At 35.9% G+C, this 72,089-nt stretch overlaps 1 long non-coding RNA gene and 1 other non-coding gene across 3 annotated transcripts; one reads left to right on the plus strand and one right to left on the minus strand.

The window, feature by feature from the left end:
* Positions 1-9,471: 9,471 nt before the first annotated feature.
* On the minus strand, positions 9,472-10,198 carry LOC112786730 (uncharacterized). 2 transcript variants are annotated; one of them, XR_011879106.1, is made up of 3 exons: positions 10,144-10,198; positions 9,937-10,043; positions 9,472-9,576 (listed from the first exon to the last, which is right to left on the minus strand). It is a non-coding gene; the product is annotated as an uncharacterized lncRNA (long non-coding RNA). The 2 variants fall into 2 exon arrangements; XR_003194309.3 differs by having other exon boundaries at positions 9,937-10,046.
* Positions 10,199-37,477: 27,279 nt separating this feature from the next.
* Positions 37,478-37,585, plus strand: LOC112787123 (small nucleolar RNA R71). Its single transcript, XR_003194554.1, has one exon. It is a non-coding gene; the product is annotated as a small nucleolar RNA R71 (small nucleolar RNA).
* Positions 37,586-72,089: the final 34,504 nt, after the last annotated feature.

The raw sequence follows: 72,089 nt of genomic DNA on the forward strand, positions 1-72,089 counted from the left end.
TGATCATGGTTCTTAGTGATCCATGCATTAGCATAGAACTCTTGAACCGTTAAGATTTCGACTTGTTGAATGGGGTTGGTGAGAGTTTTCCAACCTCTTCTTTGAATTTCATGTCGGATCTCTGGATATTCGCTCTTTTTGAGCTTGAAGGGGACCTCGGGGATCACCTTTTTCTTGGCCACAACTTCATAGAAGTGGTCTTGGTGGACCTTTGAGATGAATCTCTCCATCTCCCATGACTCGGAGGTGGAAGCAATTGCCTTCCCTTTCCTCTTTCTAGAGGTTTCTCCAGCCTTAGGCGCCATTAATGGTTATGAAAAAACAAAAAAAGTAGAGCTTTTTCTACACCAAACTTAAAAGGTTTGCTCGTCCTCGAGCAAAAGAAGAAAGAAAGGAGTAGAAGAAGAAGAAATGGAGGAGATGGAGGGTGGTGTTGGTTTCGGCCAATGGGGGAAAGAATTGTTTGTGATGTGTGAAAGTGAAGGTAGTGAGGAGGGTATTTATAGGGTAAGGGAGAGAGGGAATTCGGTCATAAGGGGGTGGGTTTGGGAGGGAAATGGTTTGAATTTGAATGGTGAAGTAGGTGGGATTTTATGATGGATGGATGTGAGTGGTCAAGAGATTAAGGAGAAGAGGGTAAGATTTGATAGATGAAGGGTATTTGGGGAAGAGTTATTGATAGGATTGGTCAAGGTATTTCGGGAAGAGTGTTATGGAAAGGTGTGAAGAGGAGAGAAGAAGAGGTGGGGTAGGTGGGGATCCTGTGGGGTCCACAGATCCTGAGGTGTTAAGGAATTCTTCTCCCTGCACCATTCTGGCGTTCAAACGCCCACTGTGTGCCAATTCTGGTGTTAAACGCCAGCTCTGCTACCTTTCCTGGCATTAAACACCAGTTCTGCTACCTTTCCTGGCATTAAACGCCAGTCTGCTGCCCATTTCTGGCATTTAACGCTAGCCAGACGCCAAACAACCCTTTCTGGTGTTAAACACCCAGAGTGCTGCCCATTCTGGCGTTTAACACCCAAAATGCTGCCAGGCTGGGCGTTAAACGCCCATTCTGCTATCCTTACTGGCGTTTAAATGCCAGTAAGCGTGTCCTCCAAGGTGTGCTGTTTTTCATGCTGTTTTTCATTTTGCTTTAATTTTGCAGTTGTTTTTATGACTTCACATGATCATCAACCTAAGAAAAACATAAAATAACAATGGAAGATAAATAAATATAATTAAATAACATTGGGTTGCCTCCCAACAAGCGTTTCTTTAATGTCAATAGCTTGACAGTGAGCTCTTAGAGAGCTTCACAGAGACTCAGAGCTTAATGGTGGCCTCCTAATACCAAAATTAGAAGTTGAGTGTGGGGGTTCTGTTTGACTCTGTATTGAGAGAAGCTTTTCATGCTTCATCTCCATGGTTACAGAAGAAGATCCTTGAGCTTTAAACACAAGGTAGTCCTCATTCAGTTGCAAGACTAACTCTCCTCTATCCATATCAATCACAGCTCTTGCTGTGGCTAGGAAGGGTCTTCCAAGGATGATAGATTCATCCTCTTCCTTCCCAGTGTCTAGGATTATGAAATCATCAGGGATGTAAAAGCCTTCAACCTTCACTAAGACATCCTCTACAAGTCCATAAGCCTGTTTCCTTGAATTGTCTGCCAATTCTAGTGAGAATTTAGCAGCTTGTACCTCAAAGATCCCTAGTTTCTCCATTACAGAGAGTGGCATAAGGTTTATTCCTGACCCCAGGTCACACAGAGCCTTCTTAAAGGTCATGGTGCCTATGGTACAAGGGATTAAGAACTTTTCGGGATCCGGTTTCTTTTGAGGTAACTTTAGTTGCCCCAAAGCATTCAGTTTATTAATGAGCAATGGAGGTTCATCCTCCCAAGTCTCATTACCAAATAACTTGGCATTCAGCTTTATGATTGCTCCTAGATACTGAGATACTTGCTCTTCAATAATATCTTCATCCTTTTCAGAGAAAGAATACTCATCAGAGCTCATGAATGGCAACAGTAAGTTCAGTGGAATCTCTATGGTCTCTATGTGAGCCTCAAATTCCTTTGGTTCCTCATTAGGGAACTCCTTGGTAGCCAGTGGACGTCCATTGAGGTCTTCCTCATTGGAAATCACTGCCTTTTGAGTCTCTCCAGGTTCGGCCATGTGGAGTATATTGATGGCCTTGCACTCTCTTTTTGGATTCTCTTCTGTATTGCTTGGGAGAGTACTAGGAGGAGTTTCAGTCACTCTTTTACTTAGTTGACCCACTTGTGCCTCCAAATTTCTTATGGAGGACCTTGTTTCAGTCATAAAACTGAGAGTGCTCTAAGATAGATCAGAGACTATGGTTGTTAAGTCAGAGTGGCTCTGCTTAGAATTCTCTGCCTGTTGCTCAGAAGATGATGGAAAAGACTTGCTATTGCCAAACCTATTCCTTCCACCATTATTATTATTGAAGCCTTGATTAGGCTTTTACTAATCCTTCCATGAGAAATTAGGATGATTCCTCCATGAAAGATTATAGGTGTTTCCATAGGATTCTCCCATGTAATTCACCTCTTCCATTGTAGGATTCTCAGGGTCATAAGCTTCTCCTTCAAGGGAAGCTTCTTTATTACTGCCTGATGCAGCTTGCATTTTAGTCAGACTCTGAGAAATCATATTGACTTGCTGAGTCAATATTTTGTTCTGAGCCAATATGGCATTCAGAGTATCAATCTCAAGAACTCTTTTCTTCTGAGTTGTCCCATTATTTACAGGGGTTCTTTCAGAAGTGTACATGAACTGGTTATTTGCAACCATTTCAATGAGTTCTTGGGCTTCTGCAGGCGTCTTCTTCAGATGAAGAGATCCTCCAACAGAGTGGTCCAATGACATCTTAGACAATTCAGACAGACCATCATAGAATATACATATGATGTTCCATTCTGAAAACATGTCAGAAGGACACCTTCTGATCAATTGCTTGTATCTTTCCCAAGCTTCATAGAGGGATTCACCTTCTTTCTGTCTGAAGGTTTGGACTTACACTCTAAGCTTGCTCAACTTTTGAGGTGAAAAAAATTTGGCCAAGAAAGCATTGACCAACTTTTCCCAAGAGTTCAGGCTATCTTTAGGTTGTGAGTCCAACCATAACCTAGTTCTATCTCTTACAGCATAGGAGAAAAGCATAAGTCTATAGACCTCAAGATTAACCCCATTGGTCTTAACAGTGTCACAGATTTGTAAGAATTCAGCTAAGAACTGATGAGGATCTTCCAATGAAAGTCTATGAAACTTGCAATTCTGTTGCATTAGAGAAACTACTTGAGGCTTAAGCTCAAAGTTGTTTGCTCCAATTGCAGGAATTGAGATTCTCCTTCCACAGAAGTCAGAAGAGGGTGCAATAAAGTCACCAAGCATCTTTTTTTGTATTTCCACCATTGTTGTTATTTTCGGCTACCATCTCTACTTCTTTTTTGAAAATTTCTGTTAGGTCCTCTCCAGAGTTTTGCTTTAGCTTCTTTTAGCTTCCTCTTTAGAGTCCTTTTAGGTTCAGGATCAGCTTCAACAAGAATGTTTTTATCCTTGTTCCTGCTCATATGAAAAAGAAGAGAACAGAAAAGAAGAGGAATCCTCTATGTCATAGTATAGAGATTCCTTTATGTGAGTAGAAGAATAGAAGAATGAGGTAGAGATAGAATGAGAAGAATTCGAACACAGAAAGAGGGAGAGGGTTCGAATTATAAGAAGAAGAGAAGTGTTAGTAAATAAATAAAATAAATAGACAGAGATGAGAGAGAGAGATAGTATTCGAATTTTAATTAAAATAATTTGAAAATATTTTTATTTTTATTTTAGTTATTAGTTAGAATTCAAATTTAAGAAGAGAAATAAAATAAAATTAGAATTTAAAATAATTAGTTAATTAAAAGGAATTTTGAAAAAGTTGTTAGTGGTTTTCGAAAATTAGACAGAGAGAAAGGTAGTTAGGTGGTTTTGAAAAAGATATGATTGAAATAGAAAACTTTTTAAAATCAAACAAAAAGTCAAGTAGTTAATTGAAAAAGATTTGAGAATCAATTTTGAAAAGATAAGAAGTTAGAAAAGGATTTGAAATTAAGTTTTGAAAAAGATATGATTGAAATTTATTTTGAAAAAGATTTGAAAAGAAAATTAAAAAGATTTGATTTTTGAAATTAAAGTTCATTACTTGACTAACAAGAAACTAAAAGATATGATTTTAGAATTTAAAGATTGATCCTTTCTTAATAGGCAAGTAACAACTTGAAAATTTTTGACTCAAAACATTAAATGTTAGCAATAATTTCGAAAATATGGAATAAAAATAAGAAAAAATATTTTGAAAATCAAATTTTAAAATTTTCAAAAATATTAAGAAGAAAAATGAAAAAGATTTGATTTTTGAAAAAGATTTGAAAAAGATAGAATTTTTAAATTGAAATTTTGACTTGATTAACAAGAAACAACTAAAATTTTAAAATTTTTTTGACCAAATCAAACCAAAATTTCGAAATTTATTAGTAAAATAAAGGAAAGATATTATTTTTTATTTTTGAATTTTTAATGAGGAGAGAGAGAAACAACCAAATGACACAAGACATAAGAGTTTAAGATCAAAATAGAAAATGCATGCAAGAACACTTTGAATGTCAAGATGAACACCAAGAACACTTTGAAGATCATGATGAACATCAAGAACATATTTTTGAAAATTTTTAAGAAAAGAAAAACATGCAAGACACCAAATTTAAAAATTTTTAAACTTTAGACACTAGTAATTCGAAAATGCATATGAAAAACAAGAAAAGACACCAAACAAGAAAATTTAAAGATCAAATAAGAAAAATCATCAAGAACAACTTGAAGATCAATGAGGAACACAATGCATATATTTCGAAAATTTAAAGAAAAATTTAAGCATGCAATTGACACCAAACTTAAAATTTGACACTAGACTCAAACAAGAAACATAAAATTTTTGGTTTTTATGATGTTATTAATGTTTTTTGTAATTTTTTGAAAATTATTTTCGAAAAAGAAAATAAAGAGATACAAAATTTTTAATAAGAATTCCAGGAATCATGCAATGTTAGTCTAAAGCTTCGGTCCAAAAGATTAGACATGGCCAAATAGCCAGCCAAGCTTTAGCATAAAACATACAAGCATGTCAATGAGAAGTGGAAGCCTCAGTCCAAAAGATTAGACATGGCTAAACAGCCAGCCAGGCTTCAACATATCTTATGAAACTCTAGAATTCGTTCTTAAAAATTTTGAAGAACACATTTTTTTTTGGAATTTTTCGAAAATTATAATAAATTTTTTTGTATATTTTTTTCGAAAATAAAAATAATAAAAACTTAAACATAAAATAAAATTATCCAATTTAAGCAACAAGATGAACCGTCAGTTGTTCAAACTCGAACAATCCCTGGCAACAGCGCCAAAAACATGGTGCACGGAATTGTGATTCACACTTTTCACAACTCCGGTGCAACTAACCAGCAAGTGAAGTGGGTTGTCCAAGTAATACCTTACGTGAGTAAGGGTCGATCCCATGGAGATTGTCGGCTTGAAGCAAGCTATGATCATCCTTGTAAATCTCAGTCAGGCGGATTCAAATGGTTATGAGGTTTTGATAATTAAAAGATAAATAAAACATAAAATAAAATAAAGTTACTTATGTAATTCACTGGTGGAAATTTCAGATAAGCGTATGGAGATACAAAGTTGCTTCTGAACCTCTGCTTTCCCATTGCCTTCTTGCAACCATACATTACTTCCTTCCATGGCAAGCTGTAAGATCCTCTTAGTGAAAATGGTCCTCTACGGTTTCTGCACGGCTAATCAACTGTCGGATTTCTCGTCTCGGATGAAAAATACCAGGTACAGCTACCGCATGGCTAATCATCTGTCGGTTCCCGCGAGCGTTGGAATAGGATCCATTGATCCTTTTGCACACTGTCACTTGCGCCAACATTCGCAGGTTTGAAGCTCCTTACAGTCATCCCCTCCCAGATCCTACTCGGAATACCACAGATAAGGTTTAGACTTTCCGGATCCCAGGAATGGCTGCCAATTATTCTAGCCTATACCACGAAGATACTAATCTCACAGACTCGGTTTGTGTATTAGATATCCAAGAGAATATACTCCAGCTATCGTCCAATGACTACATTGAACATCATGTAGACCGCTTTGTGGTTGTCAGGCACGCGGATCTTGGCTAAGCGAGTAACGAAGATTGGGTGATTGTCACAGGTCACCCTTTATTCTGACTTAACTAAATTAAGTACGCGAGTATATCTTGGAGAAGAAGTAGGCGTGAATTGAATAGAAAAACAGTAGTAATTGCATTAATTCATGAAGAACAGCAGAGCTCCACACCTTAATCTATGGGGTGTAGAAACTCCACCATTGAAAATACATAAGTGAAAAAGGTCTAGGCATGGCCAAATGGCCAGCCTCCAAAACATGAACAATGGTAAAGTCTAAGGACTAAACGTCCAGAGATGATAAAGATTAGATAAAGATCTTAATACAATAGTAAAAAGTGCTATTTATACTAAACTAGTTACTAGGGTTTACAGAAAATGAGTAACTAAGTACAGATTGTGCAGAAATCCACTTTTGGGGCCCACTTGGTGTGTGCTTGGGCTGAGCATTGAAGCTTTTTCGTGCATAGGCTGTTCCTGGAGTTAAACGCCAGCTTGAGTGCCAGTTTGGGCGTTTAACTCCAATTCTGGTGCCAGTTTGGGCGTTTTACGCCAAGATGTTTTAGGTTGGCTTTGGACGCCAATTTGGGCCATCAAATTTCGGGCAAAGAATGGACTATTATATATTTGTGGAAAGGCCAGGATGTCTACTTTCCAACGCAATTGAGAGCACGCCAATTGGGCTTCTGTAGCTCCATTAAAAGGGTACTGCAATTTGTTCACAATTTTCATATACTTCCTTTATCTTTGAGGTGTTTATCTTTCTTTTTTCTTTTCATTTGTGTTCTATTTTTCATTCTATCTTTGAGAGATTACAGAGACTTAATTACAATGTAAGAAGTTCATCTCATATTTTCCTAAAGATTTCCCAGTCTCTATCTATGCTTTAGAGATGCATGGTAAACAAATATTAGGCAAACGTTAGGTCCCAATCTCTATTCACATCCCAGTAGAAAGAGTACGATGAGTTCACAACACTTGACAGAAGCCAGAGAGGCCTATAAAAGTTTGTCCACTTATCAAGGAATACGTGATATTTAAGGGCCGAGAGAAAGATAACTGGCACTGCGGTTGAATATTTTAAAGCTGAAACCATAACCAAAAAGATGAGTTGAAAACATGATGGGTTGATCATTAATGATTAAAGAACTCAATCAATAAAAGAAAGAACATAGAAAACTAGCAGTTAAATTACAAACAAAAGAATATGATTAACTAAAGCAATATAAAACACTCCAACATTAAAACCAATACTCTTAACATATTACAAGCCCAAGATAGAAGAATAATGTATTACATCAATTTCCTAAACCTGCAAAATTTAGACCAACAATTGATAACTAAAAAAGGTTCTGAATAGGAAACAAAAAGACAGCATGATTTAAGGCAATAAATAGCTCTTACCATTCAAAAGACAAGTTTTCTCCCCAGTATCTTTGTACTGACGGAGACATTGGTTTAGACGGAAAAGATAAGGCAAGACAAGCACTAAAGGGATTGCAACAGAGTGACTACCACACACAGAATCAGCTTCCAACCAAGCAATTGTGGCAACCTACAAGGGTTTTGGAAAATGGATCCCCTAATTAGAGAAGTCAATCAAGCATCTTGAGAGCCAAGAACAAAAGATACAAGTCTAGAAACTAAAAATTTTAACTGTTAATGAACAAGCTCTATGGAAAAGGAGAATGGTAAGAATGCTTAAATCTATAGACAAATTACAAATATCAATATTATATAGAGTCCACAGTGCTGGTTTTTTTCTCGAGAATGAGAAAAAGCTTTTATTTCATTAGACAGGAATAAACTAACTAATGCATGTGTTAAAACTCACCTGTATCATAAGCTCAACTAGTTCCTTCACGGATACTTCATTGTCTGGGTTTTCCACATTGAATATCTGTCCGTTTGCTCTTTCAAAATTATCCTGTGACAAGTTGACATACACATTATCTGAAGCTCATGGCAACTCAGAAAGTCGGGTTAAGGAAGTCATGCAGTGATCCATTTCTATGAAACTCATAGACTAAGAGGTGCTGCCCATACTCTAAACAATAACCAATATAAATGGATGAATAGAAGAAAGAAAGAAAAAATTATATAATAGATACAATGAAGAGGAAAATAAAAAATAGAGAGAAGAGAATACCAGTTTCAGAGGCTACGAGGAATAAGAGAATCAAGCATGGAAGTAAGAAGGAAGATTTTTCCATTCTGAAAGTAATTAGTTGTGGCTATGGTATGAGTTTGAGTGAAGTGAAGAAAGATGAATGAGGATTGGGTAGTGTAAAGTGGATGGGATGGTGTTACTATATATATATAGTTCAGCAACGGTGAAGCTACTTTGTGGTTGTGGATACCCAACTACTAGATAGTGAATCACAACAAGCAATTTGTTTTAGTTTTTCATGTCCCAGCCTTGGATATTTATAAGGAAAGGAAAGGAAAGGAAAAATGGACAATAGTTCAAAAAGACTAACTACAGATAGAAAATGTCAAAAAACTCACGACAATGAAGACACGGTTACAGAAGACTACAAAAGCTCAGGCACTAGTTTTTACATGGTGCTCCTTACTCCAAAGAACCACAAATTAAAATATTAGTAAATCTGTATATTATTAAGCGTACCAACATAAGCATTTATTATCATGGCATGCAATTGTGTCATTCAATCCATGTAGTTAAACCCCAATTAGTGAAGAAAAAATAACTCACAAAAGAAGGATTTGATCCATTGTAAGCAAGAACAAGATTAACAGCTCCTTCACCCCTGTAAACCCAGTTAGCTGCATCTTCTTCCCTTAGAGTTTGCTCCATCAGTTTTCACCTGAAAAAAAAAAACTCTCATTTTTAGTTCAGGCATTTTATCAAACATCAAGAAGACATCCAATGAAAAGCTTCAAAAAAACCAAACTTGAGTTCAATTTGAAGAAGGAAACTTGTGAAAAAACAAAACGGTACCTCTGATTTGTCAGCAAAATACAGAGACAAATCCATACACATTTAACAATCAAAGCCTTTCTTAATGATGATGACGAAACTACTTTTTCCGAACAATCAAAGCCGGGCATCCACTTCGTTCCAGACAGAAAACCCTTTCTTAATATCATAAAAGTCATATTCTGCATGTATTTAAGGACAAGGTATAATATATGTAGCTATAGTAATATAAGAATCTAATAAGTAAATAAAAATTTTAAGAAACTCATCAGTCATCATCATGATATATATACCTTTAATAGTTGAAATTGGTTCGATGGAGAGAGTTTCATAAAAAGAAAGTGAAGGGTAACACTCCATGTCTTGTATTGAAAAATCATGTGCCCAACATTCCAGTGGTGGATATTCGTTACTGTTTCCACTGAAATATAGATTAAACATAAATAAATGCAGCACAGTGGCAAATAATTCACAAAAAAAAGTATATATAGAGTGTTGTAACAATTTAATCTAATTAAATTACCTGGAATAATAGTAATAATCATAATCATATAAGGAAAATTGAATGGGAAGTGGGAAAGGATATTCATCTATTTGTTGAGGGTTGAAGAAGTAGTTGCAACAAGCCATGGAGATGATGATGAGTGATGAGGGAGAGAATTGATGAAGCGAGGGATATAGTAAGTGAGTGAGGGATACGAAGAGAAGTTGGCAATATATATATGGATAATGATGAAAAGAGACAAATCCATACACATTTAACAAGAAAAGAGTTTATCACCTTGAGAAATGCTACAATTCATATCCAGAAAATTTGGAGAGGTAAGCTGTTTTCTCATAACTTTCTGTCTTCACATAAATTTGGAGAGGTAAGCTGTCTTCACAGAACTACTAAATAATTAATAAAGGAGAGAAGATTTAAGATAAATAAGGATACAGAAATTGAACTAGGCAAAGCAATTACAACTAGAATGCGAATACAATATACCTCTAGTACACATATCTGCGCAACATTATCAACAAACTGCCTAGAAACCAGAACTGCATCCAAAAGAAAGAAGCCCTTGTCAGTGCAACAACAATTTCTAATCCATATTGATATAGGCACCACCTAACTGAGCATCAATTCAAGACGTCTCACCTTTACCAGATTTGCCCACAACGGATGCAGCAAGTACAACCTATATAGGTGAAAAAAATTCAGAACATAAATTCAAAGTTGTATAAGATAATTCAAGCAAATAGAAAGAAAGACAGAAGTATTCCCCAACCCAGTTAAATGCATCATTTTGCAAAGGAATCCAGCACTGCCCCAACCTCACAATTTTGGCTACGCTCAATGGCAAGTAACTTGCATATAATCTAATTCATCACTAATTTTGTACGAAATAGAATTTACAGCAACCTATCATAGCTAAATTTGAGGAGAAAGGGAAATAACACCGGGTATCATAAGCTAAATCAGAAGATCCAATAGTAATCTTGAAGAACATTCAAATACAAACCTCACCATGAATAGATCTCAATTATAAGGCAAGTGTGTACAATTACACAACACGAAGCCCATGTAAATGTATCATAGATTCAAATTACATGCACATATCAAAATTGTAGCTGATAGAGAAGCCTAAAAAAATATCAAAGTGCGGGATTGTGAGGAAACAAAAGGATTACCATATCTGCGTTCAATCTTTGAAATGACGGAAGTGATTATTGTCTCAAATTGAATCTGACAAGAAAACAAAGTCCGTAACAGTGTTAGGAGCCATGAGATTAGATCGTGAGACGAGAAGAATGTGCAGTGAGGGCAAGTGAATGAAGAACTTGAAGAGAGAATACAGAAAAAAAAAAGAGAAATAGAGGTTACCGGAACGCGATCTGAAATTCAAAAGCGCAGATCTAAATGGATGGGACTGAAACACAGCTCAAACAAAAGTAGAAAAATTGAGCTCGTAAGCGATGGAGCTTCTTCGTGGACAGAGCTTCTTCATGGACGGAGCGATGGGGGGAGCGGCGGTGGTGAAAGAAGCTCCTGCGATGGGGAGAGCATGGATGGAGCGATGGAGAGAGCGTGGATGGAGAGAGGAAGAAGCTCATGCTAAACTTGTGTGGAGTGTGAATGGATCGAGAGAGGGTAAGATCTGAGCTAGGGTTAATCTAATATTTCCGACGGAAAATTTAAATTACAGACGGATTTTCCGTCTGTAATAATTTAATAAAACGCAGTGTTTTGTCTATTTAATTACAGACGGATATCCGTCTGTAACCATTTTTCACGGAAAAAAATTAATTTTTCCGACGGAATTATAGATGGATTCTCTTTTCCGTCTGTAATTTATGCTAATCCATTTTTTTGTTTTCCGACAAAAAATCCCTCTGAAATTTCCTCTGTATTTCCGTGGGATAAAATCCATCGGAAATATCCATCTGTAATAACTAGTTTTCTAGTAGTGAAAGAATAATAACTTCCATCCACGTGTGTAGAGGAATAGTAAAAAAATAAAAACCGGGAATGAATTTGCTCTTATGGGAACGTTAAGGTTAAGAAAATAAATTCCCTTCTCAACTTAAATCTGTCAACAAAGATCTTTGTAAAATTTTATCTTTGTCAAACAGTCATTACCTCTTGGGGAGATCTTTGCTGAAAATGTATGTTGCCACTGCAAGCTCTACCCCTACAAGATCCATACGTCGGGTTGGTACGAATGCTAGCTTCAAATTTTGTAAGACAACCACAAAATATCAGAACTAGTTTGTTTTGAGTGCATAAGAAGATGTTATAATCAATATTTGGCAACAATGACATAATGTTAGGGATCTTCTCCACATTCATGCGTAGCAGTTCTGATACGTTCACTACTCCGTCACTTCCAACCAGTGCGAGGTAATTGTAGTGCTTTCTGAGGGAAGTAGAGAGCATCGGGGATTTCCTAGCCCCACGATGATCCCATCGAGTCTCATGAGTAGGTTCACTGGTGACGTCAACCTGGTACAAAGTATTGGGTTACCACAAGCAAATGATGTGACAAAGCCAGAAATTGCTATAGAATCATGGGATTGATGTAGAAATGATAGCGACGGGATTAGGGATGACCAAGTTGGGGGGATTCCGTTGTTAACTTTTGTGATGGGTAGACCATCAAGTGCGGGTGGCTGTCTTCGACTTCTTTGATCTGAAGGCATGTGATGAACGCTAAAGTTTGTATCCAACATGGGCACATACATCGGGTCGTCAGCATCCACTGGGGTCGTATCACGAGTGCCTTCATTGTCATTAGAAACATTCTCCATTCGTAGCCACCGCTTTGACTGCATGTCATTCCGACACGCACACCTAACTCCAGTACCCCCATCATGCTCATGCTTTCTCTGTTGAATCTTTGTCAGAAGAATCAATGCATCCAGCAATTCTGCGGTCACTTCGTTATGTTGGCATATGCATTCTGTGAGTTTCCGAATTTCCTTATTCAACGTGGATACACTAGTGACAACATTGAGTGCTTAAGTCATTTATTGGTGCACCCGCATACAAATTAACAAAATTATTGCATATAACCACTTACGTTTGCAATGTTGGTGCATGAGGATATGTAGAATGTAAACCAGACTCAACGATTGGTACAAACATACCACAAGTAGAGAACAAAAAATTGAGCTCGGGTGTTAGTACAATGATTCACCTATTTGTAGGGCATGGGGTTGCTTGCCTGGCACATGAAGGCGTTAAGTCTGAACAAGTTTGTGATCTACTTTGGATGGTCACAGGAGATTCGAAACCATCAAACCTTGTTCCGATCCATTTGCCGACGTTGTTAGCGAAATGCCTGTATATACTAGGGCCTATTCACAGATATAGTTATGTCGTGATTTTTTCTTTTTAAAGGATCATTATAATCTTCGGCCCGTTAACAGAACCTGGTCATTTTTTTCGGTACACTTAAGCGGCCTAAGCTCGAAAATAAAAATGCCAAACACAAAAAACAAAACAAGCCACAAATTATTTTTGGTGTCCTAGAACGTTATATTTTATATATTAGACACTATTACCATACTGAGAACCTCCGGTTCTCATACCATATATTGTTGTTTTTCAGATGCAGGTCGTAACCCACCTCGGTGAGTTGCGAGATGGTGACAGAGCAGAGGATCTTTTATCACCTTTTGTATTTTGGATTTACTTTGTCATAGATATACTCTCACTTTTTGTATCTTTGTTGTCGTAGAGGCTTGACTTTGAGAGATAAGTTGTATATGTTGTTTTAATTCAAAAATTCTGTATCGTTTGTTTGTAATTAGTCGGCCTAAACTTCGTGGGCTACGGCTAGAGTTCTTATGACTATCGTACTTATATATATATATATATATATATTGATTATTATTGTATTATGTCTTATGTGTATCTTGTGCCTTTATGCTTCTAGTTATCGTGTGAACGCTTTATGCTTTTCTATTTCTATTCAGAGCTGAAATTCTTCATCGGACTTCTCGTATTATTATTATTCCTTTATATATATATATATATATATATATATATATATATATATATATATATATATATATATATATATATATATATATATATATATATATATATTATCGTATAAGTCTTAGAATTGTCATGACACTTAGTTATCCTTTGTTTTATAGCATGAGGTAAAGCTTAGGGTAATTAGGGTGTTACATAATATATAATGTAACGTGAAAACTTAGGCTAGACGACCTTAGGATACGTTGAAGCATGTATGTATGTTGAGAGCTAGTAACTTAATGAAATTGTTGAGTTATCTTGAAATGGGTTGATGAATGATAATTTTGATGATGATTGATGAGGATAATGAGTGTGAAATTGTGAATGTTGATAATTGGTAAATTGTGTTTATATAAATTGAGAATTGTTGGAATAAAGTTGTCCAAATTGAGGTATGGTAGGTTGTGAAAGATATGGACAGCATATGGAGTTGTGTTAGATGCTTTTAGAGGTAATTTGAGGTATAAAATGTTGATTTGGTATAGGAAGTTTGGTAAAATGGAGGTTTGGCAATTCTTTATATACACTTGATTTTTGACCGAACTTCAGCAGGCCATAACTCGGCTTCCAGACCCCCAAACTTTTCCAAATTTATCTTAAATGAAAATTAGGTCCGTGAGGTTTACGCCGTTTGAAGAATAGACTAAAAACGATTTTTAACGAAAAAGTTATGCTCATCGAAAGTTTGGTGTGTAAAGATAATTTTTGCAGAACTTAAACAGCTTTTTACCATTCCTGAGGGGCATGCATACGTGACACACGCACGCGACGCGGACATTTTGTTCTGTTTAGACGTCTCGCGTACGCGAGAAGAGATTTTTCCCGTCTTGCGTACGCAAGCGAGTGGCACGCGACTTGGGATTTCTCCTCTATTCATGGTGGCACGTGTACGCGAACAATAGTTGCATACGCGGGATCCTGTTTTCGAAAACATTGCATTTTTGTGATCTAAACATGATTTTAAACCTCTAAACATCTATTTTTACTCTTTAAGGACCTAATACTTATTTTTAATCTTGGTGAAAGGGGAGCACCTTGAGGGAGTGTTAACTTGGCGGTGAAGAAAGGTTTTGAGTAATGATTTGTGGTTGATGAAATGCGAAAATGAATGAGACATAATTAATAGAAATGATGATATTGATGAGTTGGATGTGAGGAAGGCAGTAGGGCGCTAATCTTTTGATCTTTTTCCCCCATATTTTCTATGAATGTGATGTGTTCGATGTGGAAAAGGCGGTAGGGCACTAATCTCTCAATTCATTCCCCCGCATTCCTTGTAATTGTGTTATGTGGTATGTGAGGAAGGTGGTAGGATACTAATCCCCTGACGTTTTTCCTCACATTCTCTCTCTCTGTCTACAAGGTGGTAGGGCACTAATCCCCCGATTGGTATGGCACGACCTCACTAAGGGAAGGTGGTAGGGCACTAATCCCCCGATTCATTCCCCCTGGTGTATGCCTCCAAGAGAAGGTGGTAGGGCATTAATCCCCAATGTTATGCCTCTTGGAGATGCGCAAACGAGAAATGGAATCCGGTTAGCTACCGGAATGTGTCGGGTTTTGGCAGTATAATCGACATGTGAGCTAACAGCCAGTAGGACAGGCATGCATCATGTGCATTTGTATGATTTGTTTGAGTATGCATTTGTATTGGTTTTCCTAATTGCTTAATTATAATTAACTGCTATCTGATTTATTTGCTGTATTTGTATTTTACTTGTCATGTACTTGCTTGAATTGTATGTCCGTGCAACTAAGAGACCCCTCGTATGGTGAAGGTGTGACGAAGATAGTTCCACCAGAGTTTGAAGGATTGGAGGAAGGAGAGATTGAGGTGTTAAGTTAAAATTAGACTAGAACCTAAGTACCAAAGATAGTTCACCTAGTTTTTGGTTTAAAGTATAACTCTAAGTTTTTAGTCTGAGTGTCGGAGTTCTAGGATTGCCTTTGGCTTTCGCGGGATCTTATATATTATTTATGTGGGCACTATTACCATGCTGAGAATCCCTAGTTCTTATTCCATACATATGTTGTCTTTTTCAGATACAGATCGAGAGGCACCTCGCTAGGCATCTGGAGTTTCTTTTGCAAGCAAAGTCGGGTTGATGTATTTTGATTTTAGGCTATATATATATATATATATATATATATATATATATATATATATATATATATATATATATATATATATATATATATGTTTAGACTCTCCATTGTGTATGTTTTACTTTTGTACCTCATAGAGGCTTGATAGAGAATTAGGGTTTATTTTGAGTATTCTGGGAAACTTGGGATTGTATATATGTATGTAAATATTTTCCGGGCAACCTTGGCTCTGCAGGTCGAGTTAAGAGCTTGCTATCCTGTATCTTTTGACACTCCGTTCCTATGTGTGTGTGTGTCTTTACTTTTCTTCGTACGCAAGTTTCCGTTTACGTGAGCGTTGCACTTCTCGTTTTGCGACTTTTGTTTAAACTTTTCTTCCAGACTCCTCGTTATAAATTCTTTTCAACTATTATTATGTATACATTTTATTTTAGAGGTCGTAGTACCTCACCACCTCAACTTTACGACTTAAGCGTAAAGTTTTGTGTGGTAGGGTGTTACACCTGACAGGCTTATTAGGCTATTTAGTGAGCCTGTGTCTGGCCTATTAACAGAATTAGGATTTTAAATTAGCCTAGACATGGAATTATTTTAGACCAAGTCAGGCTATACCAGGCTAAATACAGGCCAAGTTGCAGGCTCCTGGCAGGCTGCCTAGCCTATTCCCACCCCTACTTATAGATTTATGCAAACCATGAGAAAAATGCAATTGTTCGTTTAATTTATCCGCCAACTTCAAAAGAAGAGTGTTACAAATTATGAACAAATTATGTTAGTTAAGTTAGGGATAGTAGTTCTTTCAAAATCATAATTAGTTGTTTAGTTTATGATTAGTAAGTATTTTTTTTAACACAAAATATGTATTAAACCAGCCATCGTCACTGGCCCAACACAAGAAAGATAAAAAGGATAACCAGATCCAAATAGAATAAATCATCTATATATTTCTTTTTATTTTATTTTCACTCACATGATTTTTTTTCTAGAAATAGAGACTCATATTCTATTAAAATATGAATCTTTTATAAATTTCATAGATGGCATATGTTAATAATTTTGTGATTACTGAGAATTCAATTTTTGAAATGACAACTATAAAAAAGACCATGAACTCTCATTATAAAATTAAAAATCTTGACACTTTTATAATATGTTAAGTTTAGAGTTAAAATTAACAATTGAGGACATACATTAGTTGAATTGTGAATTAATAGCCAAATTATTATTGTATTTTGATGTGTGTTTAGTGTTGCAGGTCCAAAATAAAAAAATAGAATTCAACCCATATCAATAAAGTTAGCAAATAAAATCAATTCTTTAGTAAAAAAAGAAGAAACAGAATCAACACAATAAAATTGGGATTAAAAAAATCAGTTTGGACATAACTCATCAAATTGGTTTTAAAGAATCATACCAAAAGAAGGAATATGTTCAAGCTACTTGGAGTTAAAGGAAAACAAGATGATGAAATTTCATAGTACCATCATAAAGGACCATGATTAAATCATGGCTATACATTTAGCAAAATCATAAGGGAATAAAGACAAACAGAAAGACACTTTATTGCAGACAAATTTTTGGTTGCTTGAACTAGGATTAGTTCCTCTTTTTTAAATTGGTTAGCATTTTAGAGGTTAACTGATCTTGTGTAAAAATTTAGTGGTTTGGTGAACCAGGTTGGATTTTTCTTTTTACATTGGGATAGCACTTAGAGTGAAACTAGGTTAGATGAGTTTAGTACTTGAGAAGCTTTGTGAAAAGCTTAGGTAATTTCTAGATGGACTAGGTTGTAATATTTAAAATTGGTGTTTGTAATTTTTTTAAAATTATAGTAGAAATTTCAATATTGTTGTACTGGAGAGTGGATGTAGATTATATTGTACTAAGTGGCTAAACCAAGATAGACAGTGGTGCAAGCTTCTCTTCCTTTATATGTTTTGTATAATTTCGAGATGAGACAAAACAAAAAAATCTCTTGCAACCAAGTTGGGTTGGTCTAATGGTTAGCTCACTAGTTCACTTAAGCAAGTATCGGAGGTTCGAATCCTGCCATGTACATGCAGCAACTCATTGGCCAGTGACAAACTCTTAAATGGAGCTCCGATCCATAATTGATTAGTCCTTAGCCTGTCAGGTTGGGGGATACTGTGGGTAACCAAAAAAATTCTCCTACATTTCTTATTATGTAATTAACGGCAATAAAGGTCTAAGCCTTTAATGTAGTAGCTTCCAAAAGAGATCCTTGATTCAATTGCTATTCTCAAAGTCAACTAAAACCTTCAATTGGTATAAGGAGTAAGGTCTCAAGGCATCTAATTTCACAGCTTGAAGTAGAGATCCATGGCCAATATTAATGCTAATATTGTGGCCTTTAAACTCATTTAAAGGTAGTCCAAAGATATGCCTCTATTTTTCAACAAAAGCAACTACTCATAGAGGATCTTTATGCAAAATTATTATGAATGATAAAGACATCTCGATTATGCAAAATACTGATCAAGAAGTGGCTTCTAAAGAAGACAATGAATGGAATGAAGAAGAGAAGAAAAAAGTAGAACTGAATGCAAAAGGCAATTAAAACCTTCAAAATATTTTTCAGGAATTGAAGTGTCTCATTCTAATAAAAAAATTTAACTTTCACAGCATAAGTACTGATTAGAATTTTTTTCAAATTCAAGACTCTTAGATGATCAATTTATTAGTGTCCCCATGAATATCAACAAAACTTTCTTAAGATGACAGTTTTCTCCTGGAATTCTTTATTTATCATTGCTTAATTGGTTGTATTATCTATCTCACTACCACTTTTTTGGACTTTACATATACTACTCAGTAGCTTAATCATTTTTTGGCTGCACTAACTCGAGCCCATTATAAAGTTATTGTTAGGTTCTTCAGTACCTTAACAGTAGTTCACGCAGGGGACTTTTCTTTCCTAGAAGTTCTAATTTTTAGATTTGTGGCTTTAATGATCCTAATTAGGCAGATTATCCAAATACTCATCGGTTCTTGCTAAGATAGTATTTTTTTAGGAGAATCATTAGTTTCTTGAAAAACTAAGAAACAGGCTATTATTGCTCGTTTTTTCACTGAAGTCGAGTACTGCGTTCTTACCAATACCACTTTACCATCCTCTACTATTGTTCTTTGACAATTAGAGTGCTTTACATATTGCTGTGAATCTAATTTTTACTAAGTATATCAAATATTTGGAAGTCAACTGTCACCTAATTTGTCAAAAAGCTCAAGGCAGAGTAATGAAGCTCCTCATTCCTTTTTAAGGATAACTAGCTGACATCTTTGACAAGCCACTTCCTACTTAACCTTTTCATATTAACTTATCCAAGTTAGGAATTCTTGATATATATTATTCTTTAGTTTGTGGGGACATATTGAACCAGCCAGCATCATTAGTCCAGTACAAATAAGATCAAAAGAATAAACATTCCCAAATAGAATAAATTATCTCTATCTTTCTTCTCATTTTATTTTCATACACATTTTTTATTCTTAAAATAATCACTCATAGATATAAAATCATTCTATTAGAATAAGAATCTTTTGTAAATTTCACAAAAATTTGGTAGAAATATGATCATGTATACAGAATTATACATGTATATATTTTGTAGTTGTAATAATTAATCAATAGTGAAAATACACAATATGATTTTATTCACTCTTATGCCTCTATGTCCACTATCTTGATATGGTATCAGAGTTCAGTTATTTTAACATATGATTTTTTCTTGTGTTAGACCAATGATGATGGTTGTCCAATAATATGCAATCTTAAAAATAGTAGTTTATATACTTATCATTTCTAAAATAACCATGTTAGATGTACTCAAAATATTAAATACTAAATCAACTACCCATATATATGTTAAAATATAAAATATATATTTAAAATAAATTAAACAATACATATATTTGTATAAAAATATATAATAACAGATTTATTAACTGATTTTTTATATACACATACTATTTCTTTTCTCAAATTTTCATTTTATATGATTTTTAGGATGAGAATTGAATTAAGAGTGACAACTTAACATCTAAATTTGACATAATTGAATATACATAAAAAATAGTTGCTTTATATTTAAGTGTTTACAATATGCTTTTAAGTATAAATATCAACATATGTGCATGTTATAAATATGCAGTCCAAAACTATTTAAATTCTATTCTCACGTAATAGTTCATCATATGTTTTTTTTTGTTGTAATTTTACACGGACCATATGATAAACGTGAATTATATCGCTACACTCTACATATGTATGTGATATAAAAATAAAATAGTTATAGTTCAACTAGTAATTTTTTACAGTGTTATTGGGGAATAGAGTATTTTACGCCATTATGATGGCAAGAAAGAACAAATCAGACGGTCTGATTTAATGGGTGAGTAATTGGGTGGTCCATTAAGATATACAAATTGAACCGCCCGATTTACGTTAGCTGCATCCCAGCCTTTCCTATGTGGACAATTCCAAGACATATGCCTTGGTTCCCCGCACTTTAACATACGCTTAGCCCGGCCCTGCACGACTTGTCTTGATGATACCTTTTGCATATCGGGCACTTTAAATTATTCAGCTGAGTACTCACCTGCTTTTCCTCGCTAGGTCTTTGGTGGTTGTCGTTCGTTTGGTCATTGTGTTGGTCCTGAAGACGTAGGGAAACATAACCCTTCCTTTCAAAACTCTGGCTCCTTGGCATGATCTTCTTTCCCTTCTTCTTTGTGTAGGATTCCCGGTGGTCACTCGTTGCCACTACAATCCTTCTCAAGCTTTCTCCCGTTACTTGGTTCGTGTTAACTAACTTCGGAAAACTCACTATCTCTATTGGTACCACTACACTCAGAATATTATCTCCCCCATCAATTTCATTATTACCTTCATTTCCATTTCTAGCTTATTGTCTCATCCAATCCACTACTCGGTTGGTCGCAATACCAGCAGCATAAACGGCAGCAGCCACGTTCGTCATCGCAGTTACGAAGTCAATCAAGCTACCTACCGTTATGGTTACCTCATTACCTCTCCATATTCAACCACGACTGCGTCCACGAGGTGCCATTTAGTTCCTATTCACACCAAACAATTGATATCAAGGTGATCAGTCTCAATATCTTAAGTCTAGTGCTTCAAAGTTCTAAATGCATGCTCGTGAACTTTATCCTATGTTTATCAGTCAGATAGCATATATAGGACATAAACATGACTCAGAGTATGGTCAGAAGCAGAATCAGTCCATCCCTCAGGCTCTATAGGAACGAACTACTTTGATACTATAATGTACACCCTACAACACAGAGCCTTATACTTAATTCGTAAAGCAGAGGTGGCGAGGTATTACGACCTTTAAAAGAAAAGATATATAAATATAGTTGAAAGAATTTTGTAACTAGGAGCCTTGAAGAAGAGGCTAAGCAAAAACAAAAACAGAAAATCATGTTACACTTACATGGATAATCGTAAAACGAATAGGTAAGATCAAAATAAAGCTAAAAATATAATATACATAACGGAGTTTCAAAATACAGATATCAAGCTCCAGACTTGACCTGCGAAGCTAAGGCCAGCCATAGTATGTAATTATATATATTTATATAACCCAAAATATAACTAAAACTATAGAAAAAAAATACCTGTTTCTTCAAATCAACCTCTAGGAGGTACAAACATAAAATATATACGGAGGAGAATCTATATACATATATACATAGCACAAATACAAAATACAGCATCCCAAAAAAACAAACTTCTCTTGCACAAGAAACTCCAGACATTCAACGAGGTGCCTCTCGACTTACATCTGAAAAACAACAGAAATATGTATGGAATGAGAAGCAGGGATTCTCAGCATAGCAAAGGTGCCCGCATAGTTAATATAAAGGGTCCCGGAAAAAGCCAATGGCATTCCTAGAATTTCGACACTCAGATTTCAGCTTAAAGATCCAACTAAACCAGAAATTAAATAAGTTATCTAAGGTATTCAAATTCTAAATCTAACTTTAACCTAACACTTCACTTTCTGTCTCCTCCGAATCACCGGTGGAACAACCCCTCTCACACCTCCGCCAAGAGGGGTCTCTCAAGTAACAGATAAGCATAATTAAGCAATTAAGCAAACTAAAACAATGCACACTCAAGTAAAATATACAAATGCACATGATGTATGCCTGTCCTATGGCTGATGAGTCTCATCTGTCGATTATATAGCCAACCCGATATGTCCTGGTAACTAACCATTGGACAGTCCCTCTGTGTGCGCATCCTCAAGCTCAAAAATAATATTAATGGAGTCAAACTCCAAGCTTAAATATAATATTCCATGGAGTCAAACTCCAAGCTTAATAACATAACATTCCATATATATACGCATGCCCATGGGGGAACCTGGGAAGTTAACAATTAGTGTCAAATATACAAGCTATATAATAATCTTTTTCTTTTTAAAATAACACTTCAAATCAAAACTCTGATTTTTATAGAAATTTCGGCAGTATCTCCTCTAAAACTCGAATTTCTGCCACCTTTCAAGGGTCCCAACCACCAAACCAAACACCTCTCGGTCATTCAAATAATTTCCAGTATCAAATTATTTCAAAATAAAACCAATTATAATATTAAATATTTTCCAAAATTAAAAACAACCAACTCCAATAGCAAACCGTTTACAAAATCGAATCACATATCTCTCAAACAATCCATTCAATTCAATTTTACAACCCAACATCAACCCTCAATACATCAACAATCATCATTATTTTATACTCATCAAAGTCATACGCCAACATATACAAATTCATTCATCCTTTATACACACATCATATACCATATACACAATCCATTAATAATTCATTCAATTCATTCCTATCTTAAGGTCTTTTAACCTATGTTTTTACGTGACATTAAACATTAACTACGAGAAATTAAAACCATACCTTGGCCGATTCCTTCCTAAGCTCGGAACACCTCAAAAACCTCTCCTTTCATAAGCTCCAAGCTTTCAAATGTCAATTTCTCAAACTTAATCACCTGAATTTTGTTCCAAACTACCCAATTGAACTCCAAATCAACAAGGATACAATCTAATTCACACAATATCACTATAATTATCATATGATTTACTAATTCAATGATTCACAAGGGTTTAACAGTTTTTTATCTTACTCACGGATCAATTGGACAAAACACAATGATCTCTCACTGCTAGAGTTTACCTAAACCATCAAAATTATTCAATTTCTCAATACCTAAACTCAAAATTCACAAAATTGAGAAGGAAAAGAACTGGGTGATAAATGTAAATTTCTTACTACTACGTTCAAATAGAGTTGAAGAGAATTTCGAAACGAACACGTGGCCACTAACGGCTCGTCAATCGAAGCTCCGAATTAAAAGTTATGGACGATTGAATTTCGGAGGTGAGGTTAGGTTTTTTAAACAATGCTCTCTCTTCTTCAGCGCATTCCATGAGTGAAATGGGGAAGAAATTTCGTATGGGTGTTTTATAGGTTGGGCCTTAGGTCCGATTTGGACCCGTTCCAACTAGTTCGACCCGTTAGCCCAATTTTAGGCTAAAATCTTTAAAATTAGTGTCAAAATTCGTATTTTTAATATTTCTATTTCTCTAAATTATAAAAGTTTAATTTTCTAATTTCTTTGAGTAATAATTAATTTATTAGCTATTTCTTTATTTATTTTACAGGATTTACATAATAGGAAGCAAACCAGTTCCAATACCTGAAGTAGGTAGTGATCGAGAAGTACTTGTTTGAGCAATAGAATTATCTAAAGAATCTGGATTTGGATCAGAGAGAGAATCTGAGATAGTTGTAGTAGAATACGTAGTAGTAATAATGTAATGATTATTTTTATTAGTAGTAGATAAATAGGATTGCTGAAAAGAGAGGGATTTTGGAATAAATTCCACTTTAGAAGTAGCTTGAATAGTATTATTGTTAGTAGTACTAATAGCTGAAAAAAGGGATGCATATGAAAAGATAGTCTCATCAAATAAAACGTGTCTGGAAATGTAAATTTTATCGGTGGAAGACAAACATTTGTAGCCCTTGTAATTTTGAGCATAACCCAAAAAGAATTGATGTGACTTATAATTGGACTTATTTCGATTATAGGGCCTCAAATGAGGGTAACAAGAGCATCCAAAAACCTTTAAGAAATTATAATCTAGTTTGTGACAAAGTAAAAATTCATAAGGAGACTTGTTATCCATAACTGTTGTTGACAACCTGTTAATTATATATGTAGCAGAAAAAACGGTCTCATCCCAAAAGGTGAGGGACATTCTTGCAGTAGAGAGCATAGCTAAAGTCATTTCAGTAAGATGATGATGCTTGCGCTCTGCCTTGGCATTCTGTTCATGAATATAGGGGCATGCAAACCTATGTTCAATGCCATTTTGCTGTAAAAAAGGTAAAAACATTGGAGACATATTCCTTACTATTATCATTTTGTAAGCATTTAATAGTATGGTCAGTCAAATTTTCAATGTAAGCTTTGTATTAAAGAAAGGCATTGTAAACTTGTGATTTGTTAACTAGTAAGAATAAGCATGTATATCTAGAATATGCATCAATGAAAATCACATAATATCTATAACCAAGGTGTGAAATCATAGGACTTCGACCCCAAACATCTGAATATATCAATTGTAAAGTTTGATTGTATTGAGTAATAGAATCTAAAAATGGTAGTTTATGCATATTTGCATTAGTACAATTGTCACATAGCATAGGTACAGACTAATATCTAGTGGTAGAAAAAAAATTACATTGGGTAAAAACAAATTTAACAGTTTTAGGGAATGTATGGTCTAATTTTTTGTGCCATAATTTAAAAAAATTTGACAGTAAAAAAATAAAAGATATAAAACTGAACTATTATTAATCTCAAGTGTATATGTTTTTTTGTTTTTTTGTCAATTTCAAGTGTATATGTGTACTCTACATGATAGACTAATGCCTATTTATAATACTCAGAGCTAGTCTAAGATAAAAATAAAAACCAAAAAATATTCAGTAATTGATAGTTCTATTTTTCAGGAATTGAAACAATATTTCCTATAATATCTTTAAATACTTATTGTGGATCATTCATTACATGTCTTCACTTTATTAGGACATTTTAGATTTATCACTTTTAGCCATGTAAAGAGAAATAAAAATAATAGAATAATTTACGAACTTACACAATTGATTCTTACTAATTTGAACTTAGTGTAGATGGAAAATGTCCTTCCCTATATTCAAAATCTAGCAATGCTGATACTTTATATCCTGATGAATGAAATCACTTGCTTTTCATTCCCAGAAAAAAGTTATAAAAATTAAAACGTACACAAAACATGATACACTTACGAAATACAACACAACACAATATGAGACATATTAATAAACAAATTTTAATTTTTTGTGTGACATAAGGATACGTGATATTATAAAGTATCAAGAATTTTTTTTAGTTAAATTATAATACAGTGTTGTTATATGACTAAATTATTTTGATAATCATGTTCAATTAAATTAGTCTAATAGCTTATTGACACAATAAAAACTAGTTGAAAAAGAAGAAAGAGACACACTAGAAGAAGAAAAAAAACTTAGTTAAACTTGATTACAAAAATAATTTGTTCATCTAACATTTTTTGTTATAATATACCCAAAAAGGATCCTGAAAAATTTTGCATCGAACATTTTTGTATCTAAAAATTTTTTATTATATTGAGGTCCCTGAACTTTACAAAAGTAAGATATATAAGCCCCTACCTTATAAACAAATAGGTCCTCAAAAGTGTGACACAAGGACCTATATGTCTTATTTTTGGAAGATTTCAATGTAATAAATTTTTTTTTTTGAAACGAAAATGTTCGATACAAATTTTTAAGGACCTATTTAGTTATATACTCATAATATCTTGATATTTTGTTAATATTAAAGTACAAACTAATTTTTTAAAATATTTTTAGTGCCTTTTTTAATTATATAAAATATGTAAGTTAGTTTTGTGTTTTAATAAATAATAATATAGGTGAATTCTACCAAACCCTCTCTAAATTAGAGGATAAGTTATCTTTTGTGACATGTCTTTTTATTATTAAATGAAATGAAATGAATTGACTTATCATAGTTAATTTTAACTTTTAATCTAACCTAAATTTTGTTAATTTAATTAATTCATTATGATGTAACTTTTTTTTGCAAATTATAAAAATTATTAAAAAAGTTTAATTTTGTAATTTTTTATTTTTTTTAAATTATATATTTATTAATCAATTTCAATCACAAAATATAAAAAATCTCAAAAGACAAAGAATAAATAAAAAAATTCAAGAGGCACACAAAATTTAAAATTTTCAAAATTTTCTCTTTTGCTTTTTTTTTTAAATTTCTTAAAAAAATAATAAAATATAAAATAAAACTTCTCTAATGATTTTTAATGATGGTATAACTTTTCTTAATCTAACATAAATTTTGTTAACCTAATCAACTAACTATGATGTAACTTTTTTACAAATTATAAAAATGATTAGAGAAGTTCTATTTTATATTTTATTATTTTTTTCAAAAAATTTAAGAAAGCAAGAGAGAAAATTTTGAAAATTTTAAATTTTTTGTGCCTCTTGATTTTTTTAATTTATTCTTTATTTTTGAGATTTTTTATTTTACGATTGAATTTGATTAATAAATGTATAATTTGAAAAAAATAAAAAATTATAAAATTAATTTTTTTAATAATTTTTATAATTTGCAAAAAAAAAGTTACATCATGATTAATAATATATTCTATTATATAAAAATTGAATTTTTGTACTTAATAATAAAACTAACGTGGCATGCTTCTGAGTGTATTTCCTGATTTATTTCTTTTACCTCATTAAATACAATTCATTACAATGGATTAATTATATCAAATAATTGATTTGATTAGATATCTAAGTATCACACAATTTAATATTATGTATATCAATTAATTGATTATAATTGTTAGAGTATAATTAGGATCAATTAAATCAATTAGCATTATCCAACATATTTGAATATTTATTATAGGATATTACGTCTTTATTATTTTGATTCTCTCATCACCTATAAATACCCTTCTATATTGTATCATTCTACACAACTTGAATACTCACAAACCTTTTCTCTATTGCTCCCTCTCCCCTTTCTAACATGGTATTAACGGAGGAAAAATGTCGGTAAAGATTTTCACAAAAATATCGCGTTGCAAGTATAGTTCTAAACCGACAATTAAACCTTAATCAATGTTTAGATTGTTTGTCACAAATACAAAGCCAATAAAATTAACCAAAGTATTTAAACCTCGGGTCGTCTCTCAAGGAATTGCAGGGAAGTGTAGTTTATTATTGGTTATGAAAAAGTATATTTTTGGGGTTTTTGAAATAAGGAACAAGAAAATATAGATTGTGAGAAAAATAAACTAATAACTAAGAAAGCTCCTAGCAAGGATTGAGAATTTGAAGTCCTATCCTCATTATCATTGTCAATTGTGATGGTAAATGTGAATTGCGTTCACTTAGTTAACCTCTAACTAATGGAGGAAGGTCAAGTGCATACAATCGACTTAAGTTCACAAGTCCTAGTCAACTCATAGTGAGAGACTAGATTTGGTGAAGTTCAAGCTAACCGGCAATCTTCAATTACCATTCTACAAGAAACTTTGACAATTCAAGAGTCTCTAATTAATTAATCCAAGTCAAGAACATAAAAATCTAATTTAAAATCCACCCAAGCATTTTATCAAACACTTGGAAGGCACAAAATAAAAGTATAGAGAATTAATAAGAGATAATAAAATCTAAGATATCCAATTGCAAGACAACAATAACCAATAATTAAAGAAAGAACAATAACATAAAAATATAAATTGCATTAATCTAAATCAAAGGGAGCAAGAGTGCATCAACAATGAAGTAAACAAACGGAAGCAATAACAAATAAACTAAAAGAAGTAAGATGCTAGAACAAATAAGACTAAAGGAAAACTAAATTAAAGTAAGGAAAAAATCTGAATCTAAGAAGAAATAAGACTAAAAACCCTAAAACCTAGAGAGAGGAGAGAGTCTTTCTCTCTAAAAATCTACATCTAAAACCTAAAGTGTGAATGAATGAAAAGTGATTGAATAATTTTTTTTATTCTGCTCTACTGCCAGCCTCTAATCTGTATTTTCGGGCCTGAAACTGGGTCAAAAGCAGCCCAGAAATTGCCCCCAGCATTTTCTGTTAATTGTAGCTCGTGATGCTCGTCACGCGTACACGTCAGCCACGTGTACGCATCGCTGAACGAATTCCTGGTCACGCATACGCGTCATCCATGCGTATGCGTCAAGGCCAGCTTCTCAAAACTTCAATTTCTTGTGTTCCTTCCACTTTTGCATGCTTCCTTTCCATCCACTAAGCCATTCCTGCCCTAGAAAATCTGAAATCACTTAACGCACATATCACGACATCGATGGTAATAAAAGAGGATTAAAAATTAGCATTTTAAGGCCAAAGAAGCATGTTTTCAATCATACCACGAAATTAGGAAGGAAACTTAAAAACATGCAATTTCTATGGATAAGTGTGAGAATAAGTGATAAAATCCACTCAATTCAATACAAAATAAACCATAAAATAGTAGTTTATCAGGTATCAGAGCCATGGTATCCTCCTTGAAGAGGCTAAGTTGATTTTCTTCTGGTGAAATCACCATACTTTCATACTTTTCTTTCGTGCCCTTTTTTTCCTTTCTCTTTTTTCAATGCTTTGATGCTTTTCTTACCTTACCAATTAGCTCATCCACTACTTACTTATTCTTATGGAGAAACCATATGTTTTTCATCACCTTTCGATAGTTTGTCATCTCTTCGCACTTTATTACTTTTCAGCAGTCTTCCAGCAGTTCGCCATTTTTTAGCATTTTTTCGCCAGTTGGCCACTCTAAGCTCAAAAGAAGCTATAAAGGAGGTGAAGAGGAATGGTAGAATTTATGAAATGCAACCTATTTATGTGAATGCAACTAAATGCAAAATGCTGTTACCTACTTGGTTAAAAGTAGATGAATCCCCAAGAACAAATATGAACTGAATTCCACTAATTCAAATCTCGAATGAAGTACAAATAGACTTGCAGAAGAAAGCTCGTGAAATCCAGGAATAAGGAATCGAGCATCAAACCTTCACCGAAAGTGTATACATTCTAATCACTCTAGTGTTTGAGGGTCGATTCTCTCGGTTTTCTACTAATCTTACTTTCTAAGGCTTGCTCTTCTTCTACCAATCAACCAAATTTAATGCACAAATACACATATCAAGAGGTCTTTTTAAGGGTTGTAATGGGGTTAGGGTAAAGGTAGGATTGTATTTGGTCATGTGGACTAAAATCGGAATCCTTGATTAACCTAAACTTCCCACCTAACTTAAGACAATCCATGTAATCAGAATATAAAATCTAACCACCCATTAACTATGTTTTCCACATATTCATGCATCTTAAATTTGAATACAACTCATATGCATTGCTATCACCACTTACTTCAGGGTATTTTGTCCCCTTTTTATTGTTTTCTTTTTCTCTCTTTTCTTTTTTATTTTTTCTTCTTTTTATTTATTTATTTATTATTTTTTTCTTTTTTCTTTTTTTTTTATTTTTCTCAATGCACATGATTAAGGTATTGAATGTAATAATATGTGCTCAACTATCTTTTTCACATTTTTACAAGAATATACAACACCCAATTCCCAAACTAAATGTTTCCAAACCCAATTTTTCCACACTTAAATCATGAGCACTCTTACTAGTCTAAGCTAACCAAGGATTCAAATTAAGGTCATTAATTATTTTTTGCTTAGAGTTAATGATGTGCTAAAATAAAGAACAAATAGGGTAAAATAGGCTCAACATTGGTTTGCAAAGGATAATGAAAGGATAAGGCCATATGGGTATGAGAGCTATAGTGAAACAAAGGCCTCAATCACGTAAGTGCATGCATACATCAAACAATGGAAATATAGAATCAAGCAAGAAAAAGATCACAATTTTAGAGAGAATAACACATACCATAATAAAACATTGGTTGATAAGATGCAACCAATCAAATAGGTTCATAATCTCACTGGTTTTGTGTGTTTGAGCTCTAAACCATGTTCTAAAATAAAGTTCTTCAAGCAAGTTCAACACAAAAATTTTAATTCAAATTAGTGAAATATACTAAAATAATTTCTTGGAAAGGAAATTATTACTTCAACCAAGTAGTACTTAAATGCAAGCAACTAACTACACATGGAATCTATCATGCAATGCAGCAACTAATCTAACAAAGAAAATTAAACATTAGTGTTGGGAAAAGGAATTGTTACCCACGGAAGTCGGTATTGACCTCCCCACGCTTAAAGATCGCACCGTCCTTGGTGCATGCAAAGATGTGCAAGTGGATGGGTTGCTACAACTGTTGCGCTTTCTTCAAAGATTGTGCGGCGGAACTTGTTTGTCACCCTATTTAGAATTTTTCCATTTCCCTTCTTGGTGGCCATCCTGAAAGAAGAGAAAAAGGAAGAAGAATAACCCACAAACAAATATATGCAAACAAATAAAATATGGGTGGGCTAATGCCAAATAATAATGAGGTTCTCAACTACATGGTAGCTACAACATGCAAGTGAAAAAATAATATAGGCGAAGGGCATATCAATAATGCAAGAATTGCAACAATGAGGGAGAGAGAGTGGGACATTAAAGACAATATAAGTTCATATCAATGCGAAAGGAATACAAGTGTCATAAAAGATTAGCATTGACTTATAAATAATATCACCCAACAATATAAAACAAGTCACTAAGCACCAAAACAATGGAAAAAATATTCGACAGATGAGTAAGAAAATTTAACACCAATGTTAAAACAACAAATATAAAAAAGAAAAGGGGAATAAACAACAAAGTTAAAATGCAATGAATGTGGTGCACGAAATTGTGATCTCAGGCAACGGCGCCAGAAACTCTGTACGCACGTCTTAATAAATCGTTTTTCATTCACAACTTCGATACAACTAACCAGCAAGTGCACTGGGTCGTCCAAGTAATAAACCTTACGTGAGTAAGGGTCGATCCCACGGAGATTGTCGGCTTGAAGCAAGCTATGGTCACCTTGTAAATCTCAGTCAGACGGATATCAAATAGTTATGGAGTTTTCAAATATTAATAATAAATAGAAAATAAGGATAGAAATACTTATGTAATTCATTGGTTAGAATTTCAGATAAGCGTATAGAGATGCATTCGTTCCTCTGAACCTCTGCTTTCCTGCTGTCTTCATCCAACCAATCTTACTCCTTTCCATGGCTGACTTTATGTAAGGACATCACCATTGGCAATGGCTACTTTTGATCCTCTCTGGAAAATGGTCCGATGCGCTGTCACTGCATGGCTAATCGTCTGGAGGCATCACCCTTGTCAATGGCTGCATCCCATCCTCTTGTGAAAATGGTCCAAATGCTCTGTCACAGCACGGCTAATCATCTGAGGTTCTCGATCATACTGGAATAGGATTCATCCTCCTTTTGCGTCTGTCACTACGCCCAGCAATCGCGAGTTTGAAGTTCGTCACAGTCATTCAATCCCAGAGTCCTACTCGGAATACCACAGACAAGGTTTAGACTTTCTGGACTCTCATGAATGCCGCCATCAATCTAGCTTATACCACAAAGATTCTGATTAAGAGATCCAAGAGATACTCATTCAATCTAAGGTAGAACGGAAGTGGTTGTCAGGCACGCGTTCATAGGGAATGATGATGATTGTCACGTTCATCATATTCAGGTTGAAGTGCGAATGAATATCTTAGAAGTGGAATAAGTTGAATTGAATAGAAAAACAGTAGTACTTTGCATTAATCTTTGAGGAACAACAGAGCTCCACACCTTAATCTATGGAGTGTAGAAACTCTACCGTTAAAAATACATAAGTGAAAGGTCCAGGCATGGCCGAATGGCCAGCCCCCATGATCTAAGAACTAGACGTCCCAAGATGATCCGAAGATGTCTAATACAATAGTAAAAAGTCCTATTTATACTAAACTAGTTACTAGGGTTTACAGAAGTAAGTAATTGATGCATAAATCCACTTCCGGGGCCCACTTGGTGTGTGCTTGGGCTGAGCTTGAATGTTACACGTGCAGAGGCTCTTTCTGGAGTTGAACGCCAGGTTATAACGTATTTCTGGCGTTCAACTCTGGTTTGTGACTTGTTTCTGGCGTTTAACTCCAGATAGCAGCGTAGAACTGGCATTCAACGCCCTTTTACATCATCTAAACTCGGCCAAAGTATGGACTATTATATATTTCTGGAAAGCCCTGGATGTCTAATTTCCAACGCAATTGGAAGCGCGCCATTTTGAGTTTTGTAGCTCCACAAAATCCACTTTGAGTGCAGGGAGGTCAGAATCCAACAGCATCAGCAGTCCTTCTTCAACCTCTGAATCTGATTTTTGCTCAAGTCCCTCAATTTCAGCCAGAAAATACCTGAAATCACAGAAAAACACACAAACTCATAGTAAAGTCCAGAAATGTGAATTTAACATAAAAACTAATGAAAACATCCCTAAAAGTAACTAGATCCTATTAAAAATATACTAAAAACAATGCCAAAAAGCATATAAATTATCTGCTCATCAAAACACCAAACTTAAATTGTTGCTTGTCCCCAAGCAACTGAAAATCAAATGGGATAAAAAGAAGAGAATATACTATAAATTCCAAACTATCAATGAAACATAGCTCCAATCAGATGAGCGGGACTTGTAGCTTTTTGCCTCTTGAATAGTTTTGGCATCTCACTTTATCCATTGAGGTTCAGAATGATTGGCATCTATAGGAACTCAGAGTTCAGATAGTGTTATTGATTCTCCTAGTTCAGTATGATGATTCTTGAACACAGCTATTTTATGAGTCTTGGCCGTGGCCCTAAGCACTTTGTTTTCCAGTATTACCACTGGATACATAAATGCCACAGACACATAATTGGGTGAACCTTTTCAGATTGTGACTCAGCTTTGCTAAAGTCCCCAATTAGAGGTGTCCAGGGTTGTTAAGCACACTCTTCTTTTGCTTTGGACCTTGACTTTAACCGCTCAGTCTCAAGTTTTCACTTGACACCTTCACGCCACAAGCACATGGTTAGGGACAGCTTGGTTTAGCCGCTTAGACCAGGATTTTATTCCTTTAGGCCCTCCTATCCACTGATGCTCAAAGCCTTGGGATCCTTTTTATTTGCCCTTGCCTTTTGGTTTTAAGGGTTATTGGCTTTTTGCTCTTGCCTCTTGGTTTTAAGAGCTTTTGGCTTTTTCTGCTTGCTTTTTCTTTTTCTTTCTATTTTTTTCGCCTTTTTTTTTCTGCAAGCTTTGTTCTTTGCTGCTTTTTCTTGCTTCAAGAGTCATTTTTATGATTTTTCAGATTATCAAATAACATATCTCCTTATCATCATTCTTTCAAGAGCCAACATATTTAACATTCTTAAACAACAACTTCAAAAGACATATGCACTGTTCAAGCATTCATTCAGAAAACAAGAAGCATTGTCACCACATCAATATAATTAAACTAAGTTCAAGGATAAATTCGAAACTCATGTACTTCTTGTTCTTTTGAATTAAAACAGTTTTCATTTAAGAGAGGTGATGGATTCATAGGACATTCATAACTTTAAGACATAGTTACTAACTACTAATGATCATGTAATAAGACACAAACATAGATAAGCACTTAATATAGAAAATGAAAAACAGAGAATGTAAGAACAAGGAGTGAGTCCACCTTAGTGATGGTGGCGTTTGCTTCTTGAGGAACCAATGATGTCCTTGAGCTCTTCTATGTCTCTTCTTTGTCTTTGTTGCTCCTCCCTCATTGCTTTTTGATCTTCTCTAATTTCATGAAGGATGATGGAGTGCTCTTGATGTTCCACCCTTAATTGTCCCATGTTGGAACTTAATTCTCCTAGGGAGGTGTTGATTTACTCCCAATAGTTTTGTGGAGAAAAATGCATTTGAGGCATCTCCGGGATCTCATGGTGATGAGCTTCATGCGTCTCTTGAGATCCATGAATGGGCTCTCTTGCTTGCTCCATCCTTTTCTTAGTGATGGGCTTCTCTTCCTCAATGGGAATGTCTCCTTCTATGAAAGCTCCAGCTGAGTAACATAGATGGCAAATAAGATGAGGAAAAGCTAGCCTTGCCATGGGGGAGGACTTTTCGGCTATTTTGTAGAGTTCAAGGGAGATGACTTCATGAACTTCTACTTCCTCTCCAATCATGATGCTATGAATCATGATGGCCCGATCCACAGTAACTTCAGATCGGTTGCTAGTGGGGATGATGGAGCGTTGTATGAACTCTAACCATCCTCTAGCTACAGGCTTGAGGTCCAGTCTTCTTAGTTGAACCGGCTTGCCTTTGGAGTCAATCTTCCATTAAGCTCCTTCTTCACATATGTCCATGAGGACTTGGTCCAACCTTTGACTAAAGTTGACCCTTCTAGTGTAGGGGCGTGCATCTCCTTGCATCATAGGCAAGTTAAACGCCAACCTCACATTTTTCGGACTAAAATCTAAGTATTTCCCCCGAACCATGGTGAGATAATTCTTTGGGTCCGGGTTCTTACTTTGATCATGGTTCCTAGTGATTCATGCATTGGCATAGAACTCTTGAACCATTAGGATTCCGATTTGTTGGATGGGTTTTGTTAGAACTTTCCAACCTCTTCTTTGGATTTCATGTCGAATCTCCGGATACTCATTCTTCTTGAGTTTGAAAGGGACCTCAGGGATCACTTTCTTCTTGGCCACAACATCATAGAAGTGGTCTTGATGAGCTTTGGAGATGAATCTTTCCATCTCTCATGACTCGGAGGTAGAAGCTTTTATCTTCCCTTTCCCTTTTCTAGAGGATTCTTCGGTCTTAGGTGCCATCAATGGTAATGGAAAAACAAAAAGCTTATTCTTTTACCACACCAAACTTAGAATTTTGCTCGCCCTCGAGCAAGAAAAGAAAGAATGGATGAAGAAGAAGAAGAAATGTGGAGAAGAGGGGGAGAGGTGTATTCGGCCAAGAAGAGAATAGAGGGTTGTGTTGTGTGAAAATGAGGAAGAAAAGAGGGCTTTATATAGGGAAGGGAGGGGGGGTTAGGTTCGGCCATTTAGGGTGGGTTGGGTGGGAAATTGATTTTGAATTTTGAAGGTAGGTGGACTTTATGAGGTAGGTTTATGGGGAAGAGTGGATGGATGTGAGTGGTGAAGTGGTTATAGGGAAGAGAGATTGAGGTGATTGGTGAAGAGTTTTGGGAAAGAGTGTTTATAGGATTGTGTGAAAGAGGGGTGAGAAGAAGTGAGTGGAGGTAGGTGGGGATCCTGTGGGGTCCACAGATCCTGAGGTGATCCTGTGGGGTCTACAGATCCTGAGGTGTTCAAGGAATTACAACATTGCAACAAATTAGGCATGCAAAATGCCCTTGCACACAACTCTGGGCGTTCAGCGCCAGATTGGTGCTTGTTTTGGGCGTTGAACGCCCATTTGTTGCCCATTTCTGGCGTTGAACGCCAGAACCATGCTTGTTCTGGGCGTTCAGCGCCAGCTCTTCTCCAGGGTGCAATTCTGGCGTTCAAGCGCCTAGATGCTGCCCATTTTGGGCGTTCAGCGCCAGAACCATGCTCTATTCTGGTGTTGAACGCCAGCCAGATGCATCTTACTGGCGTTCAAACGCCAGTAAGGTCTTCCTCCAAGGTGTGATTTTTCTTCTGCTGTTTTTGATTCGGGTTTTTAATTTTTATATTTATTTTGTGACTCCACATGATCATGAACCTAATAAAACATGAAAAACAATAAAATAGAAATTAGATAAAAATTGGGTTGCTTCCCAACAAGCGCTTCTTTAATGTCAATAGCTTGACAGTGGGCTCTCATGGAGCCTCACAGATGTTCAGAGCATTGTTGAGACTCTCCAACACCAAACTTAGAGTTTGGATATGGGAGTTCAACACCAAACTTAGAGTTTGGTTGTGGCCTCCCAACACCAAACTTAGAGTTTGACTGTGGGGACTCTGGTTGACTCTGCAATGAGAGAAGCTTACTGTGCTTCCTCTCCATGGGTACGGAGAGAGATCCTTGAGTTTTAAACACAAGGTTGTCCTTATTTAATTGAAGGATCAATTCTCCTCTGTCCACATCAAACACAGCTCTTGCTGTGGCTAGGAAGGGTCTTCCAAGGATGATGAATTCATCCTCATCCTTCCCAGTATCTAGGACTATGAAATCAGCAGGGATGTAAAGGCCTTCAACCTTTACTAACACGTCCTCTACTTGTCCATAAGCCTATTTTCTTGAATTATCTGCCATCTCTAATGAGATTTTAGTAGCTTCCACCCCATAGATTCCTAGTTTCTCTATTACAGAGAGGGGCATGAGGTTTATCCCTGAACCAAGGTCACACAAAGCCTTCTCAAAGGTCATGGTGCCTATGGTACAAGGTATTAAGAACTTTCCAGGATCCTGTTTCTTCTGAGGCAATCTCAGTTGATCCAGATCACTTAGTTCATTGGTGAACAAGGGAGGTTCATCTTCCCAAGTCTCAATACCAAATAATTTGGCATTCAGCTTCATGATTACACCAAGAAACTTGGCAGCTTGCTCTTCAGTAACATCCTCATTCTCTTCAGAAGATGAATACTCATCAGAGCTCATGAATGGCATAAGGAGGTTTAATGGAATCTCTATGGTCTCTAGATGAGTCTCAGATTCCTTTGGTTCCTCAAAGGGAAGCTCCTTATTGATCACTGGACGTCCCAGGAGGTCTTCTTCCTTGGGATTCACGTCCTCTCCTTTCTTCATAGGTTCGGCCATGGTGATTAATTCAATGGCCTTGCACTCTCCTTTTGGATTTTCTTCTGTATTGCTTGGGAGAGTACTAGGAGGGATTTCAGTGATCCTTTTACTCAGCTGGCCCACTTGTGCCTCCAAATTTCTAATGGATGACCTTGTTTCATTCATGAAACTCACAGTGGCCTTAGATATATCAGAGACTAAGTTTGCTAAATTAGAGGTATTTTGTTCAGAGTTCTCTGTCTGTTGCTGAGTGGATGATGGAAAAGGTTTACTATTGTTAAACCTATTTCTTTCACCATTATTAAAGCCTTGTTGAGCCTTTTGATCCTTCCATGAGAAATTTGGATGATTTTCTCCATGATGGGTTATAGGTGTTTCCATAAGGTTCACCCATATAATTTACCTCTGCTATTGCAGGGTTTTCAGGATCATAAGCTTCTTCTTCAGAAGATGCCTCTTGAGTACTGTTGGATGCAGCTTGCATTCCATTCAGACTCTGAGAAATCATATTGACTTGCTGAGTCAATATTTTGTTCTGAGCCAATATGGCATTCAGAGTATCAATTTCAAGAACTCCTTTCTTCATAGGCGTCCCATTACTCACAAGATTCCTCTCAGAAGTGTACATGAACTGGTTATTAGCAACCATGTCAATGAGTTCTTGAGCTTCTGCAGACATTTTTTTAGGTGAATGGATCCACCTGCAGAAGTATCCAATGACATTTTAGCCTATTCAGATAGACCATCATAGAATATATCCAGGATGGTCCATTCTGAAAGCATATCAGAAGGACACTTTTTGGTCAGTTGCTTGTATCTTTCCCAAGCTTCATAGAGGGATTCACCTTCTTTCTGTCTGAAGGTTTGAACATCCACTCTAAGCTTGCTCAGCTTTTGAGGAGGAAAGAACTTGGCTAAGAAAGTCGTGACCAGCTTGTCCCAAGAGTTCAGGCTATCTCTGGGTTGAGAGTCCAACCACACTCTAGCTCTGTCTCTTATAGCAAAAGGGAAAAGCATGAGCCTGTAGACTTCAGGATCTACTCTATTAGTCTTAACAGTATCACATATCTGCAAGAATTCAGTTAAGAACTGAAAAGGATCTTCAGATGGAAGTCCATGAAACTTGCAATTCTGCTGCATCAGAGAAACTAATTGAGGTTTCAGCTCAAAGTTGTTTGCTCCAATGGCAGGAATGGAGATGCTTCTTCCATGTAAATTGGAATTAGGTGCAGTAAAGTCACCAAGCATTCTCCTTGCATTATTGTTGTTGGGTTCGGCTGCCATCTCCTTTACTTGTTTGAAATTTTCAATAAGGTTGTCTCTGGATTGTTGTAATTTAGCTTCTCTTAGTTTCCTCTTCAGAGTCCTTTCAGGTTCTGGATCAGCTTCAACAAGAATGCCTTTTTCCTTGTTCCTGCTCATAAGAAAGAGAAGAGAACAAGAAAAGAAGAGGAATCCTCTATGTCACAGTAAAGAGGTTCCTTATTGTTAGTAGAAAAAGAAAAGGAATAGGGGTGAAGAAGAATGAAGAATCCAAACACAAGGGTAAGGATAGGAGCAGTGATGTGAGATGAAGAGAAGTGTTAGTAGATGAATAAATAATTAGAAGGAGATGAGGGAGAAGGATTTTCGAAAATTATTTTTGAAAAAGGGTTAGTGATTTTCGAAAATAGTTTTTGAAAAAGGTTAGTAATTTTCGAAAATTAAAATAAAAAATTAAAATAATTAGTTAATTAAAAAGAAAATTTTGAAAAAGAGGGAAGATATTTTCGAAAATTAGAGAGAGAGAGAGAGTTAGTTAGGTAGTTTTGAAAAGGATAAGAAACAAACAAAAAGTTAGTTAGTTAGTTGAAACAAATTTGAAAACCAATTTTGAAGAGATAAGAGGATAAGAAGTTAGAAAGGATATTTTAAAACCAAATTTTGAAAAAGATAAGATAAAGAGATATTTTTGAAAAGATATGATTGAAATTAGTTTTGAAAAAGATTTGATTTTAAAAATCACAATTAATGACTTGATTCACAAGAAATCACAAGATATGATTCTAGAACTCAAAGTTTGAATCTTTCTTAATAAGTAAGTAACAAACTTGAAATTTTTGAATCAAAACATTAATTGATGATGTTATTTTCGAAAATTAGGAGACAAAGATAAGAAAAAGATTTTTGAAAAATATTTTTAAAATTTTCGAAAATAACTAAGAAAAATGAAAAAGATTTGATTTTTGAAAAAGATTTTGAAAAAGATAAGATTTTTAAATTGAAAATTTGATTTGACTCATAAAAACAACTATATTTTAAACATTTTTGAAAAAGTCAAGTCTAATTTTTGAAATTTTAAGAGAGAAAAAGGGAAAGATATTTTTTTGATTTTTTTTTGAATTTTTTATGATGAGAGAGAAAAACACTAAAAATGCTCAATGCATGGAAATTTTAGATCAAAACATGTGATGAATGCAAGAACACTATGAATGTCAAGATGAACACCAAGAACACTTTGAATGTCAAGATGAACATCAAGAACTTATTTTTGAAAATTTTTATATGCAAAGAAAACATGCAAGACACCAAACTTAGAAATCTTTCATGTTTAGACTCTATGGATGCAAGAATGCATATGAAAAACAAGAAAAGACACAAAACAAGAAAACATGAAGATCAAACAAGAAGACTTACCAAGAACGACTTGAAGATCATGAAGAACACCATGAATGCATGATTTTTTTCGAAAAATGCAAGATGAACATGCAATTGACACCAAACTTATAACATGACACATGACTCAAACAAGAAACATGAAATATTTTTTATTTTTATAATTTTATGATTTTTTTGTATTTTTATTTTATATTTTTCGAAAATCATTTGAAAAAAAAATAAGGATTCCAAAATTTTTAATATGAATTCCAGGAATCTTACAATCTTAATCTAAAGCTCCAATCTGAGGGTTAGACATGGCTTAATAGCTAGTCAAGCTTTAGCATGAATATGGGAGTAATTCATTCAATTTTAATCCAAAACCTCTGTCCAAAAGAATTTAGACATGGTTTTATAGCCAGCCATGCTTCAACATGCTTCATGAAACTCTAGAATTCATTCTTAAAAATTCTGAAAAAAAAAAAATTCTTGAAAAGATTTATTTTAAAAATTTTTCGAAAACAAAGGAGAAATTTTTGAAAGATTTTTGAAAATTTTTTGAAAAGAAAACAAAAAGAAAATTACCTAATCTGAGCAACAAGATGAACCGTCAGTTGTCCAAACTCGAACAATCCCCGGCAACGGCGCCAAAAACTTGGGGCACGAAATTGTGATCTCAGGCAACGGCGCCAGAAACTCTATACGCACGTCTTAATAAATTGTTTTTCATTCACAACTTCGATACAACTAACCAGCAAGTGCACTGGGTCGTCCAAGTAATAAACCTTACGTGAGTAAGGGTCGATCCCACGGAGATTGTCGGCTTGAAGCAAGCTCTGGTCACCTTGTAAATCTCAGTCAGGCGGATATCAAATAGTTATGGAGTTTTCGAATATTAATAATAAATAGAAAATAAGGATAGAAATACTTATGTAATTCATTGGTTAGAATTTCAGATAAGCGTATAGAGATGCATTCGTTCCTCTGAACCTCTGCTTTCCTACTGTCTTCATCCAACCAATCTTACTCCTTTCCATGGCTGGCTTTATGAAAGGACATCACTATTGGCAATGGCTACTTTTGATCCTCTCTGGAAAATGGTCTGATACGCTGTCACTGCATGGCTAATCGTCTGGAGGCATCACCCTTGTCAATGGCTGCATCCCATCCTCTTGTGAAAATGGTCCAAATGTTCTGTCACAGCACGGCTAATCATCTGAGGTTCTCGATCATACTGGAATAGGATTCACCCTCCTTTTGCGTCTATCACTACGCCCAGCAATCGCGAGTTTGAAGTTCGTCACAGTCATTCAATCCCAGAGTCCTACTCGGAATACCACAGACAAGGTTTAGACTTTCCGGACTCTCATGAATGCCGCCATCAATCTAGCTTATACCACGAAGATTCTGATTAAGAGATCCAAGAGATACTCATTCAATCTAAGGTAGAATGGAAGTGGTTGTCAGGCATGCGTTCATAGGGAATGATGATGATTGTCACGTTCATCATATTCAGGTTGAAGTGCGAATGAATATCTTAGAAGTGGAATAAGTTGAATTGAATAGAAAAACAGTAGTACTTTGCATTAATCTTTGAGGAACAGCAGAGCTCCACACCTTAATCTATGGAGTGTAGAAACTCTACCGTTAAAAATACATAAGTGAAAGGTCCAGGCATGGCCGAATGGCCAGCCCCCATGATCTAAGAACTAGACGTCCCAAGATGATCCGAAGATGTCTAATACAATAGTAAAAAGTCCTATTTATACTAAACTAGTTACTAGGGTTTACAGAAGTAAGTAATTGATGCATAAATCCACTTCCGGGGCCCACTTGGTGTGTGCTTGGGCTGAGCTTGAATGTTACACGTGCAGAGGCTCTTTCTGGAGTTGAACGCTAGGTTATAACGTATTTTTGGCGTTCAGCTCTGGTTTGTGACTTGTTTCTGGCGTTTAACTCCAGACAGCAGCGTAGAACTGGCGTTCAACGCCCTTTTACGTCATCTAAACGCGGCCAAAGTATAGACTATTATACATTGCTGGAAAGCCCTGGATGTCTACTTTCCTACGCAATTAGAAGCGCGCCATTTTGAGTTCTGTAAATCCAGAAAATCCACTTTGAGTGCAGGGAGGTCAGAATCCAACAGCATCAGCAGTCCTTCTTCAACCTCTGAATCTGGTTTTTGCTCAAGTCGCTCAATTTCAGCCAGAAAATACCTGAAATCACAGAAAAATACACAAACTCATAGTAAAGTCCAGAAATGTGAATTTAACATAAAAACTAATGAAAACATCCCTAAAAGTAACTAGATCCTACTAAAAACATACTAAAAACAATGCCAAAAAGCGTATAAATTATCCGCTCATCAGAATGCAAGTATGCAAATGTAATAAGTAAAAGGAAAAAAAATGAGAAGTGAAATTTTTAAAAGTGAGACAAGAATAAAGTAAGAAAAGAAGAAGAAAAGAAAGAAGAAAGGAAAGAGGAAAGGATAAGAAAGGAGAGAAGAAAAAAGAAGAAAGGAAAAAAAGACGCGACGCGTAAGCGTTGTCCACGCGCATGCGTGGTTTGCAGAATGAGGAGGTGACGCATATGCGTCAGTCACGCGTACGCGTGGGTGTGAATTGTGCTCCTCGCACAACACTCGCACAGTTCCTGCGTAAGTCTCTGTTTTTTGTACCAGGGATGGCAGCATGAAGATACGACGCGTGGGCGTCGTCCACGCTCACGCGTGGGAGGCAAAAAATGCAAATGACGCGTACGCATCAGCGACATGCATGCATGGGTTGTGTTGTGCGCCTGGCACTCCACCCGCATGGTTCCAGCGCAACTCTCTAGTTTTTGTACCAAAGGTTGCAGCGTCGCATGTGACACGTGCGCGTCGGCCATGCGCATGCGTGAGACACACATTTTTTTTTGTGAACCAACAAGCTATCAAATTAATGCCAAACATTATTAAACAAGTGAAACTACAACATAAACTAAATAAACCTAACTAAAATTAAAAATTCAACTTATTACCAATATAAATAAAAGAGAAAATATGAAGAATTTACCATGGTGGGGGAGTCTCCCACCTAGCATTTTTAGTTAAAGTCCTTAACTTGGACATTTGGTGAGCTCCTTGTTATGATGGCTTGTGCTTGAACTCATCTTGAAACTTCCACCAATGCTTGGACTTCCAATAAGCTCCAACATTTCCAATTGAATTCACCAAGCCTTGATGAAGTTCTTTACAAGCTTTGAGCTCCCAAAGTTGATCCTCTTGTATGCCGGCATCCCAAATCTTGTTTCTACACCCGTCTTTAAGTTGATCATCATTGTTCCAACCGGGTGGCAAGCAATCCGAATTCTCAATGAAGGACCAAACTCTTCTCTTAAATCCAACCAATTGATTACTAGTCCAACCCTTGCATCTAGCTCTTGAAATCTCAACCTTGATGAGTCTTGATTTGTAACTCCAACCACTAAACATCCTTCTCTTACGCTTTATTCCACAAAACCTCCTAAGTTGACCATCTGTTTCAAGCTTACCATACTCAAGTGGGACAATAAAGCTAAGACAGATAAGTTTTACCCACTCAATTGAAGAAGTAGACGGCAACCTAGGTAGAGAAGTCTCCAACAATCTTGACAAAGCATATCCAACTCCCGTCCAACCTTGCCGAAGGACTTCCACCTTTTGAAAAGATTATTTACTTTCAAGATCTTCCTCACCGAATTCATCCAACTCTTCTCCGTCACTCTAATCATAAATATGAGGTTGAGAGAAATCTACCACAACGTTGCCTTCAATTTCATCGGGAGAAGGCTCTTCTAACTCAAGGAGTTCACTTGTGGATGCAAATTTGTTACTAGGATGGCTTGATACATGATCATCATCACCAAGGAAACCTGTCTCTTGATCTATCCCATCCAATTCTTCATAGGGAACATGCATTGGAGGTTGTGCACTACCCTCCTCAACATTAATTTCAAGCTTCTTGGAGGAATACTCTACAACTCTAGATTCCCATGGAGGTTCAGCATCTCCCAAGTCTTCGACCACTTCTTCCTCTTCAATAATTACAGCTTTCTCCAATTGTTCCAATACAAAGTCACATTCCTCATATTCCACCGGAGTTTCTAATCTCTCCTTCATGCTACGCTCCTCATTAGATTCTCTACATTTGGCCATCGGGGTACTTTGAGTATTAAAGCGCAGTGAAGCTAAATTATCTACTACCTCAGTCAAGGTAGCTTTGAACTCTAGTGTCATCCATTGCATCTCTCTTTGCCCTTGAAGAAGAAAACTAAGGGTGTCATCCATTGGAGATTGGAGTGGATATAAGGGTTCATTGCTTGGGAGGGAGGGTTCATGCTAGGAAGGTGGTTCATCTTGATAAGGATATGGAGATGGTATATAGTGAGGTGGTTCTTGGGAGTAATTGTGTTGGAAGTGGGGTGGTTCTAAGTATGGTTCATATGGCTCATAAGGTGGTTGGTATAGTGGATAAGGATTATGGTCATATGGAAGTGTCTGATTGTAGGGGGCTTGTAAGTATGATGGTTGAGGGCTATATTAAGGAGGGAGTTCATAGGTATATGGTGGTGGTTGTTGATTGTCACAAAGAGGTCCACCATAACCATTGTCTTGGTATGCATCATGGAATGGTTGTTGTTCATAGTACATTGGAGGAGGTTGTTGCCAAAAGGGTTGATCAAATCCTTGTGGCACCTCCCATCTTTGATTGTCCCATCCTTGATGCAAGCCTTCATTGTAATCTCTACTTTCTACAACATAATTGTAACCACACTCATAGCCAAAGGGGTGAGAATTCATGATAGCGAGAGAAAATGAAACAAATACCAACAAAAACTAATGAAAATAAACTCCTAAAACTAGCCAAAAACTAACAAAGAAACAAAAAGTAAACATATTCACAATATTCACAATAACCAACAATAAGGCACACATTTACAATTCTCCGGTGGCGTGAGGGCAGAAGTCGGCTAATTAAGAAAACAAAATAGAGAATGCGTTGAGAGTATAGTTCTTAACCAGCTAAGATCCGCCTTGTCAATTTAGAAAAGTTGTCACGAAATTTAGAATTAAAAATACTGGGAGTATGAGTCCCAGGTCGTCTCCCAACGAGTTGCAGGAAAGGGTGCTAACTTATTAATCAGGAATTTTCGAAAGAGTTTAAGTTTGGATAATGAGCAATTTAAATAATTATAAATTAAAGCAATAAAACTAAGAATGATTATTAATATTTTAATAAAAAGCCTTGACTGGGGGAATGATTAATTGGAAGTTCTATCCTTGTTGGGATCTCTTAAGTGTAGTATCAAAAAGGTTGTTGTTTTCACTTAGTTAACCCTTACTAAATAAAGGAAAGTCAAGTGATTGAGCTAATCCTTATTCGCAAATCCTAGTCCTCTTCCTTGGGAAGGTCTAGCGTTAGTAAATACAGAACTAGCCAACAACTTCCAATTTAACCAACACTTAATCCTTCCAACTCAAGTGTCTCCTCCTAATCAACCCCCATGTCAAGTTTGGGAAATCTACTCCATTGACATGAATATAATACTTAGAAAAATATAAGAAGAAGACATAATGAATTAAATAAAATTAATCAAAAATAAAAGTAATCCTCTTTATCAATAATCCATGAAAATAATCCAATTAGAACTCTAAATAAAGTAAATAAGGATATGGAAGAATAAGGGACAAAGTAAACAAACTAGAATAATGTCTTCAACGGAGGTAATGACTCTTCAATATCCAACAGCATGAAACAATAAATATAAAGTGAACCTAGAGGGAAAGTAATCCTCTCTAAATTCAGATCTAGAAACCTAACACTATCCTAATATATCTAAAACTGTATGTCTATTATGTCTAAGATGTGTGTTGAGTCTCTGCATGTTCCTTGGCTTTATTCTGTGTTTCTAGGCCGAAAACTGGGTCAAAACGCAGCCCGAAATCGCCCCCAGCGTTTTCTGTTAATTCTGCAGATCGCGCAGGTCACGTGTACGCGTCGTCCACGCGTTCGTGTCATTCAGTGATTTTCTTTGTCATGCGTACGCGTCGTCCACGCGTTCGCGTCATTCGTGCAGACTCCAATCCGCGCGCTCGCGTGAGCCATGCGCGCGTGTCAGTGTTCGCTGGTCATCTCCTTAGTTTCTTGTGTTCCTTCCATTTTTGCAAGCTTCCTCTCCATTCTCTAAGCCATTCCTGCCCTATGAAGCCTGAAACACTTAACACACGGATCACGGCATCGAATGGTATAAAGAAAAATTAAAATATACTAATTAAAGATCTCAAGGAAGCAAGTTTTCAATCATAAAACAATATTAGAAAGGGATTATAAAATCATGCAATTAGTATGAATAAGTGGGTGAAAACTTGATGAAACCATTCAATTGAACACAAGATAAACCATAAAATAGTGGTTATCACCCGGCAACGGCGCCAAAAACTTGACAGAGCAAAAATATCGGTAAAGATTTTTACAAAAATATCGCGTTGCAAGTATAGTTCTAAACCGACAATTAAACCTTAATCAACGTTTAGATTGTTTGTCACAAATACAAACCCTATAAAATTAACCAAAGTATTTAAATCTCGGGTTGTCTCTCAAGGAATTTTAGGGAAGTGTAGTTTATTATTGGTTATGGAAAAGTATATTTTTAAGGTTTTTGAAATAAGGAACAAGAAAATATAGATTGCGAGAAAAATAAACTAATAACTAAGAAAGCTCCTAGCAAGGATTGAGAATTTGAAGTCCTATCCTCATTATCATTGTCAATTGTGATGGTAAATGTGAATTGCCTTCACTTAGTTAACCTCTAACCAATGGAGGAAGGTCAAGTGTATACAATCAACTTGAGTTCACAAGTTCTAGTCAACTCATAGTGAGAGACTAGATTTGGTGAAGTTCAAGCTAACCGGCAATCTTCAATTACCATTTAACAAGAAACTTTGACAATTCAAGAGTCTCTAATTAATCAATCCAAGTCAAGAACATAAAAATCTAATTTAAAATCTACCCAAGCATTTTATCAAACACTTGGAAGGCACAAAATAAAAGTATAGAATTAATAAGAGATAATAAAATCTAAGATACCCAATTGCAAGACAACAATAACCAATAATTAAAGAAAGAATAATAACATAAAAATATAAATTGCATTAATCTAAATCAAAAGGAGCAAGAGTGCATCAACAATGAAGTAAACAAACGGAAGCAATAACAAATAAACTAAAAGAAGTAAGATGCTAGAACAAACAAGAGTAAAGGAAAACTAAATTAAAGCAAGGAGAAAATCTGAATCTAAGAAGAAATAAGACTAAAAACCCTAAAACCTAGAGAGAGGAGAGAGCCTCTCTCTCTAGAAACCTACATCTAAAACCTAAAGTGTGAATGAATGAAAAGTGATTGAATGATTTTTTTTTATTCTGCTCCACTCCCAGCCTCTAATCTCTATTTTCGGGCCTAAAACTGGGTCAAAAGCATCCCAGAAATCGCCCCCAGCATTTTCTGTTAATTACAGCACGTGACGCTCGTCACGTGGACGCGTTAGCCACGCGTACGCGTCACTGAACGAATTCCTAGTCACGCGTACGCATCAAGGCCAGCTTCTCAAAACTTCAAATTCTTGTGTTCTTTCCACTTTTACATGCTTTCTTTCCATCCTCTAAGACATTCATGCCCTAGAAAACCTGAAATCACTTAACGCACATATGACGACATCGATAGTAATAAAAGAGGATTGAAAATTAGCAATTTTAAGGCCAAAGAAGCATGTTTTCAATCATAGCACGAAATTAGGAAGGAAACTTAAAAAATGCAATTTCTATGGATAAGTGTGAGAATAAGTGATAAAATCCACTCAATTCAGTACAAAATAAATCATAAAATAGTAGTTTATCAGGTATCCGAGCCATGGTATCCTCCTTGAGGAGGATAAGTTGATTTTCTTCTGGTGAAATCACCATACTTTCATACTTTTCTTCCGTGCCATTTTTTTCCTTTCTCTTTTGTCAATGCTTTCATGCTTTTCTTACCTTACCAATTAGCTCATCCACTACTTACTTATTCTTATGGAGATACCATATGTTTTTCGTCACCTTTCGATAGTTTGTCATCTCTTCGCACTTTGTCACTTTTCAGCAGTTTTCCAGCAGTTCGCCATCTTTTTTGATCAATTAGCAGCATTTAACATATGTGAATATTTATTATAGGATATTACGTCTTTATTATTTCAATTCTCTTGACACCTATAAATATCCTTCTATATTGAATCATTTTACACAACTTGAATACACACAAATATTTTTTTTACTGCTCTCCTTACCCTTTCTAATAATAATAAATACAATTTAATTTAGTTAGAAGTTCATTGTTTTATAGTCTTCTATATATATATATATATATATATAAACATGACAGAATAAAATTGTAAAAATAATCATTTTTATCACTATGGATATTTTAACTCTTTCTTTTTTTTCTCTCTTTAAATGTAATTTTGTTTTGCGTTAACTTTGTTTATTTAATGATGAAATATACTCATGTTAATTCTATCATATAATATTTTATTTTTCTCCTATGTATTTTGATTTGTATAGTTACTATTGATCTTGCTGTTTTCATTTTGTTGAATTGTTCTTTATTTTTTTATGACTTGATAATTTAAATAAAAAAATCAAAGAAAGAAAAAAACGATGCCCAAAGGCGGAAGCTAAAAGTTTAAAACAGTAACATCATTCCTCAGCATTATTATTATTAATATGAATTTTATTATTTCTTTTCTAACATTCTTTAATATGAGATTCATTTTTTTCTTTATTATTTTTAATTCTTTTATTATTTTCTTCTCTAATTATAAATCTTCTTATAATAATTCTTTGATAAAATATTTTTTTGGTCTAATAGATTTTTTTCTATTTTTTGTCAAAAATAATTTATATTAGGAGAAAAAAAGAAGATACAAATTAAATTTTTAAATTTAAATTTAAATAAGATGTACAAAGGGTAACTATTGAATTGAGATCTAGAATTCATTTGGTAGATTTAAACTCTTTGTATTATCGTCATTGAAAATTTCAAATACTATTATAAAATTCTACATATTTTTATCTTATTGTTCTTAAATTATACATTATACCGTGTATTTGAAGAGTTTTATATTTTTTGAAATAAGTGTGATATTATATAATTTTTTGGATACAAAAGGATAATAAGTTGAAGTGAGTAACAAAATTAATTATATAATAAGATACAAATTTTTAGATTTCTAGCACAATTGACAAATTTTTAGTTTTAAAATAAATTTTTACTCTATTTTTTATCTTTTATTTGATTCTTTTATAATTTTTTTCTTGATTTTCTTATTAATTATGTTTGTAATAATTCATCACAAATTTGTGTTTTGTAAAAAAAAATTATCAATCATAAAATACAGAAAACTTAACCAAAAAATTTAAAAAATGTTGATTAATCACAAAATAAAAAATTATGAATTGTGCTTTAATTATGCTGTAAAATACAAATGGAGGCTATTTAAAATTAGCTTTTTACCATTCATGTTAACTTAAATTATAATAAGGTAAAAAGTAAAAATGGTATATAATAATTTAATTTAATTATTTATACTATCAAAATTATTCTTTATTATATCACATTCATTTTTATTCATTGGTGATCTTTAATTGTCTATTTTAAATAAAAATTTGAATTGATTGAATTAATTTTTTTCAATTAGTAATATAATTATTGTGACATTTGCTTTGCTCAGTAATATTTTTTTAATTTATTTAATCTAATTAATCATCTCTTTCTTATTTTATGCTAATTTAACTAATTAAAGTTAATAAATTTCAGTTATTTTAATTTTTGTAACTTTTTATTCTAATGATGTATTTTAATTAATGCATTAATATAATTTTAATATTTATATGTCATTAATAATAATAATCTCATTTTAAAGTAATGTTTTATTTTCTATATATATATATAATATGTTTAATTATAAAAAATCTACTATTTCTTTATACGATTAGATTAGACATATTTATATTCAATTTATTTGATTACTTAACTAGAATTAATTATATTAAAAAATTAAATTAAGATTATGGTGGATTAATTATATTGTTATTAATTAATTATATTAAAAGATTAAGATTATGATGGATTATTATTATTTTATTACTTTTTATTTTTTATATTAATTTAGATATTTAGTTTGTTTTTATTATTATTATTATTATTATTATTATTATTATTATTATTATTATTATTATTATTATTATTATTATTATTATTCTATGTGTTTATTCTCATAAATCTTGCTAAATTAAACAAATACTGTATATATTCTTTTTATTCCTCTTCTATATACACGTAAAATTTATTAAATTATTTCTCTTTCGTCTAATAATTTTATTTCTCTTCTATTTATATTTCTTTTCTTCAATATTTTATTGGTTCTTATTTTTCTAAATTTAACTTTAATTTATGTATTTGTTCTTATTACACCTAAATTTTTTTATTTATGTATAATATACATTCTTATATATGTTATAGAAATATGATTTGATTCCATTAATTTGCCAATTTTTTTTAAAAAATATAAAGCTAAAGCTCAAAAATATATTTATAGATATTTTACTTTTTTAACTAAAAAATATAATATTTTTTGTCATATTTTTTGAAATCCTAAGTTAAATATGAATATTGATTTTTGAAATAGAATAAATATATTTTAAATTTTTTGTATCTAAAAATAATATTCTATCAATGTTAGAATATTTAGATGGATAAGTAATAGTGAATATAGAATTATTTAGGATGGATAGAATTAAGTACATCTTTTTATTGAAAATACAAATTTAAAAATATTATATTCAATTCTCAATAGTCAACCTCTCATTAAACTATTGTATGTTCAAAAGATTTTTGAGAAAATAAAATAATTTTAGGTATATAATTTTTTGTAAAAATTTAATTAATTCAATATATTTATTGTAAACTCCGAGTAATTTGTGAATAACTAGTTAATAAATTAATTATTAATCAAATAAATTAGAAAATAGAATTTTATGATTTAGTGAGGTAGAAATAATTAAAATAAGAATTTTGACACTAATTTTAAAAAATTTAGCACAAAATTGGACCAAACAGACCGAACCGAACGAATCGGGCCTGTATTAGGCCAAAGCCCAACTCAATTCATCCAAGCACACTTAAAGGCAGCCTTCTTTCCTCCTTCCTTCAGCAAAACACGCTGAAGCATTTGGCCAAGGGGGAAGAAGACATCCATGAAAACCTAACCCTTGGTGTAATTTCAATTCTTAATAACTTTTGATCTGGAGCTCCGATTGATGAGCTGTCAGCGCCCACGCGTTCGTCTCGGAATTTTATACAAATCTTCTTACCCAAATCTTCTCATCTCAATTTCGAAATTTGTTGAGATTAGATGTTGAGAGTTTATTGAATTTTGGTGTTTAAGAGTTAGCTTTGTGGATTTGCTAGGTTTTGTTCCAATTTTGCGTTGGTAAGGTAAGGAATGTTTAATTCTTTTCAAGTTATCTAATTAGTGAATCCTATGATAATTTTAGTGTTATTTTATGAAGTTAGTTTGGATTGTGTACTTTGGAAACAAATTGGTGGTGTTAGAGACTTGGTATTAGACTTTGGGGAGCCCAAGACCCGTTTGGTGAGACTCTGGAACTTGGATGTTGTGAACGGTGACAAATCGTGACATTCCAGGTTTTATGGGAAATCGGTCAAGGTATGGTTTTGGTTTCTCATATATAATATATAATATTTTGTGAAAACTTAGGCTAGTTGACTATAAGATACGAATGAATGTATGTGTATGTTAAATTGTTTAGTGCCTTGAGAATAATTGTGAATTTAGTTGGGGGTTGATTGTTGTTTGATAGTGGAGATAAAGGTTGGAATGATTAAGGGTGTTGAATATTTAGTAATTGTGACTTGAATTGATGATATATGTTGAGCATGTGTTGATAATTACGAACCAAGTTGAGTGTGGGTTTGTTGTTTAATGTTGAGAATGGAAATTTGAATGTTAAATAATGATTTAATGATGATTGATAAATTGAGGATAATGAATGTGTATAGATGATGGATGGTTGGTGGTCTTCTTGATATAATTATAAAGTTATGCATGGGAATTGTTTAGAATCGAGGTGTGATGGATGATAGAAGGGTGTAGAGCTGTGTTGTGATATTTCAAGTGTTGGAACTAATTTTGAGTATAAAAGGATTGATATTGAATGGTGAATTAATGAAAATAAAGGTTTGAAGGTTTTTGTGTAAAGTTGATTTTTGGTCGAACTTCGGTAAGCCATAACTTGGCTTCCGAACCCCCAAATAATTTCAAACCTATTTCATATGAAATTTGGGTCCGTGAAGTTTATGTCGTTCGAAGAACAAATGAAAAATGTTTTAAGACAAAAAAGTTATGCGTGACGTGTAACACCCTACCACATAAAGCTTTACACTTAAGCCGTAAAATAGATGTGGTGTGGTATTACGAGCTCTAAAGCAAAATATATACATGATAGTATCTGAAAGAGAGTAATATACGAGGAGCCTTGAAAAATAGGTAAAACAAGATCGCAAAATAAAAAGCGTAACGCTCAGGAAGCGAAATTACTTGCGGGCTAAGAAACTTAACGATCATAGGTGTAATTAAACAAAAAGAGAGAATAAAGAGTCAAGGATACAAAATAACTAGCTCCTAACTCAGCCTGCGAAGTCAAGGCTGGCCGGAGAATATTTACATACATATATACGTATCCCAAAATACCCAAAAACACAAAGAGAAAACCTTAACTCTCCTTAAACCTCTAAGAGGGACAAAATAAACAAGTTTCTTAGAGAGAAAGCTAAGTACATATATACATAAACTGAATAACAAAAGAACCCAGGAACCACTCCGCTTCAAAACTCTAGACGCCTAGCGAGGTGCCTCTCGACCTGCATCTGAAAACAACAACACAGTATGGGGTGAGAACCGAAGGTTCTCAGCATGGTAAAGGTGCCACGCACATAATATATAAGGTCTTGGGAATGCCAGAGGCAATCCTAGAACGCCAACACTCAGATTATAAATATCTGTGTTACTAAACAGAAACCACAAAGGGGTAGGTGTTCTAAGGAATTCCAAACTCAACTTAAACCTAACTCTAACACTAAACCTGTCCAGCTTTTCTCTGCTCCTCCATCACTAATGATTTAGCAAAGACAAACAAATAGACAAGTTCAAGCACAAGTAGAAGGCAGGTAGTGCAAGTAACAAGTATAACAATTAGCATAATATATATTCAGTTAGGCAATCTCAAGCAATGCATAGCAGACAACACAAATAGAATGCACATGATGTATGCCTGTCCTATGGCTGATGAAGCTCATCTATCGGTTATCAAGCTAACCTGACAAGTCCGAAACCCTTGGACTGTCCCTCGTCACGCATCCCCATAAGTCTATGCATAGCTTTCTCATTTCATTCATACATTCATATAAAATTTACTCAATGGGAGATATCTGACGTTAGGATTCTTGCTAATAAAGAATTTTAATAAAACAGTCGCGTTGTAGATATAGTTTCTAAACCAACAAAAATCCCTTCGTACAAACGTTTTGGTTGTCACAAGTAACAAACCCCTTTTAAAATTGATAACCGAGTATTTAAACCTCGGGTCGTCTTCTCAAGGAACTGCAGGGAAGTATGTTCTTATTATTGGTTATGAAGATTGTAGAATTGGGGTTTTAAGAACGAGGAACAAGTAATTTAATGACGAGTAAATTAAATGGCAATTAAAAATAGATAAATAACTGTAAAGCAAACTTTTGGTACGGTATGAGAAATTAGAGGTCCTATCCTGGCTATCCTTATCAATGATGATAATAATTGAATCTTAATTCCACTTCGTTAGCCTTTACTAATATAAAGGAAGGTCAAGGGATTAATTGGTTTGATCTTCGGATCCTATTTATTTCCTAAGAAAAGATTGGGATTATTGAAGTTCAATTAAATTAACAAGATAACAATTATCAATCATGTTTGAGTTTGACAACTCCTGAGTTACTGATTTCTTAACCAAAATCAAAAGGAGAAGTAAATCTACTTGAATAAAAATGTCTTCAGAGTAAAAGCAACAATAGCATAAATAAAAAAAATCAATATTAAACTGAAATACCTCAAATAACATTAATAAAAGAGTAATCTGTAACATGAAAGGATTCATAAAGCGACTTGTAAAAGTAAATAAAAGGAATATTGAACCTGATCAAAAGAGATAATCCTGAAAGCGAATAAAAATCCTAAATCTAAATCCTAATCCTAAAGAGAGAGGAGAGAGCCTCCCTCAAAACTAATTCTAATTCATGGAAAGTAAAAATTGGCGATCTCCCCCTGAATGGATGCATTCCCCCACTTCATAACCTCTGGTCTATGCCTTCTGGACTTGGATTTGGGCCAAAAAAGGCTCCAGAATTCGCTATGAGCGTTTTCTGCAATTTCTGGTGCGTGGCCTCTGTCACGCGTCCGCGTGGGTCACGCGGTCGCGTCATTCGGAGCTTTTCTCGTCACGCGGTCGCGTCAGTCATGCGGCCGCGTCGCCGCTTCTTCGCGCTTGGCATGCGATCGCGTCGTCCATGCGATTGCGTGGATGCCAGTTTCTTCAAGGACTCCGTTTTGTGCTTTCCTTCCATTTTTGTATGTTTCCTTTCCATCCTTTGAGTCATTCCTGCCTTAGAAGATCTGAAACTACTCAACACACTAATCACGGCATCGAATGGAAATAAAGGTAATTAAAATAATTAATTTTAAAGCATAGGAAACATGTTTTTCACATACATCACATAATAAGGAAGGAGAAGTAAAACCATGCAATTAATATGAATAAGTGGGTGAAGGATTGAATAAATCACTCAAATTAAGCACAAAATATATCATAAAATATGGGTGAAGGATTGAATAAATCACTCAAATACCAATCCGTGCACTTCAATTTGAAGCGTGGAGCATTATTGAACCTTGTGCACCAGCTCTGAGTGCGAGCCATTTTCCTCTTACTCTTAAAGCCGCAAAGAGCTCTAAGCTGGCCATCTGTTTTAAGCAAACCGTATTCAAGTGAAAAAGTAAAGTTAAAGGTTAAGGATTGTACCCACTTGAAACTTGTATTGGGTGGTAATGGCCTTGGGGTAGGTATTTCTGGTGGTTCTGTAAGTTCTACTCCCTTGTACTCTTCTGTGAATTCCTCCACTTCTTTGCAAGAATCTTCAAATACATTTGTGTCCTGGTCAAAGTCTTCTATGTCTTCCTCATCACTTGAGTCATAGATTGGAGGTTGAGAGAAATCTACCTCCGCATCATCTTCGTATTCACTTGGGGAAGATTCTTTGATCTCAGAGAATTCACTTGCGGATGCAAGTTCATTACTAAGAGAACTTGACTTGTGACTATCATCATCAAGGGAATATGAGTCCTGGGTTATTCCGTCTAGTTCTTCATAAACGACTTGCCTTGGGGATTGTGCTCTATCCTCCTTAGCATCAACTGTGACGTCCTCGACGGAGTTCTCCTCAACTCTGGATTCTTATGGAGGTTCAGCATCTCCTAGATCTTCAACCAACTATTCTTCTTGTACAATGACAGCTTCTTCCACTTGTTCTAGTATGAATTCATGCTCTGTCTTGTCCACTGGAGTTTCTAGTGTTTCCTTCATGCTACGCTCTTCGTTAGATTGTCCACATGAGGTTGTGGTTGGTCCTTGAATGTTCGAGCGTCTAGAAGCTAATTGAATTACTGCTTGCTACAGTTGTCGAATGGTTGTTTGAAGTTTATTTACTGTTGCCTTGAGGCGAACCTCTGATTCTCAGGGTGATGAATTTGGACATGAAACATAGGGAAGTGGTGGTGCTTGGGGGTGATTGGATTGGAACTGGGGTAGGAAAGGATCATACGGTGGTGAATGGTGAAGAGAAGCTTGGGAGTGTGGTGGTTCGAGGTTATGTTGAGAGGTTGGTCTATAGGCACGGGGTGGGGCTTGTTAGTAGTCACAAGGTTGTCCACCATATCTATCAGCTGGGTATGCATTGTAGAATGGTCGTTGTCCATGATATCTTGGAGGGTGTTGTTGCCTGAAGGGTCGATTAGATCCTCTTGGCTCCATCCATCCTTGATTGGTTTGACCTTGATGCATATTCCTGCTGTAACTTCTATTTCCTTCAACAAAGTTAGAACCAAACTCAAAGCGAGAGGGGTGAGAGTTCATAGTAGCAAATAAAATTAAAAAAAAAAAACAGAAATAAATAAACAAGTAAAAGAAAAATATTTACAATAACCAATAATAAGGCACACGTTAGCAGTTCCCCGGCAACGGCGCCATTTTGACGTTAGGATTCTTGCCAGTAAAGAATTTTAATAAAACAGTCGCGTTATAGATATAGTTTCTAAACCAACAAAAATCCCTTCGTACAAACGTTTTGGTTGTCACAAGTAACAAACCCCTTAAATAAATTGATAACCGAAGTATTCAAACCTCGGGTCGTCTTCTCAAGGAACTGCAGGGAAGTACGTTCTTATTATTGGTTATGGAGATTGTAGATTTGGGGTTTCAAGAATGAGGAATGAATATGACAAATAATTTAAATGACAATTAAAAATAAATAAATAACTGTAAAATAAACTTTTGGCAAGGTATGAGAAATTAGAGGTCCTATCCTGGCTATCCTTATCAATGATGATAATAATTGAATCTTAATTCCACTTCGTTAGCCTTTACTAATATAAAGGAAGGTCAAGGGATTAATTGGTTTGATCTTCGGATCCTATTTATTTCCTAAGAAAAGATTGGGATTATTGAAGTTCAATTCAATTAACAAGATAACAATTATCAATCATGTTTGAGTTTGACAACTCCTGAGTTACTGATTTCTTAACCAAAATCAAAAGGAGAAGTAAATCTACTGGAATAAAAATGTCTTCAGAGTAAAAGCAACAATAGCATAAATAAAAGAAATCAATATTAAATTGAACTATCTCAAATAACATCAATAAAAGAGTAATCTGTAACATGAAAGGATTCATAAAGTGACTTGCAAAAGTAAATAAAAGGAATATTGAACCTGATCAAAAGAGATAATCCTGAAAGCGAATAAAAATCCTAAATCTAAATCCTAATCCTAAAGAGAGAGGAGAGAGCCTCCCTCAAAACTAATTCTAATTCATGGAAAGTAAAAATTGGCGAGCTCCCCCTGGATGGATGCATTCCCCCACTTCATAACCTCTGGTCTATGCCTTCTGAACTTGGATTTGGGCCAAAAAGGGCTTCAGAATTCGCTATGAGCGTTTTCTGCAATTTCTGGTGCGTGGCCTTTGTCACGCGTCCGCGTGGGTCACGCGGTCGCGTCAGTCATGCGGCCGCGTCATATGTGTTTTGCTTAAGGCGCGCAGTCACGTCAGTCATGCGGCCGCGTCGCCACTTCTTCGCGCTTGGCATGCGATCGCGTCGTCCATGCGATCGCGTGGATGCCAGTTTCTTCAAGGACTCCGTTTTGTGCTTTCCTTCCATTTTTGTATGTTTCCTTTCCATCCTTTGAGTCATTCCTGCCTTAGAAGATCTGAAACTACTCAACACACTAATCACGGCATCGAATGGAAATAAAGGTAATTAAAATAATTAATTTTAAAGCACAGGAAACATGTTTTTCACATACATCACATAAAAAGGAAGGAGAAGTAAAACCATGTAATTAATATGAATAAGTGGGTGAAAGATTGAATAAATCACTCAAATTAAGCACAAAATATATCATAAAATATGGGTTTATCAATATCCATTCCCGAGAATTTATACGTGCCTAGTCACCCTTACGACGTAGGGTCAACAGAGTATCAAGTTTCAATCTGGAACACGTGGTGGCAAGTAACGATTCTGTACCTAGGGAACTCGTATCTCAGATAACATTAAATTCATAAGCCACATAATATTCATAACCATTCGTATTCATTGCATAATCATTCATCATAGCCATGGCTTTATATAGCCGTAATACATACGCATTCTCCTCATATAACTCATCACTTTTAACCTTTACTTCATCCCCAAGTTACCTCTATTTCCTAGCTTCAACTTACTTCTAGAGTAACTACTATGATCCGAAGCTAAAAGAGTGAAAATCGAGGTTTAGATGCTTGAAATTTGACTTAAAAACACAAAAATCCATTCTTTTGTTGAAACAGGGGCCACGCGTATGCGTGGGCGTGCAGAAAGGCTTGCTCGCGCACGCATACCCCTGCTCGCGTACACGTGGATCCTAGCCCAGAAGGGTAGGTCGCGTCGCGAGCGACTGGACACGTACGCAAATCCCTGGTCACGCATACCACGCGTACGCATGGACATGAAGAACCTACACTCGCGTACGCAAACTTACTGCTCGCGTACGCGTGAATCCCAACCCGTAAAGGTTGGTCGCGTCGTGAGCAACGGGGCACGTACGCAAATACCGGGTCACGCGTACACGTGGGCTACGCGTATGCGTAAGCGTACATTTTTCCAAAAATTTTGCTAAGGTATGAAAAGCTGTAAAATTTTATTTTTAACCCCAAACTTTCAGCACGCATAACTTTTACGTCTTAAAATATTTTTCATCCGTTCTTCAAACGGCCTAAACTTCACGAATCTAATTTTTATATAAAACAAGTTTGAGATCATTTAGGGGTCTGGAAGTCAAGTTATGCTTCGCCAAAATTTGTCCAAAAACCAAATTTCACAAAAACTTCAAACCTCATTTTCATTAAAAGCCACTCTCAATTCAATACCAAACCTGCAAATCATTAACAAGCACCTCTTCCTCAACACCACAACAATCTCCATAATATACCATACCCCAAATCAACAACATCATACATACACTTCCTAAATACACCAACAAAATCATAATTCACCAATTCAAGACTTATATATTCATGTCCTCAAGTCATTAATCATCAATTCGTCAATTATCATTAAGTCAACAAGCCCCAAAACCAAAACATACTTCTTATCAAGAGCACTAAGCAATAAATATACACATATGTTCCAACCTATTCTATGGTCACCTAGCCTAAGTTTTCCTAGAACATTACATATTAAATACGCACCCTAAACCATACCTTGGCCAATTTTCACGTATTAACCAAGGCAACCCACTTAGGCAAAAAAGGGCAAGGCTTCAATCACCAAAATTCAACTCTAACACCCACCAAGCTCTCAAATCAAGCTTCCAATGATTCCAAGGACTCTATATCATGCATTCATACACCTAACACATATATATACATACATATACCCAACAACTCAATATCCAACATAATCAAAACAAGAAATACATAGGGTTCAGAATCCTTACCGTGTCCACGGACTAAACGAACTAAATTTGTCAAGCTCCACAAGCTAAATTGAACATAGAGTACCAAATTAAACAAAATCTCAACATGGGTTTTTACCAATTTTCAAAATTCAAATGGTAGAGAAAATGGGGTAAGATTGAAGCTTACCTATGAAATTGATCTGATAAAATCATAGAACTCGATACGGTGGACACGTGGCTACAAACGGTGCGGCGATTGGAGCTCGTAGCAAGAAGTTATGGTAGTTTGAAATCAAGGCAAGGGTTTGCTCCTCACCTTCTTCTTCCTTCAGCCTTGGAACGTAAATAAGGAAATGAAGGGAGATGTGATGAGTTGAAGCTCATTAATGGGTTAGTGTGGTTTGGGCCTGGTTCGACCAGTTCGGCCCGTTCGGCCTAATCTTGGGTCAAATTCTTTGAAATTAGTGTCAAAATTCTCGTTTTAATGAGCTCTATCCTAATTTAATATAAGATTTACATTTCTAATTTTTCCTTATTAAAATTTAATTTATTGACTAATTATTTACTAATTTAGCGGAGTTTACACGATGGAAGTTTTGGGTTTAAAATGATTAATCTGCAGATTTCAGACTTAAGTAAAAATTTTAACAAAACGTACGCCCATGCGTACGCATGACACAGGATTCTTGCGTACGCATACCATCCATTCGCATATGGTAGCTACTGCCTGGTTTGCATGCGTACGCGTGGCCCCTGTTTCAGCAAAAATGGATTTTGTGTTTTAAAGCTCAAATTTGAACCTCTAAACTTCTATTTTCATTCTTTTAACCCCTAAAGATTAGTTTTAAGTGTAGTGTTGCGATTAGGCTATGGAAAGCAAGGTTACTTAGAAGTAAAGGAAGGTCTAGAGTAACTAAACTGAGATGTTAATGATGAGTTTGGGGATGACTGTATGTGGCCAAAATGGTCGAGGTGTGTGTGTGGCCAGAATGGTCGAGATGTGTGTGTGGCCGGAATGGTCGAGAGGGTAAGATTTGGGTGCGATCCTGCTTGCTCGTTAACTTGAAAATGTATTCGGGTGGCAAGTTGAGGACAGAAGTTCCCTCTCTTGTCGTGATGAGGGTGTGGGGAAAGTGGAAAGGCACTCTCCTTCGTATTGTTTCTCCCACATTCTTCTCTAGTTGCAAGGTGGAAAGGTATGCTCCTTCAATGTGAAAAGACACTCTCCTTCGTATATCCTCTAGGAGAAGGTGGAAAGGCACGCTCCTTTGATGTGGAAAGACACTCTCTTTCGTTTATGATCCTCCTGGAGATGCGCAACCTAGAGACAGATGTCTGGGTTAGCTACCAGATGTGTCGGATTCTGGCAATTTAACCGACACGTGAGCTCACGGCCAGTAAAACAGGCATGCATCATGTTGCATTTGTTTGCTTTATTTGGGTGTGCATAATTGCTTTGGGTTTGCCTATCTGATAAATTCTGTTTAACTGATAACTGTGATACTTGCTGTAACTGTTCTTTAAATGTGTTTGCCTTGTATTTGCTTGTGTTTGTGATTGTCTTTCTGTTTTGAGTATCTTGGTGTGGACAGGTGATAATGTTGATTTGATTTAAAATGGGCCAGAGGCCGGGTTAAGTTTATTTGGGTCGGAGACCGAGCCAGTTTGATTTGGGCCATAGGCCGTGACTGGTTGGGTCAGTGGTAAGGGTTAGAGTTGAATAAGACAGTGAGTGGATTGTACTTTGAGAGACTAAGTTAGGATTGAGTTAGAACCTTAAGAACCTTAGATATCTACCCCTGCTTATGGTTTCTGTTTTAGTTCCTTAAGAATTATAATCTGAGTGTCGGCGTTCTAGGATTGCCTCTGGCTTTTCCAGGACCATATTTATTATATATGTGGGCACCTTAACCATACTAAGAACCCCCGATTCTTATCCCAAACAATATTATTATTTTTCAAATGCAGGTTGAGAAGCACCACTCTGTATTTTGGAAGACGCTGATGAAGTAAAGAACTTTTGGGACTCAGGGTCATATTTTTTATTATATTTATGTATGTATATAGATTCTCCACCTTGTATTTTATGTTCGTCCCTCTTAGGGTTTGACTCGGAGAAACAGGTTGTCGTTTTCTGTTTTGGGTCATTTTGGGATTCTCTTATATATATGTATGTATATACTTTTATGCTCTGGCTGGTTTATCTTCGCAAACCGAGTTGGAAGCTTTGTTAATTGTATCCATTTCATGGAAGTTTCCCTTTCACGTGAGCGTTACAACTTTTTTTTTAAACTTTCCTTCAAAGGCTCCTAGACATAAAACTCTTCCAACTATATATATATTTAAAGGTCGTAATACCTCACCACCTCAGTTTTATGACTTAAGCATAAGACTCTGTGTGGTAGGGTGTTACATTTATTGTCGTTGATTAAAAAAGTATTGAAATGACAATATAATATTTCTATACTCTTAAAATATTATTTATTTATTTTTCTAGTGTAAATCCTGTTAAATTAGTAAATAATTAGTCAATAAATTAATTTTAATAAATAAAATTAGAAATGTGAATATTATATTAAATTAGGACAGAGCTCATCAAAACGAGAATTTTGACACTAATTTCAAGAAATTCGGCCCAAGATTGGACCGACGGGCCGAACCGGTTGAACTGGGCCCAACCAGCCTAGCATTTAAGTGAACCAAAGCCTCTTTTCTTCCCCAATTCAGCAGAGGCAGCACTGAAAACACAACAGGGGAGAGAAGAAGAGAAAATATCCCTAACCCTTACGTTAATTTCAAATCATCGTATCTCCTCCGCCCGAGCTCCGATTGCCGCACCGTCTGCGGCTACGCAACTGCCTCGTCGAGCTCTACGTTTCTACTGGAACAATTTCATAGGTAATTTGCTTATTCACTCTCAGCCTCTTCTTCCACCAATTTTCAAAAATTATGTAGTGGTATTGAATTTCTTTGCTTTTTGATGTTTTAGGATCCAATTAGCTTGAGAAAAACGTTCACTCTTACTTATACAAAGCTTGAGTAAGGTGAGGATACTATAATTTTATCTAAGTATTATGAATTTGTGCTTTGGATTTTAAATTCGGTGTATATGTGTTATGGATATGTATTAGGTTGTGAATAAATAATTAGAGCTTAAAATTGTGGATATTGGAACTTGGAGGAAGCTGAACACTAGTGTTTTATTAAAGTGTTTGGGGCTGTGTTTGTTTTAGTAAGCTGCCTCGATCACTACGAGGAAACCGGCCAAGGTATGGTTTAGGTTTCTTGCATTTAATATATATTGTTCTATGAAAACTTAGGCTAGATGACCATAGGATAGGTTGGAATGTATGTGTATATATATTGTTTAGTATCTTGTTAATAAATGTGTTTGGTTTGGTGCTTGTTGGTTAGTTGGTGAATTGGTGAATTGTTGATTAATGACTTGAGGATATAAGTATATAAGCCTAGAATTTGTAAGCTATAATTTTGGTTGATGGATTTGGGTAATGTATGTGTAATGTTGATGATTTGAGGTATGATTATTGTGGTGGTTGTTATGATGATGAGGAAGGGCATATTGTGTTGATATTGGCAGGTTTGATGATGAATAGAATGGAACTTTTGAATGAAAATGAGGTTTGGGAAGTTTTGCAAAATTTAGTTTTGGGCCAAACTTTGGTGAGCTATAATTTGGTTTCCAGACCCTCAATCTGTTTCCAATTTATTTTGATAAAAAATTGAGTTCGTGAAGTTTATGCCGTTTGAAGAACGGAAGAAAAACGATTTAAAACGATTAAGTTATGCACGTCGGAAGTTTGGGTTTAGAATATGTAAATTATGCAGCTTTTTGTTTGATCAGATTTTTGGGAAAACGTACATCCACGCGTACACGTGGCCCACGCGTATGCATGGTGTGGAATTTTGACTGACCTCGTTATATGCGTACGCGAGTGGTCCTATGTGTACGCATAATGGGCCAACATGCATGTCCACCCGTACGCATGAGACACGCGTACGCGTGGCCCCTATTCCAGCAAACATGATTTTCTGAGCTTTAAACCCTATTTCAAACTCCTAAACCTTTATTTTCATTCCTTTAGTCATAGATAATAGTACTAAACCTGACAATTAGATGAAGTTAGAAAGTGGGGATAACTTGGAGGTGAAGTAAAGCTGAAAAAGTGATGAATTGAATATGAAAAGCTATGAATGATTATGTATGATACTTGGCTTAGATAATCAAATGATCTAAGATACGAGATTCCTTGCCTAAAGTACCGTGGCTTGCCACCACATGTACCAAGTCGAAACTCGATACTCTGTTGACCTACGTCATAAGGGTGACCAGGCACATATAAATTCCCGGGAATGGTACCCCCATTGAGCAATTGATATTGATATAAAAGAAAAAGCTATGCATACACTCTTAGGGATGCGCGACGAGGGACATTCCAAGGGTTTAGCAAACTGGACTTGTTGGGTTGCCTTGATAACCGACAGATGAGACTCATCAGCCATAAGACAGGCATGTATCATGTGCATATTACTTGAATTACTTGTTTGTGCATTAACTGGGTGTGCCTAAGTGCATTTGCTATGTTAAATGTATATTTGTTACCTACAGTACTTGTAACTTTCTTGTGCTTGCCTTTATCTGCTTATTTGTCTGTGATATGTTGTCGGAGATGGAGGTATGAAGGAAAGGCAGTAAGACTTATGTTCAAGATTAAGTTAAGATAGGCTTAGTTACTTTTAGAAAACCACCCTTTATGGCTTCTGTTTAATACTTTAAGCTTTATAATCTGAGTGTCGGCGTTCTAGGATTGCCTCTGGCATTCCCAGGACCTTATATCTTATATATATGGTACCTTTACAATACTGAGAACCTCTGGTGCTCATTCCATACTATGTTATTATTTTTCAGATGCAGGTTGAAAGACACCTCCTTAGGCGTCTGAGCTTCTGAAGTGAAGTGGTTATCGGGTATAGTCGTATATATATATATATATATATATATATATATATATATATATATATATATATATATATGTGTGTACTTAGTATTCTCTTCGCATGACTTGTTCCTTTTGATCCTCTTAGAGGCTTATTGAGAGACAGGATTTTGTTTATGTAAATTTGGGTCTTGGATATGTATATATATGTGTATATATTCTCTGGCCAGCCTTGACTTCGCGGGCTGAGTTAGGAGCTTATTATTTTCTATCTTTGGCCCTCTATTCCTAATTTTGTTATATTATGCTTCATAGCTATAGCTTTCTTTGTACGCAAGTTAACTCATTTTCTGAACATTGCGCTTTTATTCCGTGATTTTTATTTCTTCTATTCTTCAAGGCTCCTAGTTTATTATATTCTTTCTGCTATTATATCTACACTTTTAATTTTAGAGGTCGTAATACCACATCACCTCTATTTTATGGCTTAAGCGTAAAGCTCTGTGTGGTATGGTGTTACATTATGGTATCAGAGCAGTTCGTTCCTAGAGAGCCTAAAAGACAGACTGATTATGCTTCTGTGCATTCTCTGTATATGTGTCTATGTGCTATTAGGATATCTGACTGATATATATATGGCATAAACGTTTGTGAGCATGCAGTTGGAACTTAAAGCATTAGACCTGCGATATTGAGACTGATCAACTTAATATCACTTGTTTGGTGTGTATAGGGACCAGATGTCGACTCGCAGACGTGGTCGCGAGCGAGGTAGAGGTAGGATAGGTACTGTTAATCCTGGCCCAACAAGGAATGATCTAGTAGACTTTATGGCTGTCCTGGGAAATATGGCTACAGCTATGCAGGCGACAGCCGAGGCACTGGGTAATCAAATAAACCACGGTAACCATGGGAACAATAATGACGAAGAAGGCCCTATGACACTTGCAACATTTCTGAAAGTTCACCCTCTGACCTTCAGGGGAACCTCAAATCCTACTGATGCAGACAATTGGATTCAGGCTATGGAACATGCACTGCAAGCTCAACAGGTTCCTGAAGAGCAATGGGTTGAGTTTGGAACTTATCAGCTGCAAGGCGAGGCTCAGTATTGGTGGCAGGGAACACGACGTATCCTGCAGCCAGATGGCGCTGTGATTCCTTGGGAGGTTTTCCGAACAGAGTTTTATAAGAAATACTTTCCTAATTCGGTCAGAAACTCCAAAGAACATGAATTGATGAAATTAAAGCAAGGCCAATTGACTGTTACTGAGTATACCAGCAAGTTTCAGGAGTTATGTCGCTTTTCTCGTATCTGTCAAGGTGCGCCTGAAGATTTTGCTAAGTGAAAATGTATTAAGTATGAGGAAGGTCTTCAGAGTGATATTCTAAGCTTTGTTGCCCCAATGGAGATCAGAGTGTTTTCTGAATCGGTGAATAAGAGTAGGGTGGCTGAGGAATGTGTGAGGAAGGTGGCAGTAGAAAAAGGAAGTTTGAGGGTGCCTTTTCAAATGACTACAGGGAGAAACTTTGCTCCGAGAGGTAGGAATTTCAAGCATGGAGGATTTGTTTCGTAGCAGAATCAAGGCCAGGGAAATTATAGAAGGCCGAATACTAATGTTAATCAAGAAAGAAGGTTTAGAAAGCAGCCACAGCAGGATTTAAATTGTCAAAATGTGGGAAGTATCATCCAGGAGTCCCGTGCAAGTTTGGAACTGGAGTATGCTACTTTTGTGGATAGCCCGGGCACTTGGCTAGTAATTGTCTGGAGAAGAAGAAATGTGAGACTGGTAGAGTACAGTAGCCAGGGAGAGTGTATACCACTTCTACAACAGGTGCTGAGGGATCTGAGACACTGATTAGAGGTAACTGTGAAATGGCTGGTAAAATCTTAAATGCTTTATTTGATTTAGGAGCAACACATTCATTTATTGCATTTGAAAAGGATAATGAGTTATGATTGAGAATGGTGGTTTTAGGTTATGATTTGAAAGTGCATAATGCGACTCATGAAGCTATGGTGACTAGGTTAGAATGTCCACAAGTTCCATTTCAAGTACAACAACTGAATTTGTGCATGATTTGATTTGTTTGCCGATGACTGGTCTTGATCTCATCTTGGGATTGGATTGGTTATCTAAGAATCATGTTTTGCTTGATTGTTCTAAGAAGTCAGTACATTTTATGCGGAAGGGTCAGAAGCGCCGGTTGTGGTGAATAGTTACTATTTGAACTCTATGATAGTAAATTGTTCTGGAACTGATGTCAGGGTATTATGCTATTAACTGTGGAGTATCAGGTGATGATTAGAGTTTAGAGTAGATTCCAGTTGTATGTGAATTTTTAGAAGTGTTTCCAAAGGATATTAATGAATTTCCACCTAACCGGGAGGTTGAATTTGTAATTGAGTTGGTGCTTGGAGCCGGTCCGCTTTTGAGTATTCCTTACATGATGTCACCTTTAGAAATGGCTGAACTGAAGGCTCAGCTGGAAGATCTGTTGGGTAAGAATTTTATTCTACCAAGTGTTTCTCCGTGGGGAGTGCCAGTGTTACTGGTAAAGAAGAAGGACAGAAGTATGTGCTTGTGTGTCAATTATCAGACTATCCGACCTCTTCTCAAAGAGCTCGGCCAAGTTGCCAGGAAAGCCTAATAAAGGGCCCAAATAGAGGAACACGACCCAAATCCAAAGGCAGCCCAAGCCTATAGAGATAAGGGCGGTTCCCTTGAAGATAAGATGACTTCACTCAAAGATAAGATAAGATAAGATAACTATCTTATCCCCAGAAAGGTCATCCTCTACTATTATAAATACACTAGAGCACCCAGGTATAACTCATACTCTGATTCTACTAAAAACCTGCTTAATACCCTTGCTAACTTAAGCATCGGAGTCCCTTGCAGTACCACCACCCTCCGGTGATGAAGGATCAGCAGCATAGCCAGTCCAACAAGTCGGACACGGCCGTTCCGGCCACCATCCACCAGTCGGACACATCAGCTCCGACCAGCACAGAAGATCTCGTCCGGGATCAACCTACAGTTTCAGGTAACCCTCAGATCATTGGCGCTGTTGCCGGGGAATCTGGAAGTCATCCCACCACCATGGCGGACGACCATGACAACGACCACAACTCGGATCTAGAAGATAGAACACCGCACAAAAACACAGACACTACACCAAAAGATACCCCGCAACCTAATGGAGATAAGAGTTCACCAAACCTGGGAGCCTTGGAGGCACTTCAAGACCGTCTAAAACAACTTGAAAAAGAAGCCCAACATCAACGAGAAGCTGAGAAAGACCTACAAAGGAAATAAGGCGACGCCGGAAATTGGAGGACAAACTTCTAAAACTCGAAGCCGATCTCAAAGCCAAAGCTACTCGATCCACTCATGAGGATAGCTCCCGCAAAAACCAAGATCCATTCACCAAGGAGATCATGAAGACCAAAATTCCAAAAGACTTTAAACTCCCGGATATGACTTTATACGATGGCACGGCAGATCCCAGCCATCACCTCAGTAATTTCAGGAGTCGAATGTACCTCACCGACGCCTCAGACACAGTCTGCTGTAAAGCCTTCCCGACTATCCTAACAAAAACGGCGATTAAGTGGTTCGACAATCTACCTCCTAGGTCGATCTCAAGCTTCGACGACCTAGCCAAGAAGTTTCTAGCCAGATTTTCTATCCAGAAAGACAAAACCAAGCACGCCCCAAGCCTACTAGGGATCAAACAAGGAGATCAGGAGAGTCTCCGCAGCTACATAAAAAAGATTCAACAAAGCATGTCTGGACATACAAAGTGTACCAACTGAGGCCGCCATTATGGGTCTCATCAATGGCTTGCGAGAGAGACCTTTTAGCCACTCTATATCGAAAAAATATCCCACATCTCTAAACGAAGTGCAAGAACGAGCAGAGAGGTACATCAACATGGAGGAAAACTCTCGACTAGGAGAGACCTCAAAATCTGGATTCTCCAACTCCTCCCGAAATAAGGACAAAGAATTCAAGAAAAAAGAGGATCAACATGGGGAAAAGATAAAAAAATACCACAATTATACCCCTCATCGAGTGTCTCTTGTAGATGTCTACAGAGAAGTATGCCATACTGAAAAGATACCTCCAGCTCGACCACTCAAAAGCAAAAAAGGAGGAGGAAACCGGGCTGAATATTGTGAATATCATTGAATCTATGAACATTCCCCAACGAATATTTCAACCTAAAAAATATCATAGAAAAAATGGTAAGAGAAGGAAAGTTAGATCGGTATTTGGCCAGCCGAGCAGACGATCCAAGAAAAAGAAGAAGGGACGAAGATGTCGGACGGGCTGAACGACCACCTCGTTCACCCGAGAGACATGTTCACATGATACACGGAGGATTCGCGGGAGGAGGTATCTCCAAAGCATCTCGCAAAAGACATCTTAAAGACGTATATCATGTCGAGGGAAAAGAGGAAACACCCGACATCCCCACAATCACTTTTACCAAAGAGGATGTAGCCGACATTATCTCGGGACATGACGATCCCATAGTCATCACTATCATATTGGCCAACGCAAATCTCCACCGCACATTGGTAGACCAAGGAAGCTCGGCCGACATCTTGTTCAAAACTGTATTCGACAAACTCGGCCTGGAAGAAAAAGAGCTTAGAGCATATCCAAACAGCCTGTTTGGGCTGGGAGATACTCCAATCCAACCACTTGGGTACATTTCATTACACACGACCTTTGGAAAAGGAAGTCGGTCAAGGACACTCAATATAGACTACATCGTGGTCGACGTGAGTTCAACCTACAATGCCCTAATAGGTCGGACAACGTTAAATCAGCTCGGCGCAGTATGCTCAACTCCACACCTGTGCATGAAATTTCCAACCACAGAAGGAATAGCTATAATAAAAGCAGATCAGAAGACGGCGCGCCGCTGTTATAACGAAAGTCTAAACCTCAGGGGCAAAGGAGAAGAATTCCACACCATCGAACTTGATGGAGTTTGAGGAAGGGAAGAACTACGTCCACAACCTGAAGGCGAAGTAGAAAAAATCCAAATCGGAGATGTCCTAGATAAACAACCAACATTGGAACAATCCTAAAAGGAGATATAAAGGAATCACTCGTACGGTTCTTACGAGATAATGTCGACCTCTTTGCATCGAATGCCGCAGACATGCCGGGCATAGACCCTAAGTTAATGTGCCACAAGCTGGCAGTCTACCCAGGATCTCGGCCAATACAGCAGAGGCGTAGAAAGCTCGGACCAGAACGATCCCAAGCTATGGAAGAGCAGGTACAAGCCCTATTGGAGGCAGGATTCATAAGAGAAGTCAAGTACCCACTATGGTTAGTGGTGCACGAAATTGTGATCATCAACAATGGCGCCAAAGAATTGGAGCTCTCAAACGTGAATCACACTTTGTCACAATTCCACAAAACTAACCAGCAAGTGCACTGGGTCGTCCAAGTAATACCTTACGTGAGTAAGGGTCGATCCCACGGAGATTGTCGGCTTGAAGCAAGCTATGGTCATCTTGTAAATCTCAGTCAGGCAGATTCAAATGGTTATGGAGGATTGATAATTAAAATATGAATAAAACATAAAATAAAGATAGAGATAGAGATACTTATGTAATTCATTGGTAGGAATTTTAGATAAGCATATGAAGATGCTTTGTTCCTCTCGAACCTCTACTTTCCTATTGCCTTCTTCCAATCATTCATACTCCTTTCCATGGCAAGCTTTATGTTGGGCATCACCGTTGTCAATGGCTACTTCCCGTCCTCTCAGTGAAAATGTTCTACGCATGCTGTCACCACACGGCTAATCATCTGTCGGTTCTCATCATGTTGGAATAGGATCCATTGATCCTTTTGCGTCTGTCACATGCCTAACACTCACGAGTTTGAAGATCGTCACAGTCATCCCTTCCATATCCTACTCAGAATACCACAGACAAGGTTTAGACGTTCCGGATCTCAGGAATGGCCACCAATAATTCTAGCCTATACCATGAAGGTTCTAATCTTAGATTAGAAACCCAGAGATACACATTCAAGCTTGTTGCATGTAGAACGGAAGTGGTTGTCAGTCACGCGTTCATAGGTGAGAATGGTGATGAGTGTCACATAATCATCACATTCATCATGTTCTTGGGTGCGAATGAATATCTTGGAGAAGAAATAGACTTGAGTTGAATAGAAAAACAATAGTACTTGTATTAATTCATGAAGAACAGCAGGGCTCCACACCTTAATCTATAGTGTGTAGAAACTCCACCGTTGAAAATAGATAAGAACAAAAGGTCTAGGCATGGCCGAATGGCCAGCCTCCTAAAGAGGGTTCAATCATCAAAACATGATTCAAAGATGATCAAAAGATGAAAATACAATAGTAAAAGGTCCTATTTATAGAAACTAGTAGCCTAGGGGTTACAGAAATAGGTAATTAATGCAGAAATCTTCTTCCAGGCCCACTTGGTGTGTGCTTGGCTGAGCATTGAAGCTTCCATGTGTAGAGACTTTTCTTGGAGTTAAACGCCCGCTTTTGTGCAGTTTGGGCGTTTACTCCAGCTTTTGTGCCAGTTTAGCGTTAACGCAGAATTCTTGAGCTGACTTGGAACGCCTGTTTGGGCCATCAATCTCGGGCAAAGTATGGACTATTATATTGCTGAAAGCGCAGGATGTGTATTTCCAACACAATTGAGGCGGCCAATTGGCTTCTGTAACTCCAGAAAATCCACTTCGAGTGCAGGGAGGTCAGAATCCAACAGCATCTGTAGTCCTTTTTCAGCCTCTGAATCAGATTTTTGCTCAGGTCCTCAATTTCAGCCAGAAAATACCTGAAATCACAGAAAAACACACAAACTCATAGTAAAGTTCAGAAGAGTGATTTTTATTTAAAAACTAATAAAAACGTAATAAAAACTAACTAAATATACTAAAAACATACTAAAAACAATGCCAAAAGCGTATAAATTATCCGCTCATCACAACACCAAACTTAAATTGTTGCTTGTCCTCAAGCAACTGAAAATCAAATAGGATAAAAAAAATAGAATGTACAATGAATTCCAAAAACATCTATGAAGATCAGTATTAATTAGATGAGCGAGGCTTTTAGCTTTTTGCTTCTGAACAGTTTTGGCATCTCACTTTATCTCTTGAAGTTCAGAATGATTGGCATCTATAGGAACTCAGAATTCAGATAGTGTTATTAATTCTCCTAGTTAAGTATGTTGATTCTTGAACACAGCTACTTTATGAGTCTTGGCTGTGACCCAAAGCATTTTGTTTTCCAGTATTACCACCGGATACATAAATGCCACAGACACATAACTGGGTGAACCTTTTCAGATTGTGACCAGCTTTGCTAGAGTCCCCAATTAGAGGTGTCCAGAGCTCTAAGCACCTCTTTTTGCTTTTGGACACGACTTTAACCGCTCAGTCTCAAGTTTTCACTGACACCTTCACGCCACAAGCACATGGTTAGGGACAGCTTGGTTTAGCCGCTTAGGCCAGGATTTATTCTGTGGGCCTCCTATCCACTGATGCTCAAAGCCTTGGATCCTTTTTTTTCACCCTTGCTTTCGGTTTAAAGGCTATTGGCTTTTCTGCTTGTTTTTCTTTTTCTTTCTCTTTTTTTTCGCATATATTTTTTTCTGCAAGCTTTTCACTACTTTTTCTTGCTTCAAGAATCAATTTATGATTTTTCAGATTATCAAATAACATTTCTCCTTTTTCCATTATTCTTTCAAGAGCCAACAATTTTAACATTCATGAATCAACAATATCAAAATATGCACTGTTCAAGCATTCATTCAGAAAGACAAAAGTGTTGCCACCACATCAGAATAATTAAACTGTTTTAAAATTTAAAATTCATGCACTTCTTTTCCTTTTCAATTAAAACACTCTTTATTTAAGAAAGGTGATGGATTCATTTTCATAGCTTTAAGGCATAGACACTTAGACACTAGTGATCATGTAATAAAGACACAAACATAAATAGACATAAGGCATAATTTTCGAAAAAACAGAAAATAAAGAACAAGGAAATTAAAGAACGGGTCCACCTTAGTGATGGCGGCTTGTTCTTCCTCCTAAAGATCTTATGGAGTGCTTGAGCTCCTCAATGTCTCTTCCTTGCCTTTGTTGCTCCTCTCTCATAACTCTTTGGTCTTCTCTAATTTCATGGAGGAGGATAGAATGCTCTTGGTGCTCCACCCTTAGTTGTCCCATATTGGAACTCAATTCTCCTAGGGAGGTGTTGATTTGCTCCCAATAGTTTTGTGGAGGAAAATGCATCCCTTGAGGCATCTCAGGGATTTCATGATGAGGATTTTCCTCATGCTCTTGTCCATGAGTGGGATCTCTTGTTTGCTCCATCCTTTTCTTAGTGATGGGCTTGTCC

The sequence above is a fragment of the Arachis hypogaea genome, chromosome 20 (genome assembly GCF_003086295.3).
Source record: "Arachis hypogaea cultivar Tifrunner chromosome 20, arahy.Tifrunner.gnm2.J5K5, whole genome shotgun sequence".
In the NCBI taxonomy this organism is placed as follows: Eukaryota; Viridiplantae; Streptophyta; class Magnoliopsida; order Fabales; family Fabaceae; genus Arachis; species Arachis hypogaea.